Below are 72,089 nucleotides of genomic sequence, written 5' to 3'. Positions count from 1 at the left end.
GCCCGGATCTTCATTGGTACTATACTAGTAACAGTATGCAACAATGCGTAGTATATAGTTACATATTTAAGAGGCAGCGTTGCGGGAAACTTTCAGGAATGTTTTGTTTCAATGGTCGAAGACGTGGGCGTCGATGTTAGATCAACACAGAAGAAAAAACACTAAAAATTCACATTTTATGAAATCAACACCATCCTTGAATTCGAGGCATTAAGGAAGTAGGTTCCCTAAAGTTTTGTAATGTCGTAGCGATACACTTCTGCTAAGTCCCTGGCGCTATTGATTATCTCCCAAAACTTAGACCGCCACAACTTAGACACTAATGAAGGGGATTAATTAAGACAACACCCATGGCTGAAATGGAACAGTCCTAATTAGTGTTCCCTGCTGAGTAGACTTAGCTTGTATTCAGAAGTAAATGATATGAACTGCAGAAGCGGGATTAAGTTTAAAGATGCATGCTATGTTTTCATTTAAAGATCTCCTCACAAGATGAAAGGGGTCAACTGTTCTGATACCTTGAGTGGAGTACCTCTGAAATAAATAGAACAATTGAAACCGTAAAGTATGTGTATACTGTTGGAGTAAGTTTAAAGATGCATGCTATGTTTTCCTTTGAATATCTCATCATAAGATGAAAGAGGTCAACTCTTCTCCTGACTAACAGCGACTTCAAGGATTACATGGTGTGCACCTGGATCGACTACGATGCGCGATTCCCCCGTGCCCTATGGAACCACCATGAGACTTAAGGCCCAAGAACGAACAACAATTTGGAAGGATTTCATAACAGAATGAACCGCACCCTGCCGCACCGACATTCTAACATCTTCCGGTTCATCGAAATTATCAGGAGAATAGAGAATGCTGATAGAGCTAAGCTGTCGCAGTTAACTTTCGGAGCAGCCCCACCCAGCAGAAAGTGAATCTACCGCGAGATTGACAACAGATTGGAAAGACTCAAGCAGCAACTTTAGCAAGCCGAGAAAACACACATGCAGTTCCTTGATGCAGTTGGACATTTGCTTCATCTTGGTTAGGGAAAGTTTGTATCAGATAAATGCTGTCCTTAATGTGCCAAGGATGTCATGATAATGACCAGTAAGCATTACATGTTATGTGCAAATTAAATGTTATGTTATATACAAATATTATATTTTAGGGAAATTTTGTGGAAATGCAGTGGACATGATCAACATAATACCATATTTAATATTTAATATTTATTTTTGATCTCTGGTGAACTGGTAATAAATATGCTGAATAAACATAACGTCTTGTCTAATTGATTCTACTGGACTGATCAATTATAAGAAATAATTATGAGGTATCAGCTTGAGGATTAGTTGCGCACTGAACCAGAAATGTTGTTGTTTTAAGCTGTCTTAAGATATGGCGATCTAAGTTTTGGGAGGTTACCATATATGGCTGAAGATGATTTTTATGGAGAAACATGTACAATGTGAATGACCACCCTCTAAAATTTATGAGAGTGAGTGAGTTTAGTTTTACGTCGCACTCAGCAATATTCCAGCTATATGTTGGCGGTCTGTAAATAATCGAGTGTGGACCAGATAATCCAGTGATCAACAGCATGAGCATCGATCTGCGCAATTGGGAACCGATGACTTGTGTCAACCAGGTCATCGAGCCTGACCATCCGATCCTGTTAGTTGCCTAAAATTTATGTACAAAGTAAGTGAACTCCCCTGCATGTCATGTACACAATCAATGACCCCACCCCACACCCATCCTTATATTTTAAAAATATTTACAATGTATATGTATATGTACGAAATTGCTGACCCCCTTGGTACATGTGTACAAAATTGATGACGCACGCATGCACGCACACAGATTTATGTGCATGTACACCCCCAATAGAAACCACCAGTCTATATATGTAGAAGATTCGTTTCAAATGACACTGTCATAATGAGTTTCCTTATCTCACGTGGTCTATATACCATTTGTGGGGTCATGTTGACACGGAACAAGCCAATCCTCATGCATAAGAAACCATATTGCGACCCCACTTAATTACTCTTCCCGACAGCCGATAACGGCACACACACGTGATACTATTACCCCCTCATAGCAAGTCAAAGGTGCAGCTAACCAGCTCAGTCACCATGAGAGGGTTTGTAATTTATTAAAACATATCATCAGGGACAGCTTTCCAGAAGGTGTTTATTCGAAGATGCCCAAAAAATACATCAAGAGAAAGACCAATTGTATAAGACGCAGCCGATGGCGGCACACACAAAGATGATACTGCTAGAACACCACCCTCGTAGCAAGTCAATAGGTGTAGCAAACTATCGTGAGAGGGTTTGTAATTGCTCATATTGTTTTATGATGAAACACCATCAGGGGCTGTATTCAATTCAGTCCTGTATCCACCGAGAAGCCGACCCGTAATTGTGTTTGTTGGCAGAAAATATATGAATAGAAAGACAAGCTGCAGAAAACCGTGGTATCTCAGTGGGCTATCATTATGAAACTGGCATTATTCCGGTGCTGAACAAGCGGTCACACGCACGCAAACACGCACGCATATGCACACGCACGCACTCACATACGCACACACGCACACACACACACACACACACACACACACACACACACACACACACACACACGGGAGCATGCACACAATGATCCATATACGTCTCTATGGAAGTGCACTTATATTGAATTGAAATTTATCACCGATTAACCTCGTATTACCCACGACAGAAACCACACGTCAAATGACATAACACACTATGATCGGTTCCTTATCTCACTTAAGTGACGAGACCCATATGCATATACACAAACGGATCTTGGGAAACAAACATAATTTTTGGGAGAGTGTGACTCAAACGTGTTGGGACTGGCATTAGTGTGTGTGTGTGTGTATGTGTGTAAACGCGTTCGTGTGCCTATGAGAGTATTTGAGAGCCCATGTGTATGTGCGCGCGTTTATGTTTGAGTGTGTGTTATGTGCGTATTAGTATGAGAGCGCATGAGTGCCATTGTGTGAGTACGTATGTGCATGTGTGTGTGTGGTGATGATGATGTGAGTGCACGAGCCTGAGAGTGGGTGAGAGTACGCGTCTGTGTGAGTGTGCGTCCGTGAGAGCAAGTGTGTGTGTTTGGTGTATGTGCAACCAGGGAGACTATAAGACGGGGAGTGGTCACTCCTCGAAAAGGCCCTTAGCGTATGCCACGGCTCGTCACGTGACCATTGTAGTAAGTAATAGTGATAGTTTCATAATTTTACAAAACATGTTAGGGTGTATTTGAAGTGTGTGAAAAATAGAAGTTTTAGAACACAGGCATCAATGGCGGATCAGAACAGATCGGCGATATGTCATTTCTTTCTTGTTGATCTTAGTATTTGACAAAACTGGAAAGGTCTTTGTGATACTTTTAAACTTTCTGTATTTGAGGGGTGTGTGACAGTGTCAGTTAACATTCTGTCAATGTCCATGTCACTCCACACATACAGAAAGATATCTGAAGGCTAAATTGCTAATGTAAGAAACGTCTATAAGTAGATTTTGAAAAAGAATTGACAGCTGATGTTAACACATGTGTTCTAACGATAGTTTTGTGTTCTTTAAAATGTTTGGGGAGGGGTGGCCGGGGTGTATCATTTATTCTTTCCTTCATTCACATGTGTATTTCTGTTGTTCTTATTCTTTATTTCTTTCATTCACATATATTTCTTGCTCTTAATTCTTGCTATAATTCATTCATTAATTCTTGGTAAAATTTGGAAGATAATTTAGAAATTGAGAGAAAAAGGCGTGGGAACTCATAAGCATTCAACATAAACAGAAAGGCATTGAATCATAGTGAGACATTTTTTATTGCGTAACAGATCAATTCAAACATATATCATAATAGTACTGTACACATATGTACAAATATTTAAAGAAATATGCATGGTCATATTGACAGTATAGCTTATGCTTGCAAAAAGTATCCCGACTGACATAATAAACTGGCTGAACTACTGTTAAACGCAACCGAAGTTGCGCTGGGAACGAACCAAGTCACTGTGTGCGTTGGAGCATGACGAGGCACACGCTAATTAGTACAAATGGTAGAGAAAGCAAGCGAGTGACCTATCCCTGTAGATTATCCCTGGTGCAACCGTGGATGTGTAACCGTTTATGTGTGTGTGTGTGAGAGTGGTTGTCATATTCTTATTGTGTATTTTTAACCTCTAGGAATTATCAATAGTGTTGTGGGCTTTAAGGTTTTTAATAATCCATGACAAGGGATGGATGCTTTGGTAGTCAATGATAACACAAGGGTCTGCTTCACTCGTGTATGCATGCTGGTATATACAGAACTGGTTACAATAACAAGATGCGCTAACGCTATCATGTACACCAACAGATAGTAATTTGTGTCTGTTCTGTTAAGATTGTTGACCTAACGCTGTAAGGTTTGAGGCTCTGGCCCAGTTAGTTATTGATATTCTATGGCAAGCTACCGCCTTTAGGGAAATATCGCTGCATCACACCGACACACGTCCATATTCTTAAAATATCCGGGCTGAAAAGCCACACTTTGACTGTAAACTTTGATCCACTTCATCCTGAATATGGACATTTTTGCAATGGAATGTGCCTCGCTAGCTTTTACCAGAGAGTTACACCCGTATATTGTTATTCCTGAGGAATAACACCGACAGCTTTGGTCAACTGTTCTCAACAGAATCACCACCGCCAATCGTTACCTGGAGAACTGTAACCGCAAGCTGCACCCTGAAGAAAATAATGCCAGAGGTTACCGCCGACAGATGTTACCAGGAGAGCTGCCATCCATAATTTTACCCAGGAGTAACCACCGACAGTTGTTAAAATACCACCGACAATTGTTACCCAGAGAATATCCACCGCCCGTTCTTAATTCAGATATCAGTGACAATTGCTATCCCTGGCAGTTGTTTAGATACCCCCTACAATTGTTACCATGAGTTCATACTTAGAGAGTAACCATTTTATTTAAATACCGCCGCCAATACCTTTGCAAATTACTATTCTATTTGTTCAAACATGTGCATAAATTTAAATGCCATAGATCGTACTAAGAGAGTAACCATTTGTTAAGATACCGCCACCAATTGTTACCCGGGGAGTAAACCCAGACAGTTGTTACAATTATTTCACCCAAATTATATCGGTATTATTATGTATGGTTAATCTTCCACATCTAGCTACATTGCAAACTAAAAATACATGCACGCTGCTTTCACTTTTACATGTCTGGCATTTTTCATTCGAATACGATAACGACCAGTATTGTGAATATGTGTTTTGTGTCTGTCATGAACATTAAAGTGTGAGCACCTGTGAAGGATTCGCTCGTACTTTGGTCATGTATTAAAGTAAAAATATATGGTCTTCCTTAATTGGAAGATGGGAAGTGATCCTTGTAGCTTCTAAGGTTCTTCTTTTAAGCTGTATTGTTGTCATTTCGAAAGCTTCGCTGCCTATTCGATTATGCTAAACCGGTTTTGGTTTCTGGAAAACCATACACTCGATTATGTCGAAACCTGAAACTGGATTCTGAAACTTCGAAACCATCTCCAGGGCAGGTTTCGCAGTTTCGGTTTCGCGTTCTTTCACAACAAACATGGCGGAAACGAAGTACAGCTGATCTTGGTGGCAAAATAGAGCAGCAGTTTCTGTAACCAAAATAATGATAAAAATCAGCCGAGAACTAGGAAAATATTATTTGAAATCCCAGACTATTGAACGTGACTATTTTATGTAACTTTTATACATATGATTACTTGTAACAGTATAATTACATATACGCAAATATTTACCTCCAAAAGCATATCATCTCTTTACTATTTGTTAATTCCCTGATAAAATGACAAAAAATATTACCTTCGGCAATGCTGTCATTCAATTCGTTCCACATACATAGTAGCTGAGACATTTATTTTGCATCCATTTTGAAACCGGATGGGGGAAACCATCCATTCGTTTATAAAACTATAAACTACTTTCACTTCGAAACCATGTATCCGAAACTAGACACTTTATAACAGGAAAAACCAGTTTCAGAAACCAAAACCAGTTTCGCAATAATCGAACAGGCCCTTAGTATGAATTTGATTATTATAACAAGTATGTCAGTACTTTGTCCAGATCCCAATGGTATCTTCTGGCTGGATCGATGGACATGCACGACGACATGATTGTAAATGAAAGCTCATAGTTAGCTGCAAACGACCTCAACGAACACCGTTGTTATCGCTTGTTTTTTAACTTGAATATTGAGGATTCTACCCTTTATATTCTAAATAGCTTTAAGTTGCCAATGATATGATGCCCTGCACATTCAGTGACAAATCGCTTAATGGTTGTGTCGTTATGGTGTGGACTAACACACACACACACGCGCGCGCGCGCACACACACACGCGGCCGCCCGCTCGCCCGCACGCCCGCACGCACACATGCACACGCTACATGCGTAAAATAATCGTCAGCGAAACGTAAGATCCCAGTTCATCTCACCAAACTTCTTGGGCTCTGATACTGTGGACACCCACCTATTTTTTTGAGTCTCTCGACACCCACCTTTTTGTTTGAGTCTCTGGACACCCACATCTAAAAAGACAAATCTTGGAATACGTGTTTGTTGACATTGGATGAATCTGACATTGAGATCGGTGTAGAAGAAGATAAAAATGGACAATGTGGTTACACAAACAGATCATGTTCAGACACCAAAATAGAGGAGAGGAATAACATGCTTCGCCAACACGAGCAACCTACTGAAGGTCAATAGGCCGCGAGTCACAACATCGCCTTGCCGTACACGTGGTGAGGGGAGGATGTTGTTATGATGTATCTTCATCACGCAAGATAAGCAGTGATTTGCTGATGGTGTCTCAGGTCACCATAAGTTGGATTGAAAACGTCGACTAGTTTCGGATAAAATGATTTCAGAGATGAAGGAAACGTGATCATGGCTTAGTGTTCGTTATCGATTTCTGTGCTAATGTTCCACATGCACGATATTTAGAATATGTTGTATGACATGAAGTAGAGCAACAGATTCAGTGGACCTGAATCAGTTCGGGTTTTCGTCTGTTATTTAAGCTGACACGTCGTTGTTTCACTGAAGTGTTTGTCATAGTGTTTTAACTATAATAATTATTTGTTTGGTGTGCTTGTTCTGTGTTTAACGCCCCACTCAGCAATTTTACAACTATTTGAGTGAGTGAGTTAAGTTTTATGCCGCACTCAGCAATATTCCAGCTATATGACGGCGGTCTGTAAATAATCGAGTCTGGACCAGACAATCCAGTGATCAACAGCATGAGCATGGATCTACGATGACATGTGTCAACCAAGTCAGCGAGCCTGTCCACCCGATACCGTTAGTCGTCTCTTATGACAGGCATGGTTTACGGAAGACCAATTCTAACAGATGCTAATGCTGTCAATCCCTGCATTGTCCTGATGCCGTGTAAGTGAAATAAGTGAAATATTGTTAAAAGAAACAAATCATTTAGCATTAACTATTGGAAGTGGAGGAAGACATGTTTACTTAAGGGTTTTCAAACTTTTAAAGCGACCATATAAAAGTTGAAATCCTGAATGTAGTTATGGGGAAAGTGGGTGGCCCACCGCCGATTGTATGTTCAAAGGAGGTTTCTTTGCAAAAATGCTTCCTTTTCGTGGATTAATTAAACCCTAATAATATATTATTGGCTCTGCTTTTACGCACAGTAAGGGGTTGGGGGTTGGAAACGTGGTTGTCAGGATGTTTGATGTCCCATCCCAACTGTCTTTTTTGAAGAGGTGAAGAGGGATATAGAAAAAACTTTCTATAATTACTAAATTTAATTAATCTACTATTAATCGCTTATAATTTTGTTTATATGCTTTTTCATAACCAGCAATGTATGTTATATGTCACGAATAAGTGATAATTGTGTTTTAATTATGTTTGATTTTTTGGTTGCATGTGACCTTTAAAAAGAAGAATTACGGTGCGCAAAGGCAGAGCCAATAATGCTGCACGATATTTATTGTATGAAAACTGTAATAAATGCCTATGGAATAGTGAAACTTTCTGAAAACTCTCTCGGACAGAAAACTACTTACGTCCAGTCTGTTATATCTACAACTGATTTGGAACGAGATTATGATATGTGACGTCATTCTACTTCCTGAAATACGTATAGCACGACGCCCAACGTTAAAGCAAGAAGAATGCGATTAAACACCAAATAAGACGTGACATTAATTCAGACGGATATAATCTACCAAATAACATGTCCATGAACGAGTGTGAACGTATTTGTGAATACTGGCCTCACGCATAGTAACCATGTGGGGATTCAAACCTGAGTCTCTCTCGCTCTGAGCCAAGGCTTTAACCACTGGGCTCACAGACCGCCCTTTATAAGCTGAGACGAAGCAATGCTATATCCTGTGGCTGCATCCTGTTGATGATACGGTAACGTGAATGTGGTCTGTGTTTATACAGCTAGGAGACGGGGCGCTGACTGTTTGCTGCATTCGACCTTGAAACTGGTTGCAGCGGTTATAATCGTCTGGTCTCCGCTAGCGTGATGTGCCCACTTTCCGATAGACTCATGTGAAACAAACATGTTACTTACATTATAAGCTTTTAGGAAGCGTTTTCAGAACTTCAATACCGCACGAAAATTTCAATATTAAAAACTTAATTTTGGTGTGTGGTGTGTGGTGTGGTGTGGTGGTGGTGTGGTGGTGGTGGTGGTGGTGGTGGTGGTGGTGGTGTGTGTGTGTGTGTGTGTGTGTGTGTTCGAATGTGGATATGGGTTCGTGTGTGTGTGTGTGTGTGTGTGTGTGTGTGTGTGTGTGTGTGTGTGTGTGTGTGTGTGTGTGTGTGTGTGTGTGTGTGTGTGTGTGATTTGGAGGTGGACATGAGATCGGGAGTGGGTTTGGGTTTGAAGCTGATGTCGGTGTGAGAATGGGTTGGCTTGGGTGTGAGTCTGTATGGTGGGGGTGGGGGTAGGTGTGTGTGTGAGAGCTGGTTTAGTGTGTGTGTTATATAAAGGTTTTGAGGATTCCCATCCATTTTTGTTTTATTTTAAATGAGTCTTTATCGTGATTCGTGAATGCCAAAACAACTATGAAAGAGGAAGAATAATTATGCAACAGATCTTTCTCCCATTTCAATGATACAGACCCTGCTACCGCGAACCCCTTCACTTACATGTACTCTATAAACAGGTAAGCCGGGATTGATGGTTAAGTGCACGAGGAGCATTATGTTTCTCTGATTTGTCTGCATATATGAAGCAAATGAAGAGAAAGCGCCGCCACTGAAATTGTCCTCATTAGCAGGTGTCCGGATTAAACGGACTCTGGTCACAGCGTAGTGTCACGTTAAATATGTTACAGGAAGATTGTGAAACTAGACATTTCAGTAAGTTCATGAAAACCCTGATTCTGTCATTTCAGGGAATCGGGGATTTAATGAAGTCCCCAAACTGAGTTGCCAGGAGAATGAATGAATTGATGAATGAGAAAAAGTCAATATCGCGTGTGAAAGAACGAACGAACGCAAGAACATCTTTACCTGTGTGATTTGTGTGTTGTGTGTATGTGTGCGTGGTCCATGTAAGGAGAAATTGAGAAGAGTCATTTCAGGTAGCCTAACACTATTACTTTAACATGAGTCACGATATGGCTGGCTGCTGCATGTTGATGCATTTTGGAATTAAGAGTTATACTGTGGACAGGAATTTGTTTCTGAAGCATTTTTTCAACTGGACATGCCCTTCGACTTCATGTTAGTTATATTCATTGATCATTGTCATGCTGAAATCCATCGTGATGAAAATATGGACAATTTTAGACTGGTGCGTTTTCAATGATGTTCAGTATAGTAAATATTGCGTTCTATGTCACCGTCTTGTCCCACGTGATAGCCATGACACTGCCATGTTTGTGATGATATTGGGTAACATGTATTGTTGATTAATAGGAATTCCAACTCAAATATGTTTAAGCTTGGACTGTTTAACTTTTGGGTCAGTGGGTTTGGGCGTGGAGGTGATGAAATGTGTTTGTTTACATGCGGAGTGTGGCTTCGGGAGCCTGTTCAGGGGTCTCTTCGGGGCATTGAGTCTGACTTTGTGACTAGATATTAATTCGATATTGTGAAATAGCGTCTAGCGCCGTGGGGGACTAAGTGTTATGTCGGTGCTGGTGTTTGAGTGACTTGTAGTGGTCAAGTTGTTGAATATATGGTGTACTGGATGATGTGTTGTGAAATTGGGTTTAACGTCGTACTTGAGAATATTTCGCTCATATGACGTTTGTGTATGTGCAGCTGCTTGTATTAGCCCAGACTTAAGCTGGTTTTATAGTGCTAGCCCACTGAGATACCATGCTGCAGTGAAGCATGAATACCCCACTCAGACACATTATACTGACTCCGAGCCGAGCAGTCCTTGTTGTACCCATTAATGCCGAGCGCCAGACAGGAACCAACAAGTACCATATTTTAACGTCTTTTGGTATGACGCGGGGGATCGAACCCGCGACCTTCCGCTCTCCGGGCGGACGCTCTAACCACTACACCACGGAGGCGGTTTGTCCTGGATGAGAGATTGAGTGAATAATCGAGTAGTATTTTCTGATTTTGTGTGATTTGGGAATGAGTGAGTGAGTGAGTTAAGTTTTACGCCTCACTCAGCAATATTCCAGCTATGTGGCGGCGGTCTGCAAATAATCCAGTCTGGACCAGACAATCCACTGATCAATATCATGAGCATCAATCTACGCAATTGGGAACTGATGACATGTGTCAACCAAGTCAGCGAGCCTGACTACCCGATCCCGTTACTGAAGATAAATATTCTAACCCGGATCTTCACGGGTTGATTTGGGAATGAAACTGATTGAGTGGATAAGGAAGAGGAAGTGGGTGAGGGACACACCAAGGATGAGTATTCCTCTTCATACAAAGTATTCAACTCAAATCATCACGACTTACCCAACTGAACCACTCGCGTTTGAGAGGCGGTGGGGTAGCCTAGTGGTTAAAGCGTCACGCCGAAGACCCGAGTTCAATTCCCCACATGTCTGAAACCCATTTCTGGTGTCCCCTGTTATTCCTAAAAGGTTACCCAAAATGGCGTAAAACCAACACTCTCTCACATAAACGTTAACTATATTCATTATATTTGTCGAGTACAAATTATTGAGCTCTATATAAATCATAAAGTTTTCATTAGACATTTTTTCAAATGTGTGTTGCAAATATCGTTTATGTTACTGAGGGCTATAGTTTTTAAATGTCAGTTAATGAAATATTTTCAGTGAAAAAAGAAGGAAAAATTAAATTTCACTTTCCTATTATATTTTGGGTTTGAAATGAATTTGCAAATTATCAGGAGTCTCTATGGAAAATCTAACTCTTTTAAGCACGCTTCATGTTGAAAAACAAAATTGCTTCTGACTCCGAGAACTTTCTTCATAATAAACGACTACCTTCCGGACGCCGCTTCACACTCCACTTTTCAGAACTAACAGGGCATCAAATGTATTTATTCCAACCAGCATCGCTATTTTAAACCAGTGATGTGGTTGAATATTACTTGTTATGTGTGTCTTGTCATAGTCCCCTTGTGTAAAGTTTCTGTTTTGGTGATTCGCATATTGTTATATTGAGTTTATGTACTATTTATTGCTTTTATGGAGCACAGCATATGATGTACATCAAATTCCCTTTTGGGCAAATAAAGTATTATTAATACATAGTATGCAAAATATTCTCCCTATTCAAGCTAGCACTTTGTGGAACTATGACAAACTATTGGTACATGGGAACAAAGCAAACACAATCTGGAGTACTGGTGGCGTTATGGAAAATATTTGAGCGTCAATAAAGTTTTTTTAACATGTACTTCGATTCTTGTCTGAGCGAGAAAAGAGTGTCTGGAGTTTAATTAAAAAAACTTCTTATGTCGCTCGGCGTTTTCCAAACAAGAAAATGCCAAAAACCAAAAAACAAAACAAAAACAAAACTCAAAAAAAGAAAGAAAAAAAGAGATCTGCGGACATATCCATGCGAGCACCAAGATCAAAGAGCAAAATGGGGACGATGATGATACGTATTTGTAAACACTAAGTCTGTTTGATTTCAATCAGAAAGAAAGAAAGACCTATAGTGACAGATCTTTTTCCAAAGCCGGACCCACATTGTGTACCCATCTCCCAAACAACATCCAGAACATATGCGAACTCGACCAGTTCAAGCGAATGCAAAAAACACAGCTTTTTGACGATGCCTTTGCCTGAGGGCCTCTGAGCAATTTGTTGGAACAGGCGATATTATATATATTATAATCACGACTAGACAACATTGCAGCAGTTGCCAATGTATCAGAATATTTTTGTTCCAGCTTCTGCCTTCCCGCCCCTCACCCCGGGCAAAATAAGGATCTACAGCATGAGGTTTTGTCCTTATGCTGAGAGGACGAGATTAGTTCTACATCACAAGAACATTGAGTGAGTATATACCATAGGATGTGCCTCTATAGTGAGAGCGAGACTAATTGTAGCACATAATATACGAACATAGAGAGCGTGGTCTATAGAGATCTAGTTCTAGAGAATAGGACCATAGAGTGTGTATACATCACAAATTATGTCCCTTTGCTGAGATATTGAGACTGGTTCTAGAAAATAGGAACATAGTGGGAATACATACTCGAGGATACGCCCATATGATAAGAGAGCGAAACTAGTTCTAGAGAAAATGAACATAGGTTGAGTGAACACTCAAGGGTCCGTCAATATGCTTCCAGAACGAAATCAGTTCAAGAAAATGGGAACATAGTGTGAGTGAACATTCGAGATTCTGCCTCTATGCTAAGAGAACGAGACTTGTTTCTGGAAAATAGGACAGTATGAATAAACAATCGGGATCCGCTCGTATGCCAAAAGAGCGAAACTAGTTCTTGAAAATAGGAACATAGTGAGAGTATAACCTCGAGGTTCTGTCCCTATGCTAAAAGAGCGAGACTAGTTCTTGAAAATAGGAACATAGTGAGAGTATAATCTCGAAGATCCGTCCCTATGCTGAGAGAGCTAAACTAGTTCTATTGATGTTCTATATTGTATTGATGATGAATATTGATTGAAAAGTTTATTCATTTTCATCCAGACATGAGATAGTGAACATTGACTTGAAGCAGAAGCCATCTTGGTTCTGGGACAGGAACCCCAACGGCGCTGTACCCATCTTCGAACTGGACGACAAAGTGATCTATGAGTCTTTGATCTGCTCTGACTACGTGGATGAAGCGTACCCCAACAACAAACTGACCCCCTCAGACCCGTACAGGAGAGCCCAGGACAGGATCATTGTGGAACTGTTCTCAAAGGTAATAGTTTGGTTTATTGTTACTTGAATAACACAAACAGCCCAGTCCACATAAAAGGAATATCATTTGTGTTAATGCAAAGAATCCCCTGATGACAACCCAAATTTATCTTGGATCATGATATTCAAAGTAATTTGCTGTTAAGAGAGTAGTGACTGTGTGACTTAATACTGTCTCTTTCGGAGCTTTGAACACGGAGTTTCAGTTAAATACGGGATCATAGCCTAAATTGATGCTGATCTTACACAACTTTCAAGCGCGTTGAAAGACTAGCAAGGGCCTGGTGGTAACGAAGCAAGGATCGTTTTTCCATATGCAATAAGGTTCCGAACCAGGTACCAGCGGATCCTACCACGACTAAGGGAAAGAACTAGGCATCCTGTGTCCCCAGCTAGGATACTAACTACTGCTATACATTTCAGGTAGTGTCCTTTTACAAGATAGCTTATGGCAAAGAGGTCCCAAAGGAAGCTATTACGGGATTCCATGAGGCTCTTGATAGGGTTGAGAAGGCTCTTGCAGACAGGGGGACCCCGTTCTTTGGTGGTAAGAATCTTTTCCTTTTTTTGAAAACGATGTGGCTTAAAAATTGTGATCAGGATGTTCGTTAAACTGTCTCATAATGCTAAATGAACAACTTCAACCAAAGGGAAAGTATCTGCATTGTTTTAGGATTGGGGCATTTTAAAAGACATTAGTTTAGGCCAACAGATACGTTTAGAAATTACTTATTGTACGTCAAAATTCCCTATGATTGTTTGTTGCAAGACACACCCGCGGCACAATGGTCTGTGACATAAGTGATAGAGTTGCTCGTGTAGGACTGGCTACAATGATCGATAATCGGAAATATCGTCGATAGGAAACATTATTAATGATTATCGATATGAAAATTTTGTTATCGATAATATGGTACATAAACCTTTGTGATAGAAAAAAAAGTCGTAATTTTCTCAGAGAATACACAAACATAAGACATCAATCATGGTCTGCCTCTAAATTACATTCAGGACGCTCTTTCGTTAAAAATCCATGCAAAAACATGTCACAGGGCTCCAGAGTACTGGAAAAGTACATTTAGAGTACTGAAAGGAATTTCATGGAGTATCAGTAATCTTGTGTTTCGTTTCATATCTGCATCACAACATTGCTAGGCTTGTGTAAACAGGTCAATATACAAAAAAACCAATACTTTTTCAGATAAATACATCTGTAAATGATTCTAATACTGTACACCATTGCCGTGGTGCGTATCTGCTACGTGTTCTAAATTATTTCCTACCGTATCGTGCATATTTTTTATCCGTACATACGCCGATACGGCCCTTATCTGGAGCCCTGCATAATGTCATCACTCACCATTGATGTGAAATATATTAATTTCTTTCAGATATTTTTTACAAGTTACTTTTAAGATATTTATTGATATAAGATCGATATTTGGCTAACGGTTATCGATTTTACGATCGATATCGATAGCCAGCCCTACCATTCGATGATCTAGCTGCTCAGATCATCGATTGGGTATGACAGGTTCTACATACATCCTGTTTTTGAAAACATTTATGGTTTTAATACGAAGCATTTGCTCAGACAATATTTTGGGGCGGTGGGGTATCCTAGTGGTTAAAGCGTTGGCTCGTCACGCCGAAGACCCGGGTTCGAATCCCCACATGGGTACAATGTGTGAAGCCCATTTCTGGTGTCCCCCGCCGTGATGTTGCTGGAATATTGCTAAACGCGGCGTAAAACTAAATTCAGTCAGTCAGTCAGACAGACAATATTCAGACTTCGACTTCATCGCATTACATATGTGGATTCTTCGTCCTTACAATGATCAACTTTTAATAGTTTTACTTGACATGTGAATATCTCATGTTTTCACCTTTCAGGCAGCGCTGTCCAGATGGTTGACCTGATGCTGTGGCCCCACGCTGAAAGGTTTGATGCCATGACCCAGTTAGTGAAAGAAGCGAGTGTGCCAGCAGATCGGTACCCAAAGTTTACCAAGTGGATCGAAAACATGGTGACAGTACCAGCTGTACAGAAGTGTCGTTGGAATACACCGTCTCATATCCATTTCGTAGAAACAGCCAAAGCTGGTAAACCAGATTTTGACGTCGGACTTTGAATTTGAATCAGTAGTTTCACAGAACTGGGCAGATGATAACATAATATAGCTGTTGTTCCTGCGTAGATGATCATGCCTTCCTGATGTGTGATGTCAGAATCATTCTGGTCTCACAAGTTTCCACAATATACACACCATACAGTATAAGGAGCACATGCAGAAACAAACATTGATCTGAACATTAAAGCTGATTCAGGGAGATTTTGGTGACGAAGAAATTCTCCTTAGATCAAGGACTTGGGCCAAAGAAGATTTGCTTTTTTACATTTGTTGCGTTCATTACAAATCTGTCTTAACAACACAAGAACCCCGGTGATATTATTTACTTTTTTAAAGATTTGCAACACAAGAACCCTGATGGCATATTTAAACAAGGCAATAAACTTTGGAACTACCACTTTCGAACAAAATACACCAAGGTTATGTCCTTTATTACAACTGTTTCCTTCGGATTAGAAAGGACATGCATTCATGGTACTATGCGATTGTGAAGATCTATCTCCGGGTTATCACAGACACTGACATTGGTTCGCCAATGTAAGGTCGTTGCTTGTATGATGAAATTGATGAAAAATTATACTTTTGGAGCTTCAATTTTCTGTCCTAATAAAGCTTGTTCACTGGATTTGGTATTGATTTATTTCTATCACATGTTACAAGATCCATGAGGAACGGATATGTTTTGGGTGAAGATGCTGATACGTGTGTCAAGGAATGACGGATCATCTGTCACGAGTGAACACATGAGTGACTATGGTCTTACGCCGCTTTTAGCAATATTTCAGCAATACCACGGCGGGGTACACCAGAAATGGGCTTCACACATTGTACCCATTTGGGGAATCGAACCCAGGTCTTCGGCGCGGGACAGAACGCTTTAACCACTTAGCTAACCCAAGTGGCGAGTGACTTACACAGTTTATTTCAGGAGGGACAGATAATTGGTTGTTCTTTGTCATTCGTTTTACTGGTCATCGTCAAATATGAACATTAAAAGCAAAAAACATTCTGAGATTCATCCTTTATACCAGAGTCGAAGACACAGTTTTATATACTTGTGTGAAACTGCGCTGAAGCACAATGAACATAATGATTCCACGATGGTCAAATACTTCAATAAAAAGGCAGCCATTTCTAGGAATATGAAACAAATTATTCCAAAATTTCGCATCGAGAATCTTTTTGTCTACATTTAGTACCAACGTTAAGTATTTCAACGTAAGGAGAAATTGACAAGAATTGGTTTAGGTAGCATAAAGGCTTTTGCATGGCCTGCATTATTCCAAATTAATGCTGCAGGTAAAGATTCCCTTGAACATCTAGACTGTGTAAACATTTACCCAACCAGAGCGGCCAAGCCACGCGAGAGTTGAAGTGGACCGGCATCTGAATATTCCACAGCGAGTAGATTGCGCTTCGTCATCGTGACTGGGATTCTAATTTCTGTGATAGCCATGACACCACCATGTTTGTTGCGATATAGTGGGATGCATACATCGTTGATTTGCATCAAAACCATGTATTCCAGCTCAAATATGTTTAAGCTTGGACTGTTGAACTTTTGGTCAGTGGTTGGGGCGTGGAAGTGATGAAATGTGTTTGTATACATGCGGAGTGTGTCGAAGAGGTTTCGGGCGCCTCTTCCGGGGTCTCTTCGGGGCATTGAGCCTGATTTTGTCCTGGTGTTATTAGATATTGATTCGCTATTGTGAAATGACGTCCAGCGCCGTGGGGGACTGAGTACAATGTCTTTGCTGGTGTTTGGGTGACTTGTATAGAAAGTGGTCAAGTTGTTGAATGGTTCCAAATCTAACTTTCTATATAAAAAATCTAAAAGAAATATTCTTTGTGGAAAAACATATATCAGCCAAAAATAATAAAATAAATAATTTCCATCATAAATGGAGCCTTCTCTCCCCAGTACTTAGATGACTCAAACTGTATTGACTTGTACCTGACATTATCTGTACATTATCTATTTAATGAATTATGCATGTTCATAAATATATTAATACAAAAATATCTCACCTGAACATCATGTAGCCATATTACTTTAAGCCGTACGCATCACGGCTTGGTATATCTGCAATATTGTAATCTTGGGAACCAATAAAAAAAAAAGAAAAAAAAAAAGTTGTTGAATGGTTAGACTAACAACCAGTCTCTGATATGAACATATTTTAATGAAAAAGGTCCATAGTAAAAAAAAAAATATATAATGAAAAGGAGCCCTGAGACTTTCTTCATTTTCAGAGGAAATCTAGCTGACTTGCCACATTTTCTAGACTTGCGTGGGCTTTCTTGGATATATTTGCTTCAGGGTCTGTACGACAGACTATTGAATGGTGTACTGGGTATATTCGAGTCGTTTTTTCTGATTTAGTGTGATTTGGGAATGAATCGAGTGGGTGAGTAAGGGACAAGATCAGATGAGTAGGACACACGAAGGATGAGCTTTACTCATGATACAAAGTATTTAACTCAGATAATCGCGATGGGTAGCCCAGTGGCTAAAGCGCCACGCCGAAGACCCGAGTACAATTCCCCTCATATGAACATTGTCTGAAACTTATTTCTGGTGTTATGTTATGATATTCCATAGAATGTTGTTCAAAGTGGCGTAAAAAAACAATACACTCTCACACAGACGTCGACGTGAACTATATTCAGTATATTTGTTGAGTACTAATAGTTGAGTTCTTTATAAATCATAATGTTTTCATTAGCCCTTATGAATGTTCTGTGTTGCAAATATTGTACATTACTTAGGGCCACATGTTTTATTGATCGGTTACTGGCTTATTTTTAGTGAAATAAATGAAAATGTGATTGCACATTCCAGCAATATTTTGGGCTTGTAAAGAAATAGTCTTCAGAATATTCTCCACATTAGCGTTTTGTGGAAATATGACAAAATATTGTTACATGGGGACAAAGAAAACAAAATCAGGAGTACTGGCGACGCTAGGAAAAGAATTTGTGCGAAAATAAATGTTTTCTTAACACTTCGATTCTTGTCCGAGTCGGGCAAGAAAAGAGTGTCCGGCATTTTATATAAAAATTATTATGAGGCTCGGCGTTTCCTAAATAGAAAATTATATAAACCCCACCAAACCCAAAAACTAAAATAAACAAAATAAAGAGATGTGCGGACAGATCCCTGTGGGCACCAAAATCAAAGAACAAAATAGGGATGAGGATGATACGTATCTGTAAACACAAAGTCTAGACTGTTACCTGACTTCTCAAGTAGTTCACCATACCAAGATGACTGTGTGATTTGTAATAATCACGACTAGGCGTCATTGCAGCGGTTGTCAGTGTATCAGAATATTTTTGTTTCAGCTCCTACCTTCCCACCCCTCACCCCGGGGAAAATAAGGGTCTACAGCATGAGGTTTTGCCCTTTTGCTGAGGGGACCAGATTAGTTCTACATCACAAGAACATTGAGTAAGTATCCACCATAGGATGTGCCTCTAAACGGACAGCGAGACTAATTCTAGGGCAGGATGTAAGAGTACAAGTACAGTGCAGTGTTTCATAGAGTTCTAGTCCAAGATAATAGAAGAATAAAGTGTGCATACATCACAAATTGCTGTCCCAACGCAGAGAGATCGAGACATAGGAACATTGATGCATCCGTGAGGTTTCACCCAAGGGAGCGAAACTGGTTAAAAACATAGGAACATAGTGTGAGTAAACACTCGAGATCTCGTGCCAATGCTAGGAGAGCGAGACTAGTTCAATGAAAGAGTGTGAGTAAACACTCGAGGTCTCGTCCCTATGCTAAGAGAGAGAGACGAATTCAAGAGAATAGGAACTTAGTGTGAGCAAACACACGAGGTTCAATCCCTACGCCCCATTGAGGGAACAAGACTTCGTTCGATCCATCGAGAACATTTAGAACACATTACCCGTTTTCATTAAAAAGACAAAAACACATGTTGTATTTATGATGAATATTGATTGTGATTATTTTTCACCCAGACACGAGGTAGTGAACATTAACCTGCTGCAGAAGCCATCTTGGTTCTGGGACAGGAACCCCAACGGCGCTGTACCCATCTTCGAACTGGACGACAAAGTGATCTATGAGTCCCTGATCTGCTCTGACTACGTGGATGAAGCGTACCCCAACAACAAACTGACCCCCTCAGACCCGTACAGGAGAGCCCAGGACAGGATCATTGTGGAACTGTTTTCAAAGGTAATAATTCCGGTTGATTATAACTTAAATAACACGAGCAGTCTAATCCACACTGAAGGAATATCATTTTCGTTACCGTAAAGAATCCCGTAAAGACAACCAGTCTTCAAATATACTGAGTCAAAAAAGAAGCTTCACATTCTTTCTTCAGGGCACTAAAAAAGAAAAAGAGATGGTAAGATGGTTAAATTTGTTATTATTTCATTGCTGAGATCTGTGTGATGTACTCGATACACTGACAGTACCATAATCACTTCCATTAGGCTACACCGCCGTTCCAAAACATGGGTATACAGAATGTCAAGTCACAAGAATAAAAAATGCGAAATTTATCAGTTCAATATCGTGTATGGCCGCCCCGCGCTTTCACCACTGCCAAACACCGTCTCCTCATCGACTGCCTGATGCTTGTGAACACGTGGTTGGGGATTCTGCACCATTGCTCTTGCAAGGCAGCGCCAAGTTCCTGCAAATTCTGAGGTTGGTTCCTAAGACCACGAAGCCTTCTCCCAAGTGCATCCCAAACGTGCTCTATTGGATTAAGGTCAGGGGACCTCGATGGCCAGTCCATGACGTTGATTCCAGCGTTTTGAAGGAAATTTCGTGTCAATATCGCGGTATGCGGCCGAGCATTATCATGCTGGAACTGTAGACCTGGGCCATAGGCCACTCTTAATATTTATGCATGTGACCTTTGACCAATATCAAAACGAGGTCATACCCACGTAATCAGCGGATCGTGATGGCGACGAAATCCGGAAGCGATCTGACGGCTGTCCCGTCTCTCACATTTTCCTTCGTGGAGACTTATATACAGATGAATAGCAGAAGTGCCGGGACTTCCCAACTGAACAAAGGCTTCAAATATTATAGTGAAGGGTTCATTTATAATTTGCGAAGTAAGTTTCATTCATCAATTTCCAATGTTGTAAATGGTACAGTAACGATCGCAATATGGCTGTCAATGTCATTATGTCATTGCTGATTTATGATTGAAGAAGGCTTATTTTCCTCTTGACATGTTATCATATTGACTTCACCCTGAAAATTACGGGACATACGTTAATCATTATGAAGTGCAACTGAAAAGCTGTTTTTGAACTACTTTAACCTAAGTTACATCATGTCAATAACCTAGGCCGTAACCGTCAGATAGTTATTAGATCTATGTAAAATTCAAATGATGTTATTTCGTGTAACATTATTCCCTTGTCTTATTTTTCACCTGTAATCGTTTTTTTTTTTGCAGCATCATGTGATGACACATCTTGCGTAATAACAGCTCGTTGTTACCATTCCATGAAGAAAAATGACTCGCCACACAATATAACTGTAAGTTGGGTTCATAGTATTGTCAAGAAAAAATATTATCAGTCTGATAGGAACACATATTTTGTAAAATATCTCATTTATGTTAAATTGTGATAGCCTAGTACATTCATTTCACTCAAGTAAATGTACTATGAAATGCAGGTCACCTTAGAGAGCAGTCCAGTGGTTAAAGTGGTCAGCGCCAGCTGCAGCTGTGCCATAGGTCAGAGCCAGTGTTGTGGTCATGTGACAGGTATGTCATTAGCCTATTTCAATGAATAATAAGTAATGTCTGTATATATTAAACTGAGTATCTGATTTCATTGTTCCTGAAAATATGTTTTTCTTACACAGGTGTTTTATATCTGGTGGCCCACTATAAGCAGAGAGGAATGAAGTCCATCCCACAGGATATTGCCAAGACCTCCATGCCACAGACATGGCACATCCCTCGCCAGGACAAAATATCCGGTATGTCAGTACCAGAGATAAAGGTTTCTGGATACAAGAGTGATGGAGAGCACAGGCCAGTGAAATCAACCCTTTACAACCCCACTAGGTCTACCCTTCCACCATTGAAACCATTTTTTTCATCCCTGAAGTTAAATCATCCTGATCTATCACTATTAACAACAGTTCCACAGACTGATGAGCCATTACCACCTTTTGTAAGAACTAATTTTGGATTTTTTCCTGAGGGTAGTACCATCAGCCATCAACAGAAATTATCTGATAAACATTGTAGATGGATTTTATCCTGATTTACCCATTAGTGCTGAGCAGACAGGAGAGAACAACTACAGCAGTGTGCTGACAGAGAGTCAGACAACTCTGCTAGACTCACTCAGTGTCAGTCAGGATGAGGCTGTGGAGATAGAGAAGGCTACCAGACTCCAGGCGCAGGACAAGAAGTGGGTTCGTCTGAGACGTCACAGGGTCACAGCTTCCAAAATTGGAGAAATTTCAAAGCGTAAAAAAGGTAAACAGAAAATAAACCTAATTAACATTAAGTTTTATGTCATTAATTTCATTAAAAGAAAATGTTGCACCCAAATCCATTACATTAAAAAAAAATAATAATAAAATTTCAGAACCAGAGAAGTTTGCAGAAAGACTGAGATCTTCTTCTAGGACCGTCCTCACAGAGGCAATGAGAGAGGGCATTGCCAATGAGCCTTTTGCAGTAGAGGCATATGGGAAGGTAAACATTTCAGATTGATTAAATCATATGTGTAAATGGATCAACTGAATAAATGTACATGTGTATATGTAATTAACATTGAATGTTAATATTTTGGATTAAGGGGATAATTATCTCAACATATATAATAAATATAAAGAAGTGTACACATGTGCCTATATTTAAAATTGCATGTTGATATTTCAGCTAAAGGAGGGCAATGTGAATATATATCCCTGTGGGATTGTAATAAGTCCCAGAGCAGCATGGATGGCTGCTTCTCCAGACAGGAAGGTGCTAGACCCCAGCTCCAACCCTCCTTTTGGTCTACTGGAGGTGAAGTGTCCAGACCTGCGGAATAAGGACCTCTGTGATCTGCAGTACCTCAGCCTGAAGGACAATGGCCAGCTTGCTCTTAAGGCAACATGTAACTACTATCATCAGATCCAGATGCAACTGGCAATGACTGGTTTGAAAGGGTGTGATTTCTTTGTCTGGTCTGAAAGGCAACACCATCTCGAGAGAATTGACTTTTGTCCTGAGAGCTGGCAAAGGGTGAAAGACAAGGCAGATAAATTCTTCTTTGATTACCTTCTTTCATAGTTTCTGTACTACTATGTTAGAAGTCATTTCTCTGATTATTTCAATTACCAAAAAAATCAGCAATATTCTTAACATCAAGCTAGATGAAATCATATTAAGTTTAATGCATTCAGAAAAATACAACAAGATGAACTTCTTTCATTGTTTAATTGATAAACATATAATGTGAGGTATATATTTCATATATACATCAAACATGTTCTCTGTTCATAACACTTTGTGTATTGTTATTAATCATTCAGAAACAAAAACATGCAATATTGATCTAGTTCACTGCTTATTAGAAATTCTGGCATTGTTTAAAGGGAGATACTCACAATTTCAGTATATCATAATTCTGAGCATTTTTACTTACTACCTGTGTATATTTCAAAACATTGATATCTATAAAAATGTAAAAGATCTGTGTATTAAAAAAATATACAGTCGATGAAATATTACAGATTTAGCTGTAATCACATTTATTAATTTATATTAACAAGTTTGTTTTGAGCATTTGTCATAAAACTTTTGTTACAGTAACATTTATTCAACAGAATCAATAATGACATCTTTTGACAATATAACAATTTAAATGTAACTTTGTTACCACAACATAATCTTATCTGTAATACAGACAGACAGGCAGTATTTATTCAGTAAAGAGGCCCTCGCCCATAATACAATCAGACTGACATTGTGTTTAGTGGGTGCGCAATACAACTTTGCAGCTCTATGTCCTGGAGTTCAGTTTCTGTACATGGTATAAGTATAGGCCAACACTGTATATGACAGCATCATTTTTGCTTTGCAAAAGATTTACGACAGAGTAATGAGTAAGTGGTTCTTTAGTGAACTTCGTTATATATTTCTTTCTAGGTATATCATAGGTATTACAAACATATAGTACATGATATTCATTTTCTATATAATGCTGACCTCTGGTTTTACAAAAAGGACACAGCCCTTCGTTATATTCAATTCCATTATACCTGCCACATTCAACAGCCGTATTAAATTACTGATTCTAAACCTTGATATAGCAATTCTTATATGCACAGGGATATCACAACACAAATATTTTTTAACATTTAACAAAGTTTTGAACTCCTTGTAAAATATACATTTAGGAGTTTCACTAATTGATGAGAACCAAGACTGTTTTAAGTTATCACCTAGCCTTAGCTTGAATAGATACACAGAATATTCCACATTTCCAATTTCTTGGCTTAGACAAGCATAACCAAATCCATATTGAAACAGGATGTGTCTAACTTTGGTTACCAAGGTATTATAGCCTAAGCTATCTGGTGATCTGAACATGTAATACAAATTTGTATTTTGAAGTTTTCAGAAATTTATTTGATTTGAGTTTTTACTATGATCATAGTTTCATAATAGGTCCTGAATCTATTATAAACTCTGATGAAAACTAACAAACACTGTAAATAAATACTCTGTTATACCATTAGTGTCAATATGATGTATATATTATGTTCTCTTAAAAATGCAATACAAATTTCATGCTAATCAACATTAAACCTCAATCAGTTTTCTTTCATTTCTTTTTTATCAAAGGTCCTTGAAAACTAGATGTAATGCATGCTACAGTCCACAACTGATTAATGCTGCCCAGTTCAGCAAGAGAGACTGTAGAATCAAACAGGTGATTCTCTTTAACCTTTCTGATCAGTCTTTCTACATGAATCCTATGGGATGCAATGGACTGTGTCTCCCATACTTCACTAGGCGTGAACTGTCCAGAGGAATACAGAAATGGAGGAATGTTCAGACCAACACCTTTCTCACTCAGTATACTGGCAATAGTAAAACCCTTATCAGTCATAACACTGTCCCCAGGTTCCAGCAAATCTAGAATGCCAGACAGTTTAGTTATTTCAACATCGGACATGACACCTGTGTACAGATGTGTACAGATATAGCACCATAGCATAGAGCCATATAATAGCACCATTTGGGGCAATGCCAATCAGACCTTTCAGAGTGCAAGAGCTCTTGTAATGGGAATAAAACATGGAATTTAACACCAAAGCTGAGGGAATTTGGATCCTGAGCTCAGTACAATCTAAAATGACTCTTGTAGATGGGTAAGTTATCTGAAATTCAGGAGGCATGTGTCTGTCTACTGTCACTCTGGAAGGCCAGATAGGAACTGATCCAAGAACAAAATAGAGAAAATTTGCCCAGGTGATAATTTTTCGACTAACAGTCGGAATATGGCAGTTAAAACGAACAGCAAGATCCTGTTCTGGTAAACCAAGCCTAAGGCGTACAAAAAACATGAACATTTCATCAATAAGGGCCATATTTCTTGGTCTACCTGCAAGAGAAATGACATTTGAGAATGTATAATACATACTGCACATATTGGAGGCACTTGGTTTTACAAAGTCATAAAACTGTTTGAACAATTTATAGCTACGAAAAGATGTGTAGTACTGGATCATATCATCATTTCCAGCAAATCTTTCCAGTCCAAATCTCTCAAGGGTGAGCTCTTCTTTTAACAAATCTTTCTCCTCCTCAAGCTCTTGAATTCTTTTTAGAAGCACCTGTGAATCAAACAGACTGATATCTGTCTGGGTCTGAGCTGACAACTGGTGCTCACCTTCTGCATGAGGGTCACAATCTGACATGGTGTTTGCATTTTCAGGACTGAAAAAATAAAGAATTTACTTTCAGTGGAAATCAAATGTTTGTACACTTCAACATTTATTCATTTCTAAATATTATGATGAGGTATGAGGGTCATCAGTGATTATGAATCCTTCATCTGAAATTTAATTAGATGGAAATACTTTAAATTAATGGATACCACAAAAAAGAAAGACATCTTTAGTTAAAGAGCATTTGAACTGAAGTAGTGCTTACACATCTACCAATTTATTTCTAACTCTTAAACTGACCTTTCCCATGAAATTACTTGTTTTGGCATCAGTGGATGACGGATGGCTGGTGCTTTTCTGGACTTCATATTTTCCAAGTTCCAAGGAAATATGGATGGCACAGATCCTTGCTTGAGGGTCTTCTTTACCGGTGTGTACTTGTAGTCCTCAGGCCGGAAATGCTTCGAGCAAACAACACTCTTCCTGGTGATCTAAATACAAGTGAAATTAAAATAAGTCTACTGTCATTATAGATTTTGAGCTCCAAGATTTAAAAAATATCTCTTTTTTTTAATAGTTACAATAAATAGTTGTGTATATAAGTGATTCTATAATAATTCTTCCTGGGTCCATCTGCCATTGTTTCATATAGGACCACGAAAGGCTAATGTATGCAATCGTCCTGGTAATTTAGTAACACGAAAGTATAGTTGAAAACAAATTTGACATGCAAAATGCTATCATGCAGTTGTTTGAGACAAAATATCTTTTTGTCTTATAATCTGTTTGACACCTGCAGCTCCGATAATATATTCGTTGCTGTTTGGACGACTCAAATTCTTGAGATTTAATTTCGAAAATCCTGAATGAAAATTTTAACCTACCGTAAAGAAGGGTCCTTCGTCCCGACGAATGGCAATTATCCATCTCCTTCGCACATCTTCAGCCTTCGGAAATGTGTGAAACGAAAGTGAATTGGTGTATCTCGCATCAGATGTACACTGAGGTACAGAGCAGTGATCAGCTGCCATATTTGCGGGTATAACCTCGTTTTGGAATCGGTCAAAGGTCACATGCATAAATATTAAGAATCCGCTATGAGCCGCCATGAAAGGAATGAGTTCAGGGGTGAGCACCTGGTCGCGGTAAGCAGCAGCTGTGAGGTTTCCACGGATGACCAGAAGTCGGGAACGGTTGTTCCCACAGAAATCACTCGTTACTATTTGTTTATTCCCTGATAAAATGACAAAAAATATTACCTTCGGCAATGCTGTCATTCAATTCGTTCCACATACATAGTAGCTGAGACATTTATTTTGCATCCATTTTGAAACCGGATGGGGAAACCATCCATTCGTTTATTAAGCTATAAACTAGTTTCACTTTGAAACTATGTATCCGAAACTAGACACTTTATAACAGGAAAAACCAGCATCAGAAACCAAAACCATTTTCGCAATAATCGAACAGGCCCTTAGTATGAATTTGATAACTATAACAAGTATGTCAGTACTTTGTCCAGATCCCCATGGTATCTTCTGGCTGTATCGATGGACATGCACGACGACATGATTGTAAATGAAAGCTTATAGTTAGCTGCAAACGACCACAACGGACATCGTTGTTATCGCTATATTCTAAATAGCTTTAAGTTGCCAATGATATGATGCCCTGCACATATAGTGACAAATCGCTTATTGGTTGTGTCGTTATAGTGTGGACTAACACACACACACACACACGCACGCACGCATGCACTCACGAACGCATGCACACACACACACACGCACGCACGCACACACGCACACGCTACATGCGTAAAATAATCGTCAGCGAAACGTTAGATCCCAGTTCATCTCACCAAACTTCTTTAGCTCTGATACTGTGGACACCCACCTATTTGTTTGAATCTCTCGACACCCACCTTTTTGTTTGAGTCTCTGAACACCCACATCTAAAAGACGAATCTTAGAATACGTGTTTGTTGACATTGGATGAATCTGACATTGAGATCGGTGTAGGAGAAGATAAACATGGACAATGTCCAACAAACAGATCGTGTTCAGACACCAAAATAGAGGAGAGGAATAACATGCTTCGCAAACACGAGCAACCTACTGAAGGTCAATAGGCCGCGAGTCACAACATCGCCTTGCCGTACACGTGGTGAGGGGAGGATGTTGTTATGATGTATCTTCATCACGCAAGATAAGCAGTGATTTGCTGATGGTGTCTCAGGTCACCATAAGTTGGATTGAAAACGTCGACTAGTTTCGGATAAAATGATTTCAGAGATGAAGGAAACGTGATCATGGCTTAGTGTTCGTTATCGATTTCTGTGCTAATGTTCCACATGCACGATGTTTAGAATATGTTGTATGACATGAAGTAGAGCAACAGATTCAGTGGACCTGAATCAGTTCGGGTTTTCGTCTTTTATTTAAGCTGACAGGTTTCACTGAAGTGTTTGTCATAGTGTTTTAACTATAATAATTATTTGTTTGGTGTGCTTGTTCTGTGTTTAACGCCCCACTCAGCAATTTTACAACTATTTGAGTGAGTGAGTTTAGTTTTACGCCGCACTCAGCAATATTCCAGCTATATGGCGGCGGTCTGTAAATAATCGAGTCTGGACCAGACAATCCAGTGATCAACAACATGAGCATGGATCTACGATGACATGTGTCAACCAAGTCAGCGAGCCTGTCCACCCGATCCCGTTAGTCGTCTCTTATGACAGGCATGGTTTGCGGAAGACCAATTCTAACCCGAATCTTCACAGCTATTTGAGCGGGGTGGAAAGTAATTGAGTCTGGACCAGACAATCCAGTGATTGGCATAATGAGTATCCATCTACGCAGTTGGGACACGATCTCATGCACCAACCAAGTCATCGAGCCTGACCACCTGATCCCGTTACTCGCCTCTTACAACAAGCTTGGGTCGCTGAATCCCGGATCTGAACAGAAAGAATTTCAATTCTCAACACACCTGTGGGATTCAGATGCTAATGCTGTCAATCCCTGGATTGTCCTGATGCCGTGTAAGTGAAATAAGTAAAATATTGTTCAAAGAAACAAATCATTTAGCATTAACTATTGGAAGTGGAGGAAGACATGTTTACTTAAGGGTTTTCAAACTTTTAAAGCGACCATATAAAAGTTGAAATCCTGAAATGTAGTTATGGGGAAAGTGGGTGGCCCACCGCCGATTGTTTGCTTCAAAGGAAGTATCTTTGCAGAAATGCTTCACTTTCGTGGATTAAACCCTAATAATATATTATTGGCTCTGCGTTTGCGCACAGTAACGGGTTGGGGGTTGGAAACGTGGTTGTCAGGATGTTTGATGTCCCATCCCAACTGTCTTTTTTGAAGAGGTGAAGAGGGATATAGATAAAACTTTCTATAATAACTAAATTTAATTAATCTACTTTCAAAAGAAGAATTACTGTGCGCAAAGGCAGAGCCAATAATGCTGCACGATATTTATTGTATGAAAACTGTAATAAATGCCTATGGAATAGTGAAACTTTCTGAAAACTCTCTCGGACAGAAAATTACTTACGTCCAGTTATTTCTGCAACTGATTTGGAACGAGATTATGATATGTGACGTCATTCTACTTCCTGAAATACGTATAGCACGGCGCCCAACGTTACAGCAAGAAAAATGCGATTAAACACCAAATAAGACGTGACATTAATTCAGACGGATGTAATCTACCAAATAACATGTCCAGGAACGAGTGTGAACGTATTTGTGAATACTGGCCTCACGCATAGTAACCATGTGGGGATTCAAACCTGAGTCTCTCTCGCCCTGAGCCAAGGCTTTAACCACTGGGCTCACAGACCGCCCCTTATAAGCTGAGACGAAGCAATGCTATATCCTGTGGCTGCATCCTGCTGATTATACGGTAACGTGAATGTGGTCTGTGTTTATACAGCTAGGAGACGGGGCGCTGTCTGTTTGCTGCATTTGACCTTGACACTGGTTGCAGCGGTTATAATCGTCTGGTCTCCTCTAGCGTGATATGCCCACTTTCCGGTAGAACATGTCACTTACATTATAAGCTTATAGGAAGCGTTTTTCAGAACTTCAATATCGCACAAAATTTCAATATTAAAAACTTAATTTTGATGTGTGGTGTGGTGTGGTGTGGTGTGGTGTGGTGTGGTGTGGTGTGGTGTGGTGTGGTGGTGGTGGTGTGTGTGTGTGTTCGAATGTGGATATGGGTTCGTGTGTGTGTGTGTGTGTGGATTTGGAGGTGGACCTGAGATCGGGAGTGGGTTTGGGCTTGATGCTGATGTCGGTGTGAGAATGGGTTGGCTTGGGTGTGAGTCTGTATGGTGGGGTGGGGTGTGGTGGGGAGGGGGGTGTAGATGTGAGTGTGAGAGCTGGTTTAGTGTGGGTGTTATATAAAGATTTTGAGGATTCCCATCCATTTTTGTTTTATTTTATCGAGTATTTATCGTTATTCGTGAATGCCAAAACAACTATGAAAGAGGAAGAATAATTATGCAACAGATCTTTCTCCCATTTCAATGATACAGACCCTGCTACCGCGAACTCCTTCACTTACATGTACTCTATAAACAGGTAAGCCGGGATTGATGGCTTAATGCACGAGGAGCATTATGTTTATGTTATGCATATATGAAGCAAATATAGAGAAAGCACCGCCAGTGAAATTGTCCACATTAGCAGGTGTCCGGATTAAACGGACTCTGGTCACAGTGTAGTGTCACGTTAAATATGTTACATGAAGATTGTGAAACTAGACATTTCAGTAAGTTCATGAAAACCCCGATTCTGTCATTTCAGGGAATCGGGGATTTAATGAAGCCCCCAAACTGAGTTACCAGGAGAATGAATGAATGGATGAATGAAAAAAAGTCAATATCGCATGCGAACGAACGAACGAACGAACGAACGAACATCTTTACCTCTGTGTGTATGTGTGTTTGTGTGTGTTTGTTTGTTTGTGTGATTGTTTGTTTGTTTGTGTGTGTGTTTGTGTGTGTGTTTGTGTTTGTGTGTGTGTGTGTGTGTGTGTTTCCATGTAAGGAGAAATTGAGAAGAGTCATTTCAGGTAGCCTAACACTATTACTTTAACATGAGTCACGATATGGCTGAGACATTGCCGATGTGACTTTAAATATACTGAACACCATTGAAAACGCACCACTTATAAAAGTTCAGATTATTAAAAGCACGTGTAAGGAATTGATATTTTTTGAGTGGATAAAAACAGATGGACGATGCCTGCTAGCCCATTGTATACGCTCATTACGGTGTCTGTCAGTCAGAATTGGTCCAACGTAAGGACGTCGAGCCCTGTAGCGTGTAGACGGCGTCGCATGGAGTCAGCGCTGATGACCCCCACGTCAATATTGAACTAGTGCAGCAGTCCTGGCCGTCGGCAGTGTTCAATCACTGATATGGACAAGGTCAATATGGCAATCCTGATGGAGCGTCGTAGCACGTTGTTGCCAAGGTCATTGAAGGTCACGGGTGCTGCCTGTCTACTGATGTCGTCTATGAAGCCTAACGATGGTGGAGTGGCCAAGTCCAAGTTGTCGAGCAATATGCCTGCTGTGGTGCCAACCCGAATCATGCCTAGTGCTCGTTCTCTTTCGTGAGGTGTAAACCTCGGCATCTCTGTCCTCATTTCACAATCGACCCGTGAAGGTCCGGGGTCGAATAGGTCTTCAGCAACCCATGCTTACCACAAAAGGCGACTGTGTTTGTCGTAAAAGGCGACTAACGGGATCGGGTGGTCAGTCTCGCTGACTTGGTCATCGGTTCCCAATTGCGCAGATCGATGCTCATGCTGTTGATCACTGGATTGTCTGGTCCAGACTCGATTATTTACAGACCGCCGCCATATAGCTAGAATATTGCTGAGTGCGGCGTAAAACTAAACTCACTCACTCACTCACTCGTTTCACAATCGTTAGTGAAGCAATGAGAATCGGTTCTCATACACCTGCTTTTAATGTCACAGTCAGTATGATTTCAGAATGAAATTCAAGCTTTTTTCATGGCGTGGCTGCATGTTGATCCATTTTGGAATTAAGAGTCATACTGTGGACAGGAATTGGTTTCTGAAGCATTTTTTCAACTGGACATGCCCTTCGACTTCATGTTAGTTATATTCATTGATCATTGTCATGCTGAAATCCATCTTGATGAAAATATGGACAATTTTAGACCGGTGCGTTTTCAGTGACGTTCAGTATATTAACGCACTCACTCACTTTAACATGACCATGCACTGTATTATTCCATATCAGTTGTTGCAGGTAAAGATACTCTTGAATATCTAGGCTGTGTAAACACCGACCCATATCTCTTTCAACCAGAGCGGCTGAGAGCTGTAGTGGACCGGCAACTGAATATTCCATAGCGAGTAGATTGTGCTTCGTCATCGTGACTGGGATTATAATTTCTACATATATTCAACCGCAAGTGGGCTGAACTCATTCACAGACAGCATCGCCATGACTGAGAAATCCTACACAACAAGTGAGTAAATATTGCGTTCTATGTCACCATCTTGTCCCATGTGATAGCCATGACACCGCCATGTTTGTTGATTAATATGAGTTCCAGCTCAAATGTGTTTAAACTTGGACTGTTTAACTTTTGGGTTAGACTAACAACTAGTCTCTGAAATGAACATATTTTACTGAAAAAACCCGTTCATAGTAAAAATATATATATATAATGAAAAGGAGCCCTGAGACTTTCTTCAAGCTGAGGAAATCTAGACTTGCCACATTTTCTAGACTTGCGTGGGCTTTCTTGGATATATTTGCTTCGGGGTCTGTACGAGAGACTACCTTTGGGTCTGTGGGTTGGGGCGTGGAGGTGATGAAATGTGTTTGTATCCATGCGGAGTGTGGCTTCGGGGCATTGAGACTGATTTTGTGACTAGATATTGATTCGATATTGTGAAATAACGTCTAGCGCCGTGGGGACTAAGTGTTATGTCGGTGCTGGTGTTTGAGTGACTTGTAGTGGTCAAGTTGTTGAATATATGGTGTACTGGATGATGTGATGTGTTGTGAAATTGGGTTTAACGTCTTACGCTCATATGACGACGTGCATGCGTGTGTATGTGTATGTGCAGCTGCTTGTACTAGCCCAGACTTAAGCTGGTTTTATAGTGCTAGCCCACTGAGATTCCCACTCAGACACATTATACTGACTCCGAGCCGACCAGTCCTTGTTGTACCCATTAAAGAACAAATAAACTTTGTTTTTTAGTACTCTTTTAACTATTACATATGAAAGATTTGTGGTTAGACTTATGCGGAACACCAAATTCATTCTTAAAAAACTTGTGGTTAATTAATACCGAGCGATTAAAAGTTGCCAAAAAGTCGCCTGCTTCACTCTCGCCCGCCAAAGAAACCACAGACAGGTTACGTAACTCTGTGACGTAACTCTGGCACTGCAGTGACGTCATATGAGGAACGATTTTCAGTTGGTTGTATAGAAAGTGTGTAGCACGCTCATCATTTTGATGATTTCTCGACATCAACGACGACATGCCGAATCGTTGCTTTGTCGTCAATTGCTCCTAGGGGTCGGGCGATGGTGTCGCCATGCACAGATTTCCACAGGACCCGCAGTTCGTGCTAAATGGGTTATGTTTGTGAGTGCGAAGCGAGCGTTGTGGAAGCCTGAAACGATATCTTACTTGTGTTCAGATCGCTTCACGGAAGTTAAAGAATCAAAACTACTTACTAGTTGTAGTAAAATATGTATATGATTGATGACCATAAAGATTTTCCATGACACAACTTGTAACATAACGATTTCTTCCTCGGAAGTGAGGTTGTGGTCGAAGTAACAATAATAGTATTATATTGACACCCACCTCGCTGCCACGAGAGAAATTGTTATGTTATAAGTTGTGTCATGCAAAATCCTTTTGGTTATGATTCCAATACATATTTTACTACCAGTAGAAAGTAGTTTTGATTTTGTAACTCGGTGAAAACAAACCTAAATAGCATTTATCCTCAGACTGGCGGATGTTCGCGACAGGGCGCCGCCATTTTTGAAAATCGTAAAGTGACGGGCTAAAGTCTGTTAGAATTAATGAGATTATGGTTTGTTTTCATCAACATGTACATAAACACTACCTTTTGACAAATCCGCTGTGTAACATTAAAGTAATTAATCAATCAGCGTGTTATCGGTTAATCCTTTGATCGATGTTTATAATGTTGAGCATTTACTCCAGACACAAGAAATGCCAAATGGGAACCTTTGTCGGGTAATCTAAGTGTGTTACCACTAATTATACCTGTTATAAATTCATTAACTGACCATCAAGTGAATGATGACAAATAACATGTGTAGGTTTATACCACCTAACACGGGTTACAACAAGGGAGTATTAATTGCTGTATTGCATGTGAAAACTTATGGGCCGACACTGTTTTGAGAATACAAACCGAATTTTACATGACATGATTAAATATCGAGGTAAAAAAACACAGAAATGGGATCAATTTGGATCAGTCATTATACAAAGGCCTTACGACACCAAGCAATTTTGACAGAAGCGTCTATGAAAACAAGTTGTAACTCGGAAACTAGGCAAAGCAGGAGACAAAATTAAATGACAGTAGATTGTGAGAACATATAGCTTTCATTTTCCACAACAGTTGTCACGATTTCAGGTTTATACAAACCTGTAAACAAGATAATTTACCCCTGAAATGTAGATGAATTCTGCATCGGCCCTCATAGCTATTCCTCATATGACGTCACAGAGACGCCCCGCTCTGATTGGTTGAAATTTCGTTCGCGGGTGCAGAATTGTGCACTGTTGTCAAAAAGGTCGATTTAAGTTAATTAAAGACCGAAGTAAGTAGTTTTAATGACGGGGTTTCATTTATAGCGATGCCAGTTAGTGATTTATGTATTTGTACCCCCCTAGAGTATATGTGATCTTTAATGCCGCGCGCCAGACAGGAACCAACAGGTACCATATTTTAACGTCTTTTGGTATGACGCGGTCGGGGATCGAACCCGCGACCTTCCGCTCTCCGGGCGGACGCTCTAACCACTACACCACGGAGGCGGTTTGTTCTGGATGAGAGACTGAGTGAATAATCGAGTCGTATTTTCTGATTTTGTGTGATTTGGAAATGAGTGAGTGAGTGAGTTTAGTTTTACGCCGCACTCAGCAATATTCCAGCTATATGGCGGCGATCTGCAAATAATCCAGTCTGGACCAGACAATCCACTGATCAATATCATGAGCATCAATCTACGCAATTGGGAACCGATGACACGTGTCAACCAAGTCAGCGAGCCTGACCACCCGATCCCGTTAGTCGCTTCTTACGACAAGCATGGGTTACTGAAGATCAATATTCTAACCCGGATCTTCACGGGTTGATTTGGGAATGAAACTAATTGAGTGGATAAGGAATAGGAAGTGGGTGAGGGACACACCAAGGATGAGTATTCCTCTTCATACAAAGTATTCATCACGACTTACCCAACTGAAGCACTCGCGTTTGAGAGGCGGTGGGGTAGCCTAGTGGTTAAAGCGTCACGCCGAAGACCCGTGTTCAATTCCCCACATGTCTGAAACCCATTTTTGGTGTCCCCTGTTATACCTTAAAGGTTACCCAAAATGGCGTAAAACCAACACTCTCTCACACAAACGTTAACTATATTCATTATATTTGTCGAGTACAAATTATTGAGCTCTATATAAATCATAAAGTTTTCATTAGACATTTTTTCAAATGTGTGTTGCAAATGTCGTTTATGTTACTGAGCGCTATAGTTTTTAAATGTCAGTTAATGAAATATTTTCAGTGAAAGAAGAAGGAAAATCAAATTTCACTTTCCTATTATATTTTGGGTTTGAAATGAATTTGCAAATTATCAGGAGTCTCTATGGAAAATCTAACTCTTTTAAGCACCCTTCATGTTGAAAAACAAAATTGCTTCTGACTCCGAGAAGTTTCTTCATAATAAACGTCTACCTTCCAGACGCCGCTTCACACTCCACTTTTCAGAACTAACAGGGCATCAAATTCATTTATTCCAACCAGCATCGCTATTTTAAAACAGTGATGTGGTTGAATATTACTTGTTATGTGTGTCTTGTCATAGTCCCCTTGTGTAAAGTTTCTGTTTTGGTGATTCGCATATTGTTATATTGAGTTTATGTACTATTTATTGCTTTTATGGAGCACAGCATATGATGTACAACAAATTCCCTTTTGGGCAAATAAAGTATTATTAATACATAGTATGCAAAATATTCTCCATATTCAAGCTAGCATTTTGTATTGGTACATGGGAACAAAGCAAACACAATCTGGAGTACTGGTGACGTTATGGAAAATATTTGAGCCTCAATAAAGTTTTTTTAACATGTACTTCGATTCTTGTCTGAGCGAGAAAAGAGTGTCTGGAGTTTAATTTACAAAAGTTCTTATGACGCTCGGCGTTTCCCAAACAAGAAAATGCCAAAAACCAAAAAACAAAACAAAAACAAAACTCAAAAAAAAAGAAAAAAAAAAAAAGAGATCAGCGGACATATCCATGCGAGCACCAAGATCAAAGAGCAAAATGGGGACGATGATGATACGTATTTGTAAACACTAAGTCTGTTTGATTTCAATCAGAAAGAAAGAAAGACCTATAGTGACAGATCTTTTTCCAAAGCCGGACCCACATTGTGTACCCATCTCCCAAACAACATCCAGAACATATGCGAACTCGACCAGTTCAAGCGAATGCAAAAAACACAGCTTTTTGACGATGCCTTTGCCTGAGGGCCTCTGAGCAATTTGTTGGAACAGGCAATATATATATATATATTATAATCACGACTAGACAACATTGCAGCGGTTGTCAATGTATCAGAATATTTTTGTTCCAGCTTCTGCCTTCCCGCCCCTCACCCCGGGCAAAATAAGGATCTACAGCATGAGGTTTTGTCCTTATGCTGAGAGGACGAGATTAGTTCTACATCACAAGAATATTGAGTGAGTATATACCATAGGATGTGCCTCTATAGTGAGAGCAAGACTAATTGTAGCACATAGAATACGAACATAGAGAGCGTAGTCTATAGAGATCTAGTTCTAGAGAATAGGACCATAGAGTGTGTATACATCACAAATTATGTCCCTCTGCTTAGATATTGAGACTGGTTCTAGAAAATAGGAACATAGTGGGAATACATACTCGAGGATACGCCCATATGATAAGAGAGCGAAACTAGTTCTAGAGAAAATGAACATAGGTTGAGTGAACACTCAAGGGTCCGTCAATATGCTTCCAGAACGAAATCAGTTCAAGAAACTGGGAACATAGTGTGAGTGAACATTCGAGGTTCTGCCTCTATGCTAAGAGAACGAGACTAGTTTCTGGAAAATAGGACAGTGTGAATAAACACTCGGGATCCGCTCGTATGCTAAATGAGCGAAACTAGTTCTTGAAAATAGGAACATAGTGAAAGTATAATCTCGTATAAGATCCGTCCCTATGCTGAGAGAGCTAGACTAGTTCTATTGATGTTCTATATTGTATTGATGATGAATATTGATTGATTTATTCATTTTTTATCCAGACATGAGATAGTGAACATTGACTTGAAGCAGAGGCCATCTTGGTTCTGGGACAGGAACCCCAACGGCGCTACACCCATCTTCGAACTGGACGACAAAGTGATCTATGAGTCTTTGATCTGCTCTGACTACGTGGATGAAGCGTACCCCAACAACAAACTGACCCCCTCAGACCCGTACAGGAGAGCCCAGGACAGGATCATTGTGGAACTGTTCTCAAAGGTAATAGTTTGGTTTATTGTTACTTGAATAACACAAACAGCCCAGTCCACATAAAAGGAATATCATTTGTGTTAATGCAAAGAATCCCATGATGACAACCCAAATGTATCTTGGAGAAGACACTCGGCCCATTCGGCTAATGTACCGACATTTGTAGTGCTGAGTATCGTTCCTTTATTGCTATTTTTGCTTCGAATTCTTGGTCATTATAATTCTACTTTCATCATCACGATATTCGTGTTTTCAATCTATGCACTTCATGTTCTTGTACCAAGCAATGGTTCATAGTTGTGACTGTAAAACGATTTATTTATAAAATTATTTATAGTTGTGAATATAATAAACTCATAAAACATAATAATCTCATTGTCACATGATATTCAAAGTAATTTGCTGTTAAAGAGAGTAGTGACTGTCTGACTTAATGCTGTCTCTTTCGGAGCTTTAAACAGTTAAATACGGGATATAGCCTAAATTGATGCTGATCTAACACAACTTTCAAGCGCAGTGAAAGACGAGCAAGGGCCTGGTGGTAACGAAGCAAGGATCGTTTTTCCATATGCAATAAGGTTCCGAACCAGGTACCAGCGGATCCTACCACGACTAAGGGAAAGAACTAGGCATCCTGTGTCCCCAGCTAGGATACTAACTACTGTTATACATTTCAGGTAGTGTCCTTCTTTAACAAAATAGCTTTTGGCAAAGAGGTCCCAAAGGAAGCTATTACAGGATTCCATGAGGCTCTTGATAGGGTTGAGAAGGCTCTTGCAGACAGGGGGACCCCGTTCTTTGGTGGTAAGAATCTTTTCCTTTTTTAAAAACGATTTGGCTTAAAAATTGTGATCAGGATGTTCGTTAAACTGTCTCATAATGCTAATGAACAACTTCAACCAAAGGGAAAGTATCTGATTTGTTTTAGGATTGGGGCATTTTCAAAGACATTAGTTTAGGCCAACAGATACCTTTAGAAATTACTTATTGTACGTCAGAATTCCCTATGATTGTTTGTTGCAAGACACACCCGCGGCACAATGGTCTGTGACATAAGTGATAGAGTTGCTCGGGTAGGACTGGCTACAATGATCGATAATCGGAAATATCGTCGATAGGAAACATTATTAATGATTATCGATATGAAAATTGTGGTATCGATAATATGGTACATAAACGTTTGTGATAGAAAAAAAAGTCTTAATTTTCTCAGAGAATACACAAATATAAGACATCAATCATGGTCTGCCTCTAAATTACATTCAGGACGCTCTTTCGTTAAAAATCCATTCAAAAACATGTTAATGTCATCACTCACCATTGATGTGAAATACATTAATTTCTTTCTTTGTTTGCAAGTTACTTTTAAGATATTTATTGATAACGGATCGATATTTGGCTAACGGTTATCGATTTTACGATCGATATCGATAACCAGCCCTACCATTCGATGATCTGAGCTGCTTAGACCATCGAATGGGTCTTACAGGTTCTACATACATCCTGTTTTTGAAAACATTTATGTTTTTAAAACGAAGCATTTGCTCTGACAATATTCAGACTTCGACTTCATCGCATTACATATGTGGATTCTTCGTCCTTAAAATGATCAAGTTTTACTTGCGAATATCTCATGTTTTCACCTTTCAGGCAGGGCTGTCCAGATGGTTGACCTGATGCTGTGGCCTCACGCTGAAAGGTTTGATGCCATGACCCAGTTAGTGAAAGAAGCGAGTGTGCCAGCAGATCGGTACCCAAAGTTTACCAAGTGGATCAAAAACATGGTGACGGTACCAGCTGTACAGAAGTGTCGTTGGGATACACCGTCTCATGTCCATTTCGTAGAAACAGCCAAAGCTGGTAAACCAGATTTTGACGTCGGACTTTGAATTTGAATCAGTAGTTTCACAGAACTGTGCAGATGATAACATAATATAGCTGTTGTTGCTGCGTAGATGATCATGCCTTCTTGGAGTGTGTAGCTCCAGTGATGTGTGATGTCAGAATCATTCTGGTCTCACAAGTTTCCACAATATACACACTATACAGTATAAGGAGCACATGCAGAAACAAACATTGATCTGAACATTGAAGCTGATTCAGAGAGATTTTGGTGACGAAGAAATTCTCCTTAGATCAAGGACTTGGGCCAAAGAAGATTTGCTTTTTACATTTGTTGCGTTCATTACAAATCTGTCTTAACAACACAAGAACCCCGGTGATATTATTTACTTTTTAAAGATTTGCAACACAAGAACCCTGATGGCATATTTAAACAAGGCAATAAACTTTGGAACTACCACTTTCGAACAAAATACACCAAGGTTATGTCCTTTATTACAACTGTTTCCTTCGGATTAGAAAGGACATGCATTCATGGTACTATGCGATTGTGAAGATCTATCTCCGGGTTATCACAGACACTGACATTCGTTCGCCAATGTAAGGTCGTTGCTTGTATGATGAAATTGATGAAAAATTATACTTTTGGAGCTTCAATTTTCTGTCCTAATAAAGCTTGTTCACTGGATTTGGTATTGGTTTATTTCTATCACATGTTACAAGATCCATGAGGAACGGATATGTTTTGGGTGAAGATGCTGATACGTGTGTCAAGGAATGACGGATCATCTGTCACGAGTGAACAAATGAGTGAGTATGGTCTCACGCCGCTTTTAGCAATATTTCAGCAATACCACGGCGGGGTACGCCAGAAATGGGCTTCACACATTGTACCCATGTGGGGAATCGAACCCGGGTCTTCGGCGCGGGACAGAACGGTTTCACCACTTAGCTAACCCAAGTGGCGAGTGACTTACACAGTTTATATCAGGAGGGACAGATAATTGGTTGTTCTTTGTCATTTGTTTTACTGGTCATGTCAAATATGAACATTAAAAGCAAAAAAACATTCTGACATTCACCCTTTATACGAGAGTCGAAGACACAGTTTTATATACTTGTGTGAAACTGCGCTGAAGCACAATGAACATAATGATTCCACGATGGTCAAATACTTCAATGAAAAGGCATCCATTTCTAGGAATATGAAACAAATTATTCCAAAATTTCGCATCGAGAATCTTTTTGTCTACATTTAGTACCAACAGTAAGTATTTCAACGTAAATGATACAGAATATAACTAAACACACACTTACAGTTTATTGTAATAGATATATATTTTGTGTTCCATGTAAGGAGAAATTGACAAGAATTGTTTAAGGTAGCATAAAGATATGGCTTTTGCAGGGCCTGCATTATTCCAAATTAATGCTGCAGGTAAAGATTCCCTTGAATATGTAGACTGTGTAAACATTTACCCAACCAGAGCGGCCAAGCCACGCGAGAGCTGAAGTGGACCGGCATCTGAATATTCCACAGCGAGTAGATTGCACTTCGTCATCGTGACTGGGATTCTAATTTCCGCATATATGCATCCGCATCCGTGTTGAACTCATTCACAGACAACATCGCCATGACTGAAAAAACCTACACAGCCAGTGAGTATATTTTTTACTATGTCACCGTCTTGTCTCACGTGATAGCCATGACACCACCATGTTTGTTGCGATATAGTGGGATACATACATCGTTGATTTGCATCAAAACCATGTATTCCAGCTCAAATATGTTTAAGCTTGGACTGTTGAACTTTTGGTCAGTGGTTGGGGCGTGGAAGTGATGAAATGTGTTTGTATACATGCGGAGTGTGTCGCAGAGGTTTCGGTCGCCTCTTCAGGGGTCTCTTCGGGGCATTGAGCCTGATTTTTTCCTGGTGTTATTAGATATTGATTCGCTATTGTGAAATGACGTCCAGCGCCGTGGGGGACTGAGTACAATGTCTTTGCTGGTGTTTGGGTGACTTGTATAGAGAGTGGTCAAGTTGTTGAATGGTTAGACTAACAACCAGTCTCTGAAATGAATATATTTTACTGAAAAAAATTCATAGTAAAAAAAAAAAAATATAATGAAAAGGAGCCCTGAGACTTTCTTCATTTCAGAGGAAATCTAGACTTGCCACATTTTCTAGACTTGCGTGGGCTTTCTTGGATATATTTGCTTCAGGGTCTGTACGACAGACTATTGAATGGTATACTGGTGAGAGAACGAGTATAATCGAGTCGTATTTTCTGATTAAGTGTGATTTGGGAATGAAACTGTGATCGAGTGGGTGAGTAAGGGACAAGAAGATCAGATGAGTAGGACACACCAAGGATGAGCTTTACTCATAATACAAAGTATTTAACTCAGATTATCGCGATGGGTAGCCCAGTGGCTAAAGCGCCACGCCGAAGACCCGAGTACAATTCCCCACATAGGAACATTGTCTGAAACTTATTTCTGGTGTTCCATGTTATGATATTCCATAGAATGTTGCTCAAAATGGCGTAAAAACAATACACTCTCACACAGACGTCGACGTGAACTATATTCAGTATATTTGTTGAGTACTAATCGTTGAGTTCTATATAAATCATAACGTTTTCATTAGCCCTTATGAATGTTCTGTGTTGCAAATATTGTACATTACTTAGGGCCACATGTTTTATTGATCGGTTACTGGCTTATTTTTAGTGAAACAAATGAAAATATGATTGCAAATTCCAGCAATATTTTGGGCTTGTAAAGAAATAGTCTTCAGAATATATATTCTCCACATTAGCGTTTTGTGGAAATATGACAAAATATTGTTACATGGGGACAAAGAAAAAAAAATAAAATCAGGAGTACTGGCGACGCTAGGAAAAAAGAATTTGTGCGAAAATAAATGTTTTCTTTACACTTCGATTCTTGTCCGAGTCGGGCAAGAAAAGAGTGTCCGGCGTTTTATATAAAAAGTATTATGAGGCTCGGCGTTTCCCAAAATAGAAAATTATATAAACCCCACCAAATCCCAAAACTAAAATAAACCCTGTGGGACAGATCCCTGTGGGCACCAAAATCAAAGAACAAAATAGGGATGAGGGATGATACATATCTGTAAACACAAAGTCTAGACTGTTACCTGACTTCTCAAGTAGTTCACCATACCCAGATGACTGTGTGATTTGTAATAATCACGACTAGGCGTCATTGCAGCGGTTGTCAGTGTATCAGAATATTTTTGTTCCAGCTTCTGCCTTCCCGCCCCTCACTCCGGGAAAATAAGGGTCTACAGCATGAGGTTTTGTCCTTATGCTGAGAGGACGAGATTAGTTCTGCATCACAAGAACATTGAGTAAGTATCCACCATAGGATGTGCCTCTATAGTGGGAGCGAGACTAATTCTAGGGCAGGATGTAAGAGTGCGAGTACAGTGTTTCATAGAGTTCTAGTCCAAGATAATAGAAGAATAAAGTGTGCACACATCACAAATTGCTGTCCCAACGCAGAGATCGAGACTGGTTTTGCTCATAGGAACATTGATACATCCTTGAGGTTTCACCCAAGGGAGCGAAACTGGTTAAAAATAGGAACATAGTGTGAGTAAACACTCGAGATCTCGTGCCAATGTTAGGAGAGCGAGACAAGTTCAATGAAAGAGTGTGAGTAAACACTCGAGGTATTATTCCCTATGCTAAGAAAGCGAGACGAATTCAAGAGAATTGGAACTTAGTGTGATCCATCAAGAACATTTGGAACACATTACCCGTTTTCATTAAAAGACAAAAACACATTTTGTATTTATGATAAATATTGATTGTGATTATTTTTCACCCAGACACGAGGTAGTGAACATTGACCCGCTGCAGAAGCCATCTTGGTTCTGGGACAGGAACCCGAACGGCTCTGTACCTATCTTCGAACTGGACGACAAAGTGATCTATGAGTCCCTGATCTGCTCTGACTACGTGGATGAAGCGTACCCCAACAACAAACTGACCCCCCCTCAGACCCGTACAGGAGAGCCCAGGACAGGATCATTGTGGAACTGTTTTCAAAGGTAATAATTCCGTTGATTATAACTTAAATAACACGAGCAGTCTAATCCACACTGAAGGAATATCATTTCCGTTACCGTAAAGAATCCCGCAAAGACAACCAGACAGTTGTAATTTTAATTTAGTGATGGATATGAAAACCTTATAAGTGACAGTGCAAAAGTGACGCAATATGTCTTCAAATATACATGTATCTTGAACACACGTGGCCCTATCGGCTTATGTATCGACATTAGTTGTGCTGAGTATTGTCCCTTTAAAAGGCAATCTTTTATTCAAATTCTTGGGCACTATAACTCTACTTTCGTCATAACGATATTATTGTCGTGCACTTAAATCTATGCACTTCATGTTCTTGTACCAAGCGGGCCGGTGGGGTAGCCTAGTGGTTAAAGCGTTGGCCTGTAACGCCGAAGACCCGGGTTCGAATCCCCACATGGGTACAATGTGTGACGCCCATTTCTGGTGTCCCCGACGTGATGTTGCTGGAATATTGCTAAAAGCGGCGTAAAACCAAACTCAGTCAGTCAGTCAGTCTTGTACCAAGCAATGATTCATAAAACGCTGTATTTATACATGATGTATAGTTGTGACTATTATAAACTCATAAAACATAAAAATATTATTGTTACACGATATTCAATAAGTTATTTCCTGTAAAAGGGTAGTGACTAAGTGACTTAATGCTGTCATTATCGGAGCTGTGAACAGTGAGATCACGGAGTTTCAGTTAAATACAAGATGAAAGCCTAAATTGATGCCGGTCTTACACAATTACAAGCGTGGTGAAAGACGAGCAAGGGGCCTGGCGGTAACGAAGCAAGCAGAATCTTAGCATGTGCAATAGTGTTCCGGACCAGGCACCAGCGGATCCTGGGCATCTGGGCATCCCCTACTAGCATAATTACTACTGTTGTACATTTCAGGTAGGGACCTTCTTTTTCAAGATAGCTTATGGTAAAGAGGTCCCAAAGGAAGCTTTACGGGATTCCATGAGGATCTCTCGATCTGATTGAGAAAGCTCTTGCAAAAGAGGGGACCCCGTTCTTTGGTGGTAAGAATCTTTTCCCCATATGTTCCCTTTTTAAAAACGATTTGGCTTTTAAAATTATGATTAAGATGTCAGCTAACCAGGCTCATGATACCAAAAGGAACAGCTTCAAGTTAAGGGAATATATGCTATTTTTAGGATTGGGGTATTTTGAAAGAAATTAATTTAGGACTACAGGTAGGCATTAGATATTGAACCCCACAATGCCCTGAGACATTAGTCACAGCGTGGCTCAGGTAGGGCTGGGTAAATTATTCGATAATCGGAAATATCGTCGATAGGAAAAATTATTAATGATTGTCGATATGAAAATTGTGTTATCGATAACATTGTACATCATCTTTTGTAATAGATAAAAAGTATTAATTATCTCACAGAATAATCAAATTTAGGACTTTGATCATGGCCTGCCTCTAAATTATGTTCAGGACGCAAATTGTCACCACTCACCAGTGATGTGAACTATTTCATATCTTTCAGATATTTTGGCAAGTTACTTTTAATATATTTATCCATAACCGATCGATATTTGGTTTACGATTGTCGATTTCTACGGCCGATATCGATAGCCTACCCTATGCTCAGGTCATCGGATTTGCATTTGAGGTACTATACACACATCCTGGGTTTCAAAATATAGTCTCAGATATGACTTCCACTTTCATACCATTTGTCTTCTTCATCCCTTACGATGATCTATTGTTATCTTTTAACAGTTTTTTGGGGCGGTGGGGTAGTCTAGTGGTTAAAGCGTTGGCTCGTCACGGGTTCGAATCCCCACATAGGTACAACGTGTGAAGCCCATTTCTGGTGTCCCCGCCGTGATGTTGCTGGAATATTGCTAAAAGCGGCGTAAAGCCAAACTCAGTCAGTCAGTTTTAACAGTTTTACTTCATACATCTGAATATCTCATCTTTTTACCTTTCAGGCAGCGCTGTCCAGATGGTTGACCTAATGCTGTGGCCCCACGCTGAAAGGTTTGATGCCATGACCCAGTTAGTGAAAGAAGCGAGTGTGCCAGCAGATCGCTACCCGAAGTTTACCAAGTGGATCAAAAACATGGGGACGGTACCAGCTGTACAGAAATGTCGCTGGGATACACCGTCACATGTCCTTTTCATAGAAACAGTTAAATCTGGAAAACCAGACTATGACGTCGGACTTTGAATTTGAATCAGTAGTTTCACAGAACTGCCAAATGACCACATAATATAGCTGTTGTTCCTGCACATATGGACATGCCTTTCTGGAGTGTGTAGCTCCAGTGATGTGTTACGTCAGAATCATTCTGGTCTCACAATTAGTTTCCACAATATACACACCATACAGTATAAGGAGCACATGCAGAAACAAACATTGATCTGAACATTGAAGCTGATTCAGAGAGATTTTGGTCACGAAGAAATTCTCCTTAGATCAAGGACTTGGGCCAGAGAAGATTTGCTTTTTACATTTGTTGCGTTCATTACAAATCTGTTTTCAACACAAGAACCCCGGTGATATTATTTACATTTTAAAGATTTGCAACACAAGAACCCCGGTGATATTATTTACTTTTTAAAGATTTGCAACACAAGAACCCCGGCGATATTATTTACTTTTTAAAGATTTGCAACACATGAACCATGGGGATATTATTTGCTTTTTAAAGATTTGCAACACAAGAACCATGGGGATATTATTTGCTTTTTAAAGATTTGCAACACAAGAACCATGGGGATATTATTTGCTTTCTAAAGATTTGCAACACAAGAACCATGGTGATATTATTTGCTTTTTAAAGATTTGCAACACAAGAACCCCGGAGATATTATTTGCTTTTTAAAGATTTGCAACACAAGAACCCCGGTGATATTATTTGCTTTTTAAAGATTTGCAACACAAGAACCATGGGGATATTATTTGCTTTTAACACTAGAACCATGATTTGCAACACAAGAACCCCGGTGATATTATTTGCTTTTTAAAGATTTGCAACACAAGAACCATGGGGATATTATTTGCTTTTTAAAGATTTGCAACACAAACACCATGGGGATATTATTTGCTTTTTACAGATTTGCAACACAAGAACCCCGGTGATATTATTATTTGCTTTTTAAAGATTTGCAACACAAGAACCCCGGTGATATTATTTGCTTTTTAAAGATTTGCAACACAAGAACCATGGTGATATTATTTGCTTTTTACAGATTTGCAACACAAGAACCGCCGTGATATTATTTGCTTTTACATTAGTAGCGTTCATTGCAAACCTGTTGCTTGGTCAATGTCCATGGACGCCCTCTCCACTGCTGTCTTACCCTGTTCAGGCAAGTACCTGTTTCTTGATCAACGTCCACGGACGCCCTCTCCACTGCTGACCGACCCTGTTCAGGCAAGTACATGTTGCTTGGTCTATGTCCATGGACGCCCTCTCCACTGCTGACTGACCCTGTTCAGGCAAGTACATGTTGCTTGGTCTATGTCCATGGACGCCCTCTTTTGCTTTTGAACAAAATACTCCACGGTTATGTCTTTTATTACAACAGACTCCTACGGATTAGAAACTTGCACGTGGGCCATTATATGAGTGACATATGCGATGTAATCTCAAGGACATGCATTCATGGTGCTAAGTGATCGTTAAGATGTATCTCCGGATTTCCACAGACACTGACATTCATTCGCCAATGTCAGGTCGTTGTTTGTGTGATGAAATTAATGAAAAAGTATACTTTTTGAGTTTTGATTTTCTGTACTAATAAGGCTTGGACACTGGATTTTGTATTGGTTTATTTTATTCACATGTTACAAGATCCATGAGTAACAGCTATGTTTTGGGCGAAGACGCTCATAGGTTTTGCAGAGACAATCATGTACGAGTGATGAATGACAGCTTATCTGTTCCGAGTGAATGAGTGAGTTAGTGAGTATGGTTGTACGCCACTTTTAGCAATATTCCAGCAACATCACGGCGGGAGACAGCAGAAATCTGCTTAACATATTGTAACGTGGGGAATCGAACCCGGGTCTTCGTCGTGATGAGCGAACGCTTTAACCACAACGCTACGACGTCGCCTCCGAGTGAACGGGTTACTTACAACACTTGATTCACAAGGGACAGCTATTCGGTCGTTCATTGTCACGGGTGGTTTATTGTTTTACTGGCCATCATCAAATTTAAACAAGAAGGTAAAACGATTCTTACATTCACCCTTTATACGAGATTCGAAGACACACTTTAAAACGTGAAACGGCACCAAATTCCAGGGATTTTGGCGAAGCACAATCCAACTGCATAATGATCCCCGGTAGTCAAATACAGTACTTCAATGAAAACGCATCGATTTCTAGGAATATGAAACAAAGCATTCCAAATATTTAGCATCGAGAATCTTTTTGTTTCCATTTAGTATCAACAGGTTTTTTTTATGTACATGATATAGGGTAAATGATAGACATACACGTGCAGTTTGCTTCAAATATTTCACCGGTCCGTTTAGGAGTCGTCATTCTAGGAATAGGTTTACGTCATTACAGAGTGGAAACGATTCCTACGTCATCACCTAACTAATGACATAAAACGATTCTACAACAAGGAACGGTTGAATCTGTGAACAAATGAGCAACAGTAAATGTCAGATACAGACACTGGAAGGTCCCTGACCTTGATGTACAAGAATTTCCAGAACAACCTACCAGTTATTGTTCACATGTATATTGAAACCAAACGAAAACGATCTGTGCTGGGGAAAAGAGTTTACGGTAGTGCAGTCTTATTCGGAATCGGATGAGGGTCCGGGACACACCGTCGTTTGGAAGGAGTCTGTTCTTTTGGCAAACTGGACAAACGTAGGAATGGTTGTTTTCAATGCACAGTCGTGAATTGGACCGGAAAGTAGAGTGTGTATCACATTTATTTTTGTGTTTTGTGAAATAGATGACATACCAATGTCATGTTTTTGTACCGATGAATTTAAGACTGTCTGATGTCACTTTCGATTTACAAGCGACAATGGAGAGGGCGTCCATGGACATAGACCAAGCAACAGCAGTGTACTTGCGTCTGGACATAGACAGGGTCACAGGGTCAGTCAGCAGTGGAGAGGGCGTCCATGGACATTGACCAAGCAACAGGTACTTGCCTGAACAGGGTCAGTCAGCAGTGGAGAGGGCGTCCATGGACATTGACAACAAGCAACAGTCAGTCACTGCCTGGAACAGGGTCAGTCAGCAGTCAGCAGTGGAGAGGGCGTCCATGGACATAAGACCAAGCAACAGGTACTTGCCTGAACAGGGTCAGTCAGCAGTGGAGAGGGCGTCCATGGACATTGACCAAGCAACAGGTACTGCCTGAACAGGGTCAGTCAGCATTGGAGAGGGGGTCCATGGACATAGACCAAGCAACAGGTACTTGCCTGAACAGGGTCAGTCAGCAGTGGCGAGGGGGTCCATGGACATTGATCAAGCAACAGGTACTTGCCTGAATAGGATCGGTCGGAGAACTGGAACTTGAAAGGATGTTGGAAATGTCTCAGCGTAGACTTTCTGTGATTGGTTATGCGTTAATTGAATGGATGTTCTCTGACCAATAACTTGCATTACCAGTATGATTTAATTTGTAGGGATGCACCTCAGTTTATTAGAAATTGAATGTAGCCATTTTGTTTACGTTGTTTTTGCAAGGATGCAGCCGCTCATTCGAGCAAATTCAATGTTTAAAGATGAATTCATGCTTTGTGTGCATGTTGATATCAAGTGCAAAGTTATATTGTAATTTGGAAATAAATATAAATGTTTTCGCTGGAATGTTTAACGTTGTAAATGTTAAGCCTCGTACGTGTGTGGCATGTTTTCGGAGAATGAAAGGGGAAAGACGTTCCTGCAGCTAATCAAAGCATTTCTGAAACAGCCAATCAGCTGTAAGTGGGAACAGTAACCTCCCCTTGGAGGCTACAGGAAATGTAATAAGCTGCATCGCCCATTACGTATGGGTAATGCTATACGGTGTATTCCCATACTGCCTACAGTTCCAAACTGCCTACAGGTTAAAACAACATGATACAGGTTAAAACAACATGATCCAGTGATCAGAAAGTGAAGTTAATGGGAATACACTGATCTGACCTGTTCTACCCATGCTAACATGAACTCGACCAGTTAGTTGGTTAATGAACTGACCTGTTCTATGGTGTCTTCCCACTCTGCCTACAGAAGTTAAAAAAGTGTTGGTTTGTAAGACATCTTTATTCATTCTGAGAATTCTCAGTCTTTTCATGGAGACATGGATATATCATGAACAATTGATAAGTTTTACAGTCTTTTACTGGTTTTACAGTCTTTTACTGGTTTCACAATTACACACAACTGACAAGGATATCCATTTCGTTGCCATGGACTCCGATATGTGACGGGACACTGATAAAATGTATTTGATTATTTTTGTTTTGGTGGTATAGCATTCTTCTGTATATGTTATTTATTAGATCTGGTCTTTTTGTTGTAGAGAAAATTTTGAGCTTAAGGAATCCGTAAAAATGCAGATGGTAGTGTTTGTTTGGTCAGATGTTGTTTGCAAGGCCTGAACTATGGCTGCGAGTTCTGCTGGATACTGGAGTTTGCCGGGAGATTAATGGATTGTTCATACACAATTATACCAAACAATCTAGCAACAAAAGCAATAATACCACATTTTACCATTTTAATTTTTTTATAAATATGTATATATGTTCTTTTAACTTCTTTAATCAGTTCTCTATTTATATCAAGTTCATTTTTTACCTTTTATATATTTATCATTATTCACTTAATAAATATGTTTTAAAACATGGGTTGGTTAAAAAATACAACAATAACCATTTACTACACCACATCTATATTAAATTCAAAATCTTTTATACTCTTTACCTATTTCATATTTTTATTACCTTTTTAATTCGGCATCCCATTCAAATTTCCCTCAAATATTCAGTTGGTTTTTTGTGTGTGTGTGTGTGTGTGTGTGTGTGTGTGTGTGTGTGTGTGTGTGTGTGTGTGTGTGTTAGTAACACCACTCTTTCAAAATTTCTATTTTTGTTTCCCTTATTTCCTAATAAGTGTACTAGCCCGTCGCCGAAATACCTTAGTTGTGTGTGCGACATTAACTAAAGCAAATAACTACTACTACCTTGCTCCAAACGACACACCCATTCTTCATTGATAATTGGGCTGTTCCATTATTCTACAGGGCAAAAAATCCTTTCCCACGCTGCCTACAATATTTTTGTTGGCAGTTTGGGATTTAGGCAGTTTGGAACTGTAGGCAGTATGGGACCTAGCCTGCTATACAGGTGATAATTGGTGTTTGCTTCATAGAAAACATAGGCGGATCCAGAGTGTGTGTGTGTGTGTGTGTGTGTGTGTGTGTGTGTGTCCCACCTCCCCTCACACACCCCTTTGCCCTGAAAATTTATTAAATGACCATTGAACTCTGGTGAAATGAAGTCTGCAACCCTCTTTTTTCAAAAGAGTGCACAACAGTGTGTCAATAGTGTGAATGGGAAAGTATTATTGTTCGTCCGGATGGTTGTGTTCCCATTGAAATCGTCCGGATTCACAAATGTCGATCCATGCACACGTATGCGACCCCAGCAGTAATCCCCGACAATAAGGATTTCGGAATAAGGAGATCCAATAAGGTTAGCCCGTATTGGGTATTTCAGATTGTGCACTCAACGTCTGGTAACGCACAAAAAACGTTGCATATCTCAGCTGTCTAAACAGTGGTTAGATAACACCATGAACGGCCTTGAGACGGCTGAGTTTGGCGTTTATTTAGCAACTGCCTTGTAACACCTGCACAGGTTATTTCAGTTGGCGCGTAGTGAGGACAAATTGTGCAAAGTCATTGTGACTGATATTTTTCTCATATTGAACAACGCCGTTGAATTAAACCATTCACAGTTTCGCCATGACTGAGAAGTCCTACACAACGAGTGAGTACGATTTGTTCATTACATTGCCGACGTTGGGATCTGCTTATTGGTCAGGTCTCCAGTTGGTGTTATGTGTAGATATACGTCAGATGTATATGGCCTACTTGCGTTATCGTTACAGAATTAATCTAATTAGTCTTTGTCTGCACGGCTGCAGTCTTACGTAGGCGTATATTTTTACGTGGGAATTTGGATCGGGGCTTAGAGCATTGAGTGGGATGATTTGGTTTGGTTGTTGTTTTACGCCGCACTCAGCAATATTCCAGCTATATGCAACGGTCTGTAAATAATCGAGTCTGGTCCAGAAATTCCAGTGATCAACAGCATGAGCATCGATCTACGCAACTGGGAACCGATGACATGTGTCAACCAAGTCAGCGAGCCTGACAACCCGATCCTTTAAGTCGCCTCGTACGACAAGCATGGGTTACTGAGATCAATTCTAATCCGGATCATCAGGGACCTGAGGTGGATGAAATGGAGGGTGGGTTGAGAGAGAAAGTAGTGTGAAATTGGAGTCAACAAGATTCCAGTTCTATTAATTTATTACATTTTACGTACGACAAAAATAAAATGTTCTATATTCCAATTAGCATATTTTGTGAAAAACGTTCATGCACACGCCCTAACAAAGCAAGCACTATTTAGAGTAGTAGTGAGCTCGAGGTTGAGAGAAGTATTGGAACGAAAGTACGGGTATGTGATCTGTAAGATTCAAATTTAAATACCACGTTATGAGTACTCTTGACAGTTTAGTCTGGTTCACTCTATCAAGTATTTATTGGTTTCAGCGTCTGCCTTTCCGCCCCTCGCCGCGGGCAAATTGAGGCTCTACAGCATGAGGTTCTGCCCCTTTTCTGAGAGGGCGAGACTTGTTCTAGCTCATAAGAAAATCGAGTGAGTATACATAAGAGATTAAATATCCTTAAGCCAAGACTGACTGACTGAGTTTGGTTTTACGCCGCTTTTAGCAATATTCCAGCAACACCCTTTAAGCCGAAGAGAGCCAATGCTTTAACCATTAGTAACCGTCCCCTTTGCTATTAGTAACGTTGAAAGACAAATAAGGTTCCGTCTTTATTCTGAGAATGCGAGACAGGATCTTCCTCATAAGGACACATAAGATTCAGCATACACTAGAGGTTCTCACTAGCCATACTGAGGTCACGATACGAGACATATCTCGATACTGAGGTCACGATGCGATACATATCTCGATACTGAGGTCACGACACGATACATATCTCGATACTGAGGTCACGACACGATACGTATCTCGATACTGAGGTCACGATACGATACGTATCTCGATACTGAGGTCAGGTCACGGCTTACAGTTCCAAACTGAGGTCACGACACGATACGTATCTCGATACTGAGGTCACGACACGATACGTATCTCGATACTGAGGTCACGATACGATACATATCTCGATACTGAGGTCACGATACGATACATATCTCGATACTGAGGTCACGACACGATACGTATCTCGATACTGATGTCACGATACGATACGTATCTCGATACTGAGGTCACGATACGATACGTATCTCGATACTGAGGTCACGATGCGATACATATCTCGATACTGAGGTAACGATACGATACGTATCTCGATACTGAGGTCACGATACGATACGTTTCTCGATACGGAAGTTGCGATATTTCTGATTGGTTATGCGGCTAGCATGGTCTAGTCTTTCCAATCACATTTGGCTCAATGTATTATCTTAGGCCAAAAGGTACAAGACCTATTATCAGGGCGGTCTTAGGGCCAAATAAATTATACACGCTTTAGTAAAAGTTTATATGAGACATTGAGCAGCATCAAAATAATAATCGACATAATTTGAATCGATAATAAAACAAATGAATCGTGCATCGTATCGCATAAAGCTTGCCAAACTACCAAATGAGACAAGGATGACAAAATCCAAAGCATGCGCTTTGGGAGCTGGCTTCATCGGAAACTCTAAACACCCTAACTTTTCTCACCGCGCCAATGTCCCTACTCAGAATTTGTACTGCTACCTTACCACTTAATTGCATCGAGTACATAAAAACTCGCTTGATCGATGGCACCTGTCAGCTGGTTCATCGCCATTATTTCCTGGACACAACCCCCAAACACCTTCCCCCCAAAAAACAAAAAAGCAAAAAAATAAAGCCATAAGGAGTTTAACGGCACTTATTCATAGGTTCATATCAATCGGGACTGTGTCCCTTCGAACCCCGCACTGAAAACAGAAATTGATCCGATTTGACAGTAAATACATTAGCCCCAAACTACAGCCTAATGTTTTGTCATCTATGCCTCATCTAAATCTATTGACTACATGTATAGTTTTATATGGCTATATACAGTGAACTTTCTTGCATTCGTCCTGGAACCAACTTGGTGTGTTGACCTCGTTACATCCTGCGTTTTACATAGCCCTAAGACTCCAGGAGTGTCAATATATGATTTTATACAGATGCTATTTGTGCGTTACAATCCCCTGTATTCAAGATCAACATTGCTTCAAAAAAGCATTTGTCTTGTCACCAGACACGAGGTAGTGAACATTGACTTGAAGCAGAAGCCATCTTGGTTCTGGGACAGGAACCCTACAGGCAATGTTCCAGTCTTAGAACAAGACGACAAAGTGATCTATGAGTCCCTGATCTGCTCTGACTACCTGGATGAAACGTACCCCAACAACAAACTGACCCCCACTGACCCGTACAGGAGAGCCCGGGACAGGATCGTGGTGGAACTGTTTGGAAAGGTAACAATCTGGTTTACAATCCAAATGGCGCAAGTAATGCAATAGAAATCAATACAAGACAAATCTTATGGATAACAACTTCTCTATTTTTCTACCACGACGTTTCTGGGCTAGTTCTTGCCCCTTCTCCAGGTGGATAATCATTTTCCACCTGAAGAAGGGGCAATAACTAGCCCAGAAACTTTTGTCTTGTATTACTACGCCAACTTCTAAATGCCTTTGAAGAATTTCGATAAAAATCAAATTCTTGACATTTGTCAGAAGGCTTACCGTAACAGTTGAATGAAGGTGGTGACTTCAGGCTGAGTTCACCATGACCGATTCCTCTTGGCCTGAATTGCGCTGATTGCTACGGAAATACAATGTTTACCAAATGCATTGTAGCGTGGGTCTATTGGGAGGGGGACACTGTTCCTCTTGTTTTGAACATGCTAGTGTTCATTAAATATTTTGAAGGACTTATTTCATTGTAAATACAATCTGATGGACAAAAAGTTTACCACAACAATGGGAGAGAGACAGTAAAATGAATTCACCATGACCTATCCTTCTCGGCCTGATTTTGCTGATTTTGGTTTGGTTTGGTTTGTTGTTTTACGCCGCACCCAGCAATATTCCAGCTATATGGCGGAGGTCTGTAAATAATCGAGTCTGGACCAGATAATCCAGTGATCAGCAGCATGAGTATCGATCTACACAATTGGGAACCGATGACATGTGTCAACAAAGTCAGGGACCCTGACCACCTGGACCCGTTAGTCGTCTCTTACAAGTATGGGTTGCTGAAGACCAATTCTAACCCGGATATTCATGGGTGCTGTGCTATTTGCCATGGAAAGATATTGCTTACCAAATGGATTGTAGTTTGTGTGTTGGGGAGCTGAGAAATTGTTCTAAGATCCTAGTCTTGATGACATATTTTTACGGAATTATTTTATTATAAATGTAACCTTATGGGTTACAAATTTCCCGCAATGCGTCCCAAGATTCCTCCCAAGCTTAAACTGTTTACGTTATGTAGGGCACATAAATAACCTACGAGAAAACTCATACTTGCTATCGTCGAGAATCTAGTATCACAGCATGATTTTGTATATACAGTGGAATCTGTCAAATCCGGACTCTGTGTAATATCTGAGTCCCGGCAATATCTGAGTCCCGGCAAAATTGTCCTAACAATCAACTTCCTATGAGAACAATGCTTTGTAATCCGGACTTAGCTGACTAAAATAATGTAATTCACTGGAAGAAATAGGTCCCTACTCGCATACAAATGTTGCACATTTCAGGCAGTGACCCTTTTGTACAAGATGCCTTACAGCAAAGATGTGCCAACAGAAGCTATTAAAGGATTCCATGATGCTCTTGGTCAAGTGGAGAAGGAACTTGCAAAGAGAGGAACCCCGTTCTTTGGTGGTAAGAATATTTCCACCTATTCTTGTCAAGAAAAACGATTATGCAAGAAATTGTGATAAGAAGTGAGCTCCGGATCACATTGTTTGAAATCCACTTCATGGAAACCGCAAAAAGATCAGTGTACGGCACATTTACTCCAATGGGCATTAGTCTGTCAGACCGTGAAACAAATGTATCCAAGAAAGACCATGCAATTCTAGAATATGTAGTAAGTCTAGATTACCACAATTTCATGAAAATGAAAGTCTCTGGGTTCCTTTTCATTATATTTTATGATTTTATTTTATCATTTTAGAGACAAGAGGTTCTTCATAAGGGGCATGTAGTACTTTGAGAAGATGTTAATTAAGAAATACAGTTGGCTCTACCACCATGTATAGTGTAATAAAGCACACTTTCGCCCTGAACTATCATAGTTAAAGGTCACATGCAACGTAAAACACAACTTTGCAGATTCTTATACCTTTCGGTATGGACTTACCGAAACAAATCATCAAAACTGCAAATTCAACTTCAAATTCAAAAATAACGCAATGAAAAACCCCGCGCGAAATCGGAGTTCAAACGATTCACTAATTTTCCCCAGCGCTTGGGGAAAAGTGGTTTCAACAGCTGGGCTGAGCTGCGCTCATAGCACATGCGCAGTGAAATAGGTTCGCGCAGCTTGGAGCGGGTTGTCCGGATTATAAGGTCGTGAGCAGGAGTAGTCTAATCAAAACAAATAGTAAATAATCTACTCATTACATAAAAGAACCTTGTCAGGATCTAGATCTACTCAGCTATGTGTCAACCAGTGAGGCGTTCGACATTGCAAGACAGAAAACCTTCGCTGGCGGTGAATACTCGGTGAAGGCTTTGGTGTGAGCAGGGAGACTATATAAGTTGTAGAGTATCCCTGGTGTGAGCTATTTTTCTAATGTTTTGTTGATATCTCACAGGCGCGAGCTTTTTATATGTTATGACAGTAGATTACCGATTTAACTGTTTATATAATTTCATTTGTCTATTTCACGACACGTTGTTCTTACCGAGTCACTTTCTCAGTTCGATACTGAAAAGCAATGTCATTATTTAGCGTTGACAGAATTTCTAATTGTGATATAGATATGTCGTTGTCACAGACAAAACTCAATGTCTGTTTTATTGACACCTATGTGTCTGCCTGCCTGTCTGCTAATGACAATATTCAATACACAACTACGATCACTGACCACATGCAATTTGAACTTAACACCTATCAGGGTATACACCATAAACAAAACGCATTGATTTTTGGCCCGAGTTCGGTCTCTGTCACATTATGTAATTACACAGACTTGTACACATGACATGTTATGATGTCTGTTGATTGCAAAATGTTATACACAAAATAATGAGCATGTATTTACGAAACCCAACATCTCTATATATACACACACAATGAGCCGTGATGGCATCTGCAAATGAACCGGCTGTTACACTTGAGTGCACATCCACCCGCTCTGACTGGGTTCGGTATCCCGGCTGCTTCATTTCTAGGGAAGTAAACCCAAGTACAAAATATTGCACTTTTAATTTGCGACTGTACGCTTATAATTTTGTTTATATGGTTTTTTTCATAATGAACAATGTATATTATATGTCATGAATAAATGATAATTGTGTTTGAATTATGTTTGATTTTTTGGTTGCATGTGACCTTTAAACTACGAATGCCGCGGAGTAGGTTACTGTTGGAGGCTGTTCGAGGCGATGACAACTGCCATGCATCGTGGCGTCGGTTATCAAGGGTATGTTTGATAACGAGGGGACAGACAAGAATGGCGTAGTGACGTCATTACAGTTTGACGTCATGCAAGAAATGTACTTTATCGCCCGATTAAGTACTGTCGGCGCCTTTGATTTTTTAGCGAAACATCTTAGAATTCCTATTAGGTATGTGGATCCATATCAATGTCTTCTATTTACATTTTAGGCAGCTCTGTGCAGATGGTCGACTTCATGATCTGGCCTCACGCTGAAAGTTTGACGCCGTGGCCCACGCAGTGGAGGGAGCGAGGGTCACAGATGACCGGTACCCTAAGTTAACCGAGTGGATTGAAAAGATGGGGACGGTACCAGCTGTGCAGAAGTGTCGCTGGGATACACCAACACATGTCCATATCATGGAAACAACCATAGCTGGAAAACCAGACTATGACATGGGACTTTGAATGAGCATCTGTGTCTTGATAGAACTGTGTAGATGATTTGATTAACGACAACATTGATCATATTGTTATAATGACAAATGATATCACAATTAATTTGATACCGATATAATGATATCACTTTTTGCTGTGATATTATTTCATTCGGCGATATAAATCTTTCACTAATGTTACTAATGCATTTCGTGATACCCAAAACGTGATATCCTTAAATAAATAATTTATGATTAAAAGAAGTACTGATATCAGTAAATTGGTAATAAATGTGAAAACGTCTTGCCATAATAACCTACTCATGAATGCAATAGCATGATGTCCGGATTAATGTTGTCCACTCTGGCAGCGTTTCGTTCTTTTGCTTCCAACTATCACAGTTGTCTAACCTTCTCAACTAAACGCTGTGTAATACAATAACATAGTGATGTCATTATTCACCAAGGCAACCTTGTGAAACGAATACCTTCAAGGTCAACTTCAACTGATCCTGTCTGGTCTAAAGCTACCACATGGATGTTGGTGCCATGATGCCAATGCCATCGAGCTCTCAAGGACAAACACTCCTGGTGTGACGAGCTCACGTACATGCAATCTCATTAAAATCGGATCCTAGTTCTAACAACCGCAGAACAAAACCAGTCAATTTCAGGTCACGTAAAACCCGTTGTCCGACCACTCAGCGCGTGTCAGCTCGACAGTATCTCCAGCTTCAATGGAATGACATTTGCCCGTGAGCAGTACTGCCATACATTCTTAACCACACCTTTAACAATTCAGACTTGTTTTGTTGAGTTTCCAAATTCTAAAACAAAAATTTGTCAAATGAATTTCAAAGCCAAGTCGCCATTTGTGAAATTCGGGCCGAAAGCTGGAAAGAATTGCTTCAGGATTGGCCAATGTCATTGACATCCATTTGTCAATGTGACATCGTTTTATGTACAGTCAGAATGTGACACCCTTGTATGTACAGTCAAAATGTGAAATTTTACAATTGAGTCTTTTGACACGGTGAACTTGGTCTTCGAAAATACGATTTGGTATTGCTTTATGTCAATCAGAACAACGTAATAATAATTGGTTTTTGATGTCACTGTAAACAATAGTCCAAACATCATGGTGGCTTGCAGATGTTTGAACCAGACCGACCGTGCCTGACAACGTGGCTATGAATCACCGTATACGACTCCAACTCACCTTAGTTTTAATGACTACATAGTGCTTAAAATTTGGCGCCTCTCTATACCTATATTTCATGTGATATTTTCTATGCCATTTTGAGCAGTGTAATGTCATAATTGCGAGACTTGATTAATGTTCTTTAGGGTCTTTCGAATTTCTTCACACTTTCGTGTGTTATCACAGAGTAAAGTATAATGAATTAAAGAATTTGTTTAATCAACTTTGTTTAATTTCTTTTATCGTTTTCCGTAATGCAGATAAACAATCCACTGAAAACTTCGGACTCGATCGATGCCAATTAACGTCTTCAAAGCAACCATCAAACAATTTGTGTTTCATTTTGTCACGGAAAAATCGAGAAAAAACGAGTGCGAGTGCGTGTGCGTGTGCGTGTGTGTGTGTGTGTGTCTATCTGTGTGCAAAAGTTTACGAATGTCTATTTGCCAATTGGGCATTCATAAATCGGTAAGTCAATTGTCTTAAAACAATATGTATGTCACTATAATTGTTTAATAGAACTGTTTAGAGGGTGACATTCAGGCATTCTTGGAGGCCTCGAATTTTCGCACAATTTTTTTTCTTCAGCATAAATATCTTGTCCTCAGGTAAGAATACAATTCTTACAACATAGTTTGTTTTTTATGAAACCCTAATGGTGCTATTTTGGTAGCATAAAATATTTGTTTAGAATCTCCTCGTTATTTCAAACGTTAGCAAAGGAACTTGAAAGAACGAGAAAATACTCTAAATTTCCAGGTTGATTGTTTTAGAAATCTGAAGCAACGAGAAAAGAAATAGTAATTTCGATTTTTAAAAACAAGGGGAAACTACAAGAAAGCAATTACAGAACAGAATACAAAACAAAACGACAGAATGCATGATGAATATTTCTGAAGGAAGAAAAGCACGCAAAAATATAATATTTTATAAGGTTTATGAAAAAGAATTCGTATAAAACCAACTCATCACGCAAGTGATTTCGTGATCTTGCACATTCTTATTTCTTCTACATATCAGCATATATTTGCTGATTCGTTTGATCACGCTATCATTGTACACACAATGACTTTATTACAGTGGGTAGGTTCTTAACTGAGGGTCAGTGGGGTAGCCAAGCGGTTAAAGCGTTAGCTCGTCACACCGAAGACCCGTGTACGATTCCCCACTTAGTTAGACTAAGGCTTAGTCTCTGAATATATATAATTATGATAGTAACAAACAATCCCATTTATATTGAAAAGGAGCCCTACGGAGACCAGAGATTCAGTGAAATCTAGACTTGCTTTATTTAGGGCTTTAGCCGCCATGGTAGTGATGTGGTTCAGGGACTGTGAGACAGACTATACAGTATGTCGATTGAGAATATTGCTAAAACCATACTCACTCACTCACTCTCACTCGCTCGCTCATTGCCTTGCAATTGAACACACACACACGCACAGCCTCCCTTGCGCGGTGGGGTAGCCTAGTGGTTAAAGTGTCCGCTCGTCACGCCGAAGTCCCGATTCGATTACCCACATGGGTACAATGTGTGAAGCCCATTTCTGGTTTCAACCGCCGTGATATTGCTGGAATATTGCTAAAAGCGGCGTAAAACCATACCCACTCACTCACACAACCTTCAGTCTCTCTCCCACCCCCACAAACACAGACACTATAGGGCGGCGTAAAACTCAACTCACTCACCTACTCACTCACAAACACAGACACAAACACACACAAGACACATACACACTCCAGGCAACATACACCCATTGAATACCAAACCTACTGAGATATAATTAAAGTGCCCTCCTTTCTGACACTGTTATCTATATGCACGCCTAGAAAGCAACTATGTTGGGTGAATCAATTCAATCCAGGCAATATAAATCTCCCCTTATCATGACAGATATTCTGATATCTCGGTTCAGTAGCTGACTTCAGTCACGTACAGTATCGCCATGACTAAAGCGTGAAACATGTCACAACACTATCATTGCGTGGTATCTGACCTCGTGGTCGTAATCAGATTGCCACCTTACGTGAGTCACGCCTGTTATTTACTTGTACAACAGACCCGTGAAGATCCGGGATAGAATTCACCTTCGGCAACCCATGTTTGTCGTAAGAGGCGACTATCGGGATCTGGTGGTCAAGCTCGCTGAGTTGGTTGAGACATGTCATCGGTTCCCAATTGCGTAGATCGATGCTCATGCTGTTGATCACTGGGTAGTCTGGCACAGACTCGATTTATTTAATACACGAGCAGAAAGGTCCTTCTTTTATCCCCTTGAAGCCGAGAAAATCGAAGTAGACACGGTAACGACAAGCCTTTTGTTTGAGCCTCTTAAAAAAAGAACGTTTCCAGGGGATCGAACCACCGACATTCCGCTCTCCTGGCAGGAACTCTCTCCACTGCACCATGAATGTGGTAAAACTCTATGAAATGTCTGTATAACAAAGTCTGCGTTTGCATACGAAAGAATGAAATTTAACGCGGTATCCATCGGCATTATTTTAGCCTTTTAGCCTCAAAACAACTTTACAAGAGTCAAATATTAATACACAACATATAGGAAGCGACAACGGATCGGTACCCCGATCATACCAAACCGATTAGAAACATGGCCACGGACGGTACCAACTGTCGCTGCCACATACGGACACGCATTCATGATTTTGAAACATCCAGAACTGGAAAATCGGACTTTGGACATGGAAACGTTTAAATATCATTACTTGCAGGACTATTTACCGGGTAGGATGAGATGGTGGGGCTCCTTTGAATTTTTGTTTCCTGAGGTCGATTCAAACGGGCCGTACCGTCCGATACGACCTGGCAAATGGTCCTATAACGAATTTATTACCCTTTAGATTTTTAGGTGTTTTTGTTCGTTTTCTGGAACCGTTTTCATCCATTTCTCATCATATTTCTACCGCTGAATGGGACGCAAAGCGTTTCGTCATGATTGTTGTCGAAGACGAACATTATCGGTCGATATTCGAAGGGGCACAACTCCTGCTGGCTTAAAAACTGTTTCAGGTGACTTGTTATTTCAAGGAATACAAACGTTTAGGATGTATCTTCAGGTCTAGTCTTTTACCACTTCCTAAACTTAATAGATGAAAATAGCACATTAAAAATAGATAAAAGGAACTTTTCCTGACAATAATAGTTGAATTATCCACGTGAGTTGGATTTTAATGACAAAGGTCGGCACTGTCGAGGTCGTCCATATCACCCGTTGAAACAGGGTGAGATGAATTCATCCTTCCCGCGAAACGGAATTTGTCAGCTGAACGAAGGCTTCTCAAAGGTTGATACACTGCTGTAAGAATTTGAAGATACTGAGTGAGCTAATTTATCTGAAGGGACGGTTCAATGAACAGATGTGCAACTACCTGTTACCTACACATTATAATGGAATAGTCCAAATAAAAACACAAGAAAAAAATCTAATATTTATTTGATAACAAGAATATAATATTTTTCAAATAACAATGCATAATAGTAGCACAGTAGCTTCAAGTAGATATATCTTTGACATAGCAATGTTTTATCTGTATTTATAGATCTAATCAAAGCTTAGTTATAGCAAGTCCAGTAAAGTTCATGTCTTGTTAGCCAAGTTTTATGAGGTTGGCCACCGCATCTAGGAACTGAAGAGGAGTTTTCTCGCCGCGACTCAGTGTGTCTTTGAGCCTCGGGATCCTGTTGTCGATCTATCTGTAGACTCGCTTGCGACTTGGAGGAGCAGCCCCACAGTCGAGTTGTCTCACCTTGGCTCTGTCAGCCATCTCGATCCTCCGAATTACTTCCACAAAGCGAAATATGTTGGGGTGGCGGTGTGGAAGAGATCTGTTCATCCGACTGTGGAAACCTTCCAAGTTGTTGTTGGTCCTTGGTCCTACAGTGTTGTGATGGTTCCAAAGTGACAGTGGGAATCGGGCGTCATAGTCCACCCATGTGACGACCATGTAATCCTTGAAGTCCTCAATGCGGTCAGAGGCTGGGGAGGAGTCCATGGGATCAATCCAGGTGTCTTGAACCTGATCTTGTGGCAATAAGGCAAGGGCAGCTGCTCTCCTGATGAACTCTTTTGTTCGAAGGAAGTCTCCGAAAGTTGAACACCTCCCCGTGCAGGTCTTGACGATGCATCTCCAGTGGGTGCAGGTCTGTCTGACCTTATTTCTGGTGTAAACATAACCATCCAGAACAATTTGAGGGGCCCCTCTCTGTGACATCAGATACTCCACTCTCCGCACTCCAGCCATATTGATATCGAACAGATATGCTCTTCACCGTTTGATATATTTGTTGAGTCAAATTTAAAATTAGTCCATTGATAAAATTAATTAATTAATCCTTGTTTTTAAAAACAGATGTAAAACTCTCTTAAGATCTTTCCTCATACAAAGATCAACTGATACTAAAAACAAAGTGAGGAGAGAAGACAGATTATCATTAATCGGCGACCAAGTTCTGTGTAAACACAGTGACAAACCTCTATTCGATAGTAATTGATAGTAAAAAACAACTCTACCCTAACAACTACCCTAATTAACCTTCTTGCTCAGTGTGTGCCAACTGGGTGTCTGTCAACTGGGTGTCTGTCAAATGGGAGATAACCTCTGAAGGGTAATAAATTCTGTTACTCACATGAACAAATAATTCAGTTTAACTCGCCGCCATATAGCTGGAATACTGCTGAGTGCGGCGTAAAACTAAACTCACTCACTCACTCACTCAACACAAATTACTTTCACGCAAATATGTAAGTATGCGCGGATATCTACCTCAATGAAATGGTGTGACAGTTCCAGCAACCGTCATATCGGCGCCTACTGGAAATTGGAAATATTGTGAAGATCGTGCTTTTCACGTGTATACTATTAACAGGAAAGTCTATCACGCGAGAGTTCAAGGACGCAATGAAGTGCAGAGAATGGAGTGCACGCTACAGGGCGCATGTGAACGGCAGATGCTGATTAAACCGTGTCCTTGAAGGTTTCATTTTCAGGACAAATGTCTCCGTTGTAACCCTTTATTGCAATGGCGTCATTGGTGAATATCGAAGGACGCGAAGTCTATTATTTCAGGATAAAATTTATTATAACGGGATTTTTTTCATTGAAACGAAAAGTAAGCGTCTCATCTCATTATGAAGATTGCAACGTTGGCACTTTTCCAATGAAAGGAGCACCTTGCAATAAACAGAAGTGTGGCGTGCACAAACACAAGCAAAGTCAAGTCAACTATTCATGTAAAAACATCGGAACTTGTGAAACAAGACAATATCGGGAACCGCATTGGAGACAAATTTTGTCACTGATACGATAGCACAATTGCAATGCCGATGTATGTCTGCAATATAGAACAAACTTTATGGATAACAACTTCTTTTTATTCGTGAGTGCTCACGAATAGAAAGAAGTTGTTATCAATAAAGTTTGTTCCATATTGTACTTCCCAACTTCTAAAATGCCACTCAAAGAAGTTATATCTGCAATGCTACATTTCTGTCGCTAATGCGAATTTTTAAAACGAAAAGGAACGGATTTCCACAAATGATTCAATATGAAATTGGAAGTGAGTATTATAATGATCAAATCCAAATCCAAGATATCACCATCCCCGACTAAGCAGTGTATAGAATTGGCAGTTAATACGCACTAGAATCAGGGATGAAATATGGCGTGACGAGCGAACGCTTTAACCACTCACAAGGCTACCCCACCGCCCCCACAATAATGCGAAGACGTGGTGCTGGGTGGCGTGATAGGAGTAAATAACTACACAATTATAGAGAAAATAATGACGAACATTATTGCAAAGAAAACATTTACGAAGAAATAGATTGTCACTGTGGGACTGTATATTACTGTGTATATTCTTCTCCAAGCAAAATATATTCAAGCACGACAATGTGTGATACTGGATTCTGATTGGCTGAGAGCTCATCACGCTTAGTCCAGTCATCCTGGTTAGATTTTGACCTAACCCACCACAAATTGCAACAGAAATGATTTCAACTGTTTTAAGACCCTGAAGCATTGCATTATAACATATAAAAAGTCTAGGAAAATCTCAGTGGTGGAACAAGGTCAAATTCGACCCTCAAGGTCATAGGGGTCATCTTCACTCTCGAAATCTTAGATTGAAATGCAAACTTTTTTGTGGTCTACTCAATTGTGTCATGTTATATATCAAATTAAAGCTCAGATTACAGGCTTTTCAGAAATATATGGTTTAATAAGGATTAATCTTATCCTATTGTTGTATTTTAAAAAAAATCAGTCCGAAATATATGAAAATCGTAGATGGACATCCACATGTATATGTATGCTACGATTATGCCAAAAATTTCATTTTTCAATTCTGTGACAATTGTTAACATGAAGAAATATTATGATGAATATATATCAACCAATAGTCATTCCAAATAATTATGAAATAGAATGAACGATCAATGTTTTATATCAACACATTTTCATCAAGTACAATGATGAAAAACAAGTCATTTTGTCGATTGAAACTTATGTAAAAGAGTTGTCTATTACTCAACTTCATAAACGGTATTTCATTATGAATTACCTGCATTCATTAGCTAATCTTGTTTTACAGAATGGCAACGTCCTTTTCTAAATAATTTTACAACAGTTCTCTGATTGCATCATTCATCACTGAGATCAAGCCTTTTGAGCACTCAGACATGCACAATCACGGCACACACTACACAAGTGAGTGCATCTCAATCCATGTCTCTTACATGTGCATCTTTGAGAATTGCAAATGTTTGTTTTACAGTTGCATATGATAATTGTCAACAGTTCCTTTGGAGCTGGGGAAAGATCTACAAGGTTAGGATCCTTTTGTCATCTCTTTTCCATCCTTAATCTGTCAAACAAGCGGATGGTAATTTCCTTTCAACTCTTGAATCTGAAAGTAAGCCCGGCGACTGACACTTGACTGCTGTTGAGGTTGGTGGACGATTCTTAGGATAAACATGCATCTGGCTTGAGGCTATTTTGTCACAAAAACGTCTGTGAGTAAGTTCACACTTTCACCTGTTTCTCCATACAGGAGACAAACCATGGCCTTCCCTCCAGCTTGAATGATTTGTATTGCTGTTCAAATTCTATGGATTCTTGATGTCGTACCACAGCCTAAGACAGGATGTATGAACAACAATGCTTCATGCTTCTTCTTGGTGTCATTGATGTTCCAAAATGGAATTCTTTTCAAAGAACTTTTCTTGGGTGTTGACTGCAAGAAGATATCATGCGAGTCCAGATTTGTGTCACCAGCAGATCCGTGTCGTCCCCTATGAGAACTGTTTATGACTGGTATGCCAGTGAAATTGCTGTTTGAAATATCACAACATCAGCATCAACAGTGGCTTGAACTGAGTGACATCAGTCAGCTTCTAGATAGGAACACGTCATCATGATGAACCGTTGTTTGTTCTGAACATTGGCCTGGAATTACTCTTTCTTTGATTGTAAGATCATACTCTCATAAAATTTAACCAAATTTAAGTCCACCAGTCCGTCTCAATTGTGTTGTATACTTTGTCCATGAACTTGAGTATCCATTCAACACAACAGTATCTCTGCCATAGTGTCTTTTGACATAGGTGCAGTATGCGGCCAAGGTAGAGTATGCAGCAAAGCCCCGCCATCGAGATACATACACAGCATCAGAAGCTGGACCACGGGAAACACCATCATCCAATTTTTGATATAAATGAAGTCAGGGCAGGTTTGCTTGTTTCCTTCAGGAAAGAGGGAGAATCAAACAGTGCAGGTGGATAACTGCAAAGTTCAACTTTAGCAAAAATTGGAGGTCGTGTGTTGACTGGCTATCGGTAATCAGAAACCTTTGAAACAATAAAACTGGATCAATGTCCACATTTCTTCATCTTATGGTGTCATAGAGTCCACAAAAGCGCTACCAAACTCAACATGCATCATCTGCATTCAGTTTCACTTGCGACAACTCCATTTGCAGTGTTTCTGAGGTCAGGACCTTGTTTGAAAGGGCCTCTGTCATGAAGGAAATAGAGAAGTTTCATGGCATCATTCTTGTCTCTCTCCTGTCTTGCATTAGACATGTCCATGTGTAGTTCAGAGTTTCTGTTTCCACTACTTGTAAGATCACTCATGGCATTGCTGACTTCCATGCATGATGACATTGACACAAGCTGATGCGTCTCAGACATGCCTGCCACCTTGTAAGTCCTCCATTTGTTTTCATGTTCCGCATGAGCACCTGTTCAATCATCTGTTGGAAATCCTCCCCAATAACAATTGGAGCGGCGGATAACATGATGACCTGAGTTGAAGAGTTCAAAGGTCTTGGGATGTGTGTCTTGCAGGGAGGTCATCATCCATGAACTACACAATGCCATTTAGAATGTGCCCCAATGTAACATATGTTATATTTGGGATTACACTTTCTTTGTAAAGTACAGATTCTAGTACTTTTGTTGGGTTGAGTCCCATCCGGGATTCGAACCCACACCTCAGAGTCAGGCACCTAATCGCCAGCACACAAATTCAGACTTCTAGACCGCTCAGCCACCGCGGCTTCCACAAAAGAAAGTGCTTTCGGTCGTGGGAGCTGTGCCAGTTAACACTTAACAGAGGGGTACACAAAGTCCGCAGTCTACACTACCAGTTGTCCGACTTCCATTTTTGTGGAAGCTGAGGTGGCTGAGGGGTCTAGGCGTCTGACTTTGTGTGCTGGCGATTAGGTGCTTGACTCTGATGGTGTGGGTTCGATTCCCGGATGGGACTTAACCCAACAAAAGTACTAGAATCTGTACTTTACAAAGAAAGTGTAATCCCAAATACAACATATGTTACAGGTCATCATCTGAAGGTACAACCGAACTGCTTTGGTGTACAAGTTATGACCAGCTGCTGCAAATAATGGCAACATCTCAGCAATAGACTTTAGGTGCATCTTCCAATTTCCTTATCTTTCAGCGTTAATGAAAATCCGTAAGATATCCACCACGTTCATGTACTGGAGTTTTGCTGTCCTTTAAATTGCTAAGCGCGTCTTTTTCTTGGTTAACACGACGGTGAATGCTTTCTAATGTGTTTGAAGAAGATACTTCCCCAACAGTCAAGGATTCGATCACTAGCTCATTTTACAGCACTGTCGCATGTTGAGATCTTCATCATCAGTGAAGGGGAGTGGCAGGTCGACTTCATCAGAAGGTTTACGGAAGCTAGGAAGGCTCATATTAAAAGTTCTTGATACCAACAGACCATTGAGAGCTGTGTCTACAAGAAAGTGATCTCGAATAGCTCTGGCAACAACTACTGGCATATACCAGAACAAACAGAACCCATCCAGACATGATGTTTCCAATGCATCCAAAAAGCTTATCTGTGCGTCAATTCCTCCAAGCCTTATGGACTAGGACGACGTTCTTAAAAACACTGGATGAAGGCTCACTGGAAATTGTCATTGTCATTTGGTGTGACATTGTTTTTCAGCCACTTTGTGACAGACTGGGGATGGAAAAGAGATGGCAAAAGGATCCCATCCTTGTAGTTGATCAAAATGTGTTGATATAAAACATTGATCGTTCATTCTATTTCATTATTATTTGGAATGACTATTGGTTGATTCATATTCATCACAATATGTCTTCACGTAAAAAATTGTCACACAATTGAAAAATGATTATTTTGGCATAATCGTAGCATACATATACATGTTGATGTCCATCTACGATTTTCATATTTTTCGGAATGTTTTTTTTTTAAAAACAGAACAATATGATGAGACTAATCCTTATTTCTGAATATATAAATATATTTCTGAAAAGCCTGCCATCTGAGCGTTAATTTGATATATGACATGACACAATTAAGTAGATTACCAAAAAGTTTGCATTTATATCTAAGATTTCGAAAGTGAAGATGACCCCTATGACCTTGAGGGTCGAATTTGACCTTGTTCCACCACTGAGATTTTCCTAGACTTTTTATATGTTATAAAGGAATGCTTCAGGGTCTTAAAACAGTTGAAATCATTCTGTTGCAATTTGTGGTGGGTATTCTCATAAAATGACTGGACTAGCTAATGCGTTCGGTTTTTAAATTACATTAGCGGTCTTAAATCAACGATAAAGGACCGCAAAATTGAAAACAGAATAGCTTTATCTTCTAATTAACACTACCACGTAAAAGCTTGTCAACAATTTCATGTGGAATTTCCAATATTATTACAATTTCTGGTAATAAATGTTTATGAATTTATGGTTATATAAATTACGTTAAAAATGACCATTAGCAGTTGTTTCGGGGAAATCGTGTGTGAACATACAGGCAGATAGCACCCATTCGCTGATGTTTTCAGCAACCATGATCAGATTACAGCTATTGACGTCTTGCAACAAATCCTAATATTCAGAAAATGGAAACACCGACAAAACGTTACTTGTTTTTGTTTGCGTGCCGTTTTTAAGTGTTTGTGTTCGTGATCGAACTAAAAGACGGAAACTGGTCACATTTCGATTGCTGACTGCTTCATGTCGAACCGTGACTTGCTAGATTGGTCCTGAGTAAAACACATCCGGTAATATATACCAAAGGGTTAACTTAAAGGCACAATGTCACACATTTTCGACAATATTTTGGCCTATATTATATATATTGGGGCATATACATTCATTTTAGTTTCCTATTGATGCAATAAAAGACATTATCCCTTACGACATGTCTGAAATCGATAATAGAAAGAAACTTCGAGGCGAACAGCTTCCAAACAGAGAAGACTGGAATGTATGCAATTGCTCCGTGCATCGAAAACTGTTGCACGCGGTGTTGTCGGTGTTTGCCAAACTGGTTTCAATCACAAGTTGCGTTATATAATATTTGTAAAGAGCGCTCCAATGGACATAACTCTATAGGGTTCGCTTGAAATGATGTTTGTCCAGGAGAGGGTCGATTTAATGCAGCGTTGCATTAATTCATTCGAATGTTTTAATTTATTATTGTAATCTAAGTAATTTTTAGGGCTTACCTGAGGACTGATAGTTAGTGTTATTGACAGAAATGCATTATTTTTTATAGAAGTGTGAATAATCGTCCGTATTTTCATTTTAAATGTATACATGTTGGACAGCATCTATAATACCAAATACTGGAATGTCTGCAATAATAATTTGAGCTAGAACTTCTATCATATAAAGTCTTATTTTGGTATTATTTCTGTATCATCAGTACATCACGGGACGAAATGTCATGTCTCGAACAGTCGGGTACAGTCAAACACCTTTGTGTCGAAGTAAAAGGAACCTACGTCAGTACTTTGAGTTATCATAGGTTCGACACAACTAATGATGGCTACAGAAGGAACAAAGACCAAGATTGGATTTCGAAAAACGATGTTTCGATACAACGGTGTTTGACAGTATTGTCGAATCAGAGATTTTCGGACATCATCATTTTTCGGACGGCAGGTGTGTGGTCACACAAACAATGTAAATTATTGAATGGTGGCATGAGCTTAGAATAGATCTTATATACGGCAGAAACATGTTTTAGAAATATGAGTGAGTGAGTGAATATGGTTTTACGCCGCATTTAGCAATATTCCAGCAACATCACGGCGAGGGACACCAGAAATGGGCTTCACACATTGTACCCATGTGGGGAATGGAACTCGGATCTTCGGCGTGACGAGCGAACGCTTTAACCACTTGGCTACCCCACCGCCCCTTATGTTCCTTGAGAGGATAATGTCGAATTACATTGTAAACATTTTAAATTGTAAGTTATTGTTTATACATCTGACAACACTTTTAGAAGAAATATGCATACTTCTAAATATCCTTTTGCGGCAACATAAAAGCCTACCGTTTCCAAGTGGATGTTTGCTCTTTTTCAATAAGTCAATAAATCAATCAATCAGTCATAACGGTTGCGCTTTAATACACAAATACCAATGCAATAACAAATGTGTTGATTCAAATACGGACTAGCAAAACATGCCGTGCTAACACCCCCGCGACAACTGTAACTCTTGATTTTGTTGCAAACCATTTTAGGTTTACTAAATGCGTCATTAATCCCTATATTTATCATTCAACTCGTTTTTCATTCCGTGTTTGAGCGGGAGCTTAACAGTTATTTTCCATCGTATTGGAAGGTTCATTTCGAGAATAGCACATGACTGATATAACATAATCCAGAAAAACACGTCATATGTCGAACTGTGTAGCTTGTGTAAGTTTATGTAAAGGCGCCTGGCGAAGCACGTGTTTTGATTCAATGTCAGAAAACGTGAATTGTAATAAATGAATCCAGATAGTGCCAACGGTCTTGGGATGGGCAGCTACAGCGAACTCCACCTCAGCTGCTGTTGACCTTCAGCAAGAAGCAAACTAGAGACAAATTGATTGAGGAGAACCAATTGCGTGCCATCTAATGATACATGTCAAAAGTGAAGATGTGGTTGTAAGTGATTGGGAAATGGTCACGTGGGGAACGCCCTCGTGCACAGTACACAATAAAACCATTGGTGTCCACAAGCAGTGCCACAGGTTCCTGATGAGCTCTGGATGCTGTTGGCTCATCCATTGAAACTGATACTGGTTACCAATATTTCTGAAGAAATCGGACTTATGATCAGTACGGAAGTATATGAGAACCTAAAGTTGTGAGACGTTTATTGAATATTCATATTTGAATAATTTCTCAAAAAATGTCTTCTAACTTCCACAATTTCGAGTTTTCGTCAGAGACCCATTCCAGATGTCAGTCGTTCAAGCACAAGTCTCGCTCCCTGGTTCGACATTGCAGGAACAGAAGTCTTCGACAAGTCTCCAAGACATACACCATACCAAGTTCATCTTCCGACATATCTGCTTCCGATGACGAGAGTGGACTATGTCGGGTGCGATCGTTCAAGACGACGTCGAAAGGAATTGTGAATTGGGGAGATTCCGTCAAAAGACGCAGCACGAACAGTTTAATGTCAAGTGGGAGTTTTCTCGACGAGAAGCCGAGACTTGCAAGCACTTCGTCAGATGTGTCGGACATTTCCGAGGTGTCAAGTGTAAGCACGTGTACAACTGTCAGCATCGGATCGTCCATTGCCCCGTCCTACTACAGAATAGCCCTCCTCGGGGCAAGTGGTTCTGGGAAGACATCTCTGATAAGGCAGTGCCTTACATCAGAATTCACAAATTCCTATGAAACAACATCACGTAAGTGAATATGACTTTTTTCCTTTTGATGTAAATATGAAATGGCGTAAGGTGCTGCTGTGCTGCTGTTCTTGAGTGAGTGAGTGAGTTTAGTTTTACGCCCCAATCAGC

General features: G+C 40.0%; 5 protein-coding genes across 5 annotated transcripts; all 5 read left to right on the top strand.

Annotated features, from left to right (window-relative positions):
* Nucleotides 1-12,431: 12,431 nt before the first annotated feature.
* Nucleotides 12,432-15,622, top strand: LOC124252855 (glutathione S-transferase omega-1-like). Its single transcript, XM_046686527.1, has 4 exons — nt 12,432-12,535; nt 13,194-13,413; nt 13,836-13,959; nt 15,306-15,622. Exons 1-4 carry the CDS (start codon nt 12,477-12,479, stop codon nt 15,542-15,544), a joined length of 642 nt encoding a protein of 213 aa, XP_046542483.1. The 5' UTR covers nt 12,432-12,476; the 3' UTR covers nt 15,545-15,622.
* A 2,317-nt stretch (nt 15,623-17,939) lies between these two features.
* On the top strand, nt 17,940-22,846 carry LOC124252852. The gene is made up of 8 exons (XM_046686524.1): nt 17,940-17,952; nt 18,890-18,995; nt 19,533-19,752; nt 21,226-21,316; nt 21,418-21,534; nt 21,809-22,042; nt 22,155-22,264; nt 22,451-22,846. The coding sequence occupies exons 1-8, from the start codon at nt 17,940-17,942 to the stop codon at nt 22,844-22,846; spliced, it is 1,287 nt and encodes a 428-aa protein (XP_046542480.1).
* An 8,908-nt stretch (nt 22,847-31,754) lies between these two features.
* Nucleotides 31,755-39,812, top strand: LOC124252864 (glutathione S-transferase omega-1-like). Its single transcript, XM_046686536.1, has 5 exons — nt 31,755-31,979; nt 36,379-36,484; nt 37,072-37,291; nt 37,960-38,086; nt 38,933-39,812. Exons 1-5 carry the CDS (start codon nt 31,955-31,957, stop codon nt 39,169-39,171), a joined length of 717 nt encoding a protein of 238 aa, XP_046542492.1. The 5' UTR covers nt 31,755-31,954; the 3' UTR covers nt 39,172-39,812.
* Nucleotides 39,813-41,666: 1,854 nt separating this feature from the next.
* LOC124252851 (glutathione S-transferase omega-1-like) lies at nt 41,667-45,515 on the top strand. Its single transcript, XM_046686523.1, is given in 7 exon segments — nt 41,667-41,671; nt 42,397-42,501; nt 42,985-43,147; nt 43,150-43,206; nt 44,131-44,199; nt 44,201-44,258; nt 45,184-45,515. Coding segments are annotated over 7 exon segments (696 nt in total). The 3' UTR covers nt 45,423-45,515.
* Nucleotides 45,516-50,941: 5,426 nt separating this feature from the next.
* LOC124252863 (glutathione S-transferase omega-1-like) lies at nt 50,942-58,984 on the top strand. Its single transcript, XM_046686535.1, is given in 6 exon segments — nt 50,942-51,211; nt 52,003-52,108; nt 53,764-53,983; nt 55,273-55,399; nt 57,354-57,398; nt 57,401-58,984. Coding segments are annotated over 6 exon segments (714 nt in total). The 5' UTR covers nt 50,942-51,186; the 3' UTR covers nt 57,592-58,984.
* The last annotated feature ends 13,105 nt before the right edge of the window (nt 58,985-72,089 follow it).

This window comes from Haliotis rubra, unplaced genomic scaffold (genome assembly GCF_003918875.1).
Source record: "Haliotis rubra isolate DU_JTF1 unplaced genomic scaffold, ASM391887v1 Scf527, whole genome shotgun sequence".
NCBI classification, from domain to species: domain Eukaryota; kingdom Metazoa; phylum Mollusca; class Gastropoda; order Lepetellida; family Haliotidae; genus Haliotis; species Haliotis rubra.
Note: the sequence above shows the minus strand (reverse complement) of the source record. Positions and strands in the feature narration are given on the sequence as shown.

What these genes read in the sequence shown, in the direction of transcription:
- LOC124252855 (XM_046686527.1), top strand. Translation starts at nt 12,477, where the DNA reads ATGAGGTTTTGTCCTTATGCTGAGAGGACGAGATTAGTTCTACATCAC. An exon ending in CTACATCACAAGAACATTGA is followed by an intron (nt 12,536 to 13,193) that starts GTGAGTATATAC and finishes ATTTTCATCCAG; the next exon opens with ACATGAGATAGTGAACATTG. An exon ending in TTGTGGAACTGTTCTCAAAG is followed by an intron (nt 13,414 to 13,835) that starts GTAATAGTTTGG and finishes TATACATTTCAG; the next exon opens with GTAGTGTCCTTTTACAAGAT.
- LOC124252852 (XM_046686524.1), top strand. An exon ending in CTACATCACAAGAACATTGA is followed by an intron (nt 18,996 to 19,532) that starts GTAAGTATCCAC and finishes TTTTTCACCCAG; the next exon opens with ACACGAGGTAGTGAACATTA. An exon ending in TTGTGGAACTGTTTTCAAAG is followed by an intron (nt 19,753 to 21,225) that starts GTAATAATTCCG and finishes TATGAAATGCAG; the next exon opens with GTCACCTTAGAGAGCAGTCC.
- LOC124252864 (XM_046686536.1), top strand. Translation starts at nt 31,955, where the DNA reads ATGACTGAGAAATCCTACACAACAA. An exon ending in TTGTGGAACTGTTCTCAAAG is followed by an intron (nt 37,292 to 37,959) that starts GTAATAGTTTGG and finishes TATACATTTCAG; the next exon opens with GTAGTGTCCTTCTTTAACAA. An exon ending in GGGGACCCCGTTCTTTGGTG is followed by an intron (nt 38,087 to 38,932) that starts GTAAGAATCTTT and finishes TTCACCTTTCAG; the next exon opens with GCAGGGCTGTCCAGATGGTT.